The sequence below is a fragment of the Panthera uncia genome, chromosome D2 (assembly GCF_023721935.1).
Source record: "Panthera uncia isolate 11264 chromosome D2, Puncia_PCG_1.0, whole genome shotgun sequence".
Lineage (NCBI taxonomy): Eukaryota > Metazoa > Chordata > Mammalia > Carnivora > Felidae > Panthera > Panthera uncia.
In genome coordinates this window covers 49347856-49413957 of record NC_064818.1, presented here as the reverse complement: position 1 = coordinate 49413957, position 66102 = coordinate 49347856, and the positions used below count along the sequence as shown (strand labels likewise).

The window sequence follows — 66102 nt, the reverse complement described above, 5'->3', positions numbered from 1 at the left end:
ATAAATATATATATAAAATCTAATTGGATTTTTACAAGAGTGGAGTATTCCCAAAGCACAAACAATTCGTGTGCATATGCTTTCTTTGACTATGTCACCATGGACTCTAATGAGATCAAGCTTATTTGCCCTTCAAACTACAAGCACTAGAATTTCATCAGATGGCTTTTAAGTAAGCAAATTCATATCCTTAAAATATGGAGATGTAACGATGAATAGCACTGAACAGTTCTGTTCAAATTTATGTATAAATTTTGCTATGCTTTCCTCTTGCCAGTGTAGAAATCTATAGAGGTATTAAAATGCAATTTACATTATGCTTAAAGAAAGTGACTTTGCCTAATACAATACAAAGCCATTGAATGCTAACCCCATGACATGTACGCCTCCTTGAACCACCAAATACCATTGAGAGGAGCGAGTGAATTATCGTAGGTGATTTTAATTTAGATTACTAAAACATTTCCATAGACATAGAAGTCTGGGTTGATTAAACTTTAAACTTATCTGATTATAGCACTTATTATATTATGGTTGAAGTTACAGGAAAGTACTTCAATTGATTGGATAATTATGAATAAATAGGGAAGGATATGACTTTTAAAATTTGTTTCAATTATTTAAGTGATTGCTATACGAAGGAAATTAAGAAACTGAAATGGTCTTGACACTGTATCAAATTGCCAGACAGAAACTCTGAAGATGAATAACTTCATGGTGTCTATAGTACCATCAATTTAGAAATAGTTACTTTAAGAGATAAAAAGATAAGGATAAAAACATGAAAATTCAACTAATTGAAGTATTTCACCAATTGAATGTTATTGGCCATCTGTCTCTAGCTCATTTCCTCAGTTGATTTCAGAGAAGTCTCCCTACGAAAGTGTCATTAGATGTGCTATACAGATCTCAGAAAAAGAACCGTGAACAACATTTTTATTGGTTCATTTGGTCTCAGATTTGTGATTCCCATTGACAGAGGGGATCTTGTGTTATAATTTAAATACTCATAAGATGTTATTCTAAGGAATCTTTTCTTTTGCTGAAGATGGTGGAGGCTGGGAGTAATTGCATAACTGCCCAAGGCCATGTACCTAGAAGTGGGCAGGAGCAAGTCAAAGGCTGATTCTTAGATAATAAAGCCCAAACTTCCTCTCAGCTCCCAGGATGCAGGCTGCCATGTCCCATTGCATCAGACCTTGACCAATTCAGAGGACTTTTTTCAGGTTCATCAGATCTTTCTTGTCACGTGACTATAGATGCCTACATCTCTCATTAGAGTGGTACATTTGTTACATCTGAACCGAAATTGATAAATTATTATTAACCCAAGTCCATAGTTTACATGAGAGTTCACTCTATGTGTTATACATTCTATGGGTTTGACAAATGTGTAATGACATGTATCCACCAATTCAGTGTCCTACAGAATAGTTTCGCTGCTCTAAAAATTCTCAGTGCTCCACCTGTTCACCCCTCCCTCCCCAGGCCCCGGGAAGCCACTGATCACTTTGCTGTCTCCATCGTTTTGCCTTCACCAGAATGTCATATAGCTGGAATCATGCAGTATGCAGCCTTTGAGACTGGCTTTTTTCACTTAACAACATGCATGTAAGGATCTTCCATGTCTTTACAGGGCTTGATAGCTCATTTATTTTTAGCACTGAATAATATTCCACTGTCTGGATGGACCACAGTTTATCCTTTCACCTATGGAAGGACATCTTGGTTGCTTCTAGGTTTGAGCAGTTATGAATAAAGCTGCTATAAACATCCATGTGCAAGTTTTTGTGTGAACAGAACCACACAAAAGTTTTCCATTCCTTTGGGTAAATACCAAAGTGTGCAATTGCTGAATCATTTATAGGGATGTTTTTAGTTTTGTAAGAAACAGCTAAATTGTCTTCCAAAGTGACTGCATCATTTTGCATTACCACTAGCAATGAATGAGAGTACCTGTTGCCCCACATCCTTGCCAGCATTTGGTGTTGTCAGTGTTCTGGATTTTGGCCACTCTGACAGGTGTGTAGTGATATCTCATTGTTGTTTTAATTTGTTTTTCCCTAATGACATATGATGTGGGGCATCATTTCATATGCTTGTTTGTCATTTGTATGTCTTCTTCGACAAGGTGTCTGTTAAGGTCTTTGGCCCATTTTTTAATTGTGTTGTTTGTTTTCTTATTGTGCGCAATCTAATGTAGTTTTTAACCTTTATTAATAAAATCTTTTCCCTTGTTTCTTTTGTAACTCCCACCCCCCCCGCCTTTTCAAATAAATTACTAGATTTGTTTCGCTAATACATTGTGTAAGGTTTCTTGCATTTATGTTCATGAGTGAGGTTCTTGTAACTTTCTTTTCTTGCAATGTTTTTATCAAGCTTTGATAACGAAGTTATTACGTTGGTAATATGGTCATAACATAACAACATGGTCATAAACCATGTTGGATAGTGTTCACTCTTAGTATATCCTTTGGTAATATTGTCCTGTAAAGTCAACTTTCTTGAGACTATGATTTTTTTTTGGTATAGGTTTTTAATTACAGACTCAGACTTTCAAATTGTTGTAGACTGTTCAGATTTATTATTTCTTCTGTATCAGTTTTTATAAGATTTATTTTTCTAGGAATTTATCTATTTCATCTCTTCTTTTTTCTTTGGCTAATATCTCTAGGAATTGATAAGTTTTATTAGCTTTTTCTCAGCACACAAGTTTTGGCTTAGTTAATATTTTCTACTGTAAGTATTATTTCTGGTATGTTAATTTCTTCTTTTCATTATCTTACATTTTCTGCTTTATTTTATTTATTTTTAAAGTTTGTTTTGAGAGGGAGAGAGAGCAAGTGTGAGCAGGGGTGGGGCAGAGAGAGAGAGAGAGAGAGAGAGAGAGAGAGAAGGAGAGAGAAAATCTCAAGCAGGCTCTACACTGTCAGCACAGAGCCTGATGGGGCAGGGCTTGAGCTCACAAACCATGAGATCATGACCTGAGCCAAAATCAAGAGTCAGATGCCTAACCGACTAAGCCACCCAGGTGCCCTTCTGCTTTATTTTTATTCGCTATGTTTTTATACTTTCTTGAGATGGATGTTTATCTCACTGATTTATAGTCTTCTTTTCTGATACTTACTCTAAAGTTACAAATCTGTCTCCAGTTGTATTCTGAGTTTTGACATGCCATTTTTTGTTAATTGAAGTATAGTTGACACATAATGATACATTAGTTTCAGGTGTACAACAAATGATTAGACAAGTTTATGCATGATGCTGTGTTCGGCACAAGTGTAGCTACAATGTGGCACCTTACAACACTATACCGTTGACTGTATTCCCTAGGCTGTATCTTTCATTCCATGACCAGAAGCCTTACCTCCCACTCCCCTTTGAACATTTTGTCCATCCTCTCACACCCCTGCCCTCTTGCAGCCATTAGTTTGTTCTCTTGTTCCACCCAGTTATGGGTCTGTTTCTGTTTTGTTTGTTTGTTTGTGTATTTATTTAAATTTATTTATTTATTTTGAGAGACCCAGAGACAGTGTGAGTGGGGAGGGGCAGAGAGAAAGGGAGACGGAGAATCCTAGCAGACTCTGTGCTGCCAGCTCAGAGCGCGATGTGGGGCCCAAACCCACGAAACCGTGAGATCATGACCTGAGCGGAAACCCAGAGTCAGGAGCTTAACTGACTGATCCACCCAGGTGGCCTGTCTAGTTTTTAGATTCCACATGTAAGTAAAATCATATGGTATTTGTCTTTCTCTGTCTGGCTTATTTCACTTAGTATAATACCCTCTAGGTTCATCCATGTCGTCATAAATGGCAAGATCTCATTCTTTCTTATGGCTGAATAATATTCCATTTTATATATATATATATATATATATATATATATATATATATATATATACCACATCTTTATCCATTCATCTATTGATGGACACTTTGATTGCTTCTATATCTTGGAATTCTAAGGGACCCTTTTTCCCAACATCTTCCACAGCCAAGGTCAAGAGAGTCATGTATTCCTATTTCCCAAGGGTGAAAATCCTTGGTAGGGGGAGGAGTTTCAGATTAAATTCGAGTCTCTTCCATCTTACCTTGTTTTCACAGATTTGTTTCCAGTCTTCCTTAGGCCTGTGAAATCCTAGGCTCTACACCTCCTGGAGTAATGGTAGGCTAATGTCTGCTTTTGGCTCTTACACAGTTCTTTCCCTACCAACTCAGCCGTGAATTAAAAAGAATTTAAAAAGATTTCATGCAGAATTTTAAGTTTTAGGGCTGTTACAGGAGCAGTTTCTATAAAAGTCTAGTCCGCCATGTTGCTGGCAGAAGTCTCCCCCTTGTCATTCTATAATTTGTGATTCTAAGATGACTTGATTAGTGACTATTATATTATGATTACATTTGTTACACACCAGCCGTTCCTTATCTGCGTGTACCTAGGTCTACACGAGTCCACTAGATTTTGAGTAAAAGAAGGGGAAATTCAGCCATTAATCTGGAATTTCAGTACATTATTAACATCAAACATTTAGATAATTATTAGATACGTCATCATTTAGATGTGCCATGTTGTTTAGACACAACGGTTTTTATGTCCTGACTTGCCACTTTTGTTTTAGATTTAAAAATAACTCATCCATTTTGGTTTTGGCTCATCTTGTCCTCTCACTGCTGCTCTATCTTTTGTTTAAAAATACCAACTGCATTTTAAAAATAGGAGGCATTATTTTAGAACTAGAGGTTAGTATAAGAGTACAGTTAAGCTGTGGTGGCATATAATTCTGATTATAATCAATTCCCTTCTTGGCATATTCTCTTGAGGATGGGATGACCTAGCAGAAGGCATTAGTACCACCAGTTACACTGATACACTACTGAAATGTTTATTTTGGAGCATTAGGAAAAAACTTGGAAACCAAAGAGTAATTTACAATTGTTAGGGAGTTCACTGAGCCATTTCGGTTATAATTTATTAATCCCATTTTACCCACAAGGAGTTTTAATCAGATGATTTACCAATGTATTGAGAAGTGCCACAAACTAGGAGAAAAATAGAAGCAAACATATTAGTTCTTATGAATAAACCAAGCTTCTTCCTCGAATTTTCTTCAGACAGTTTCTAAATAAAGAGATGTGCCAAGTTTACAGTAGAGGGGCCATTGCATTTATTGTTCCATTGTTCTACAAGTTGAAATCAAATTGAAACATGTTCCGTAATGTCTCTCTGAAGTCAACAAGGCACAATGAGCACTAGAAACAATTTGTTATTGTTCTAAGCTCTCGTTGGTGTCCACAAATAACCTTATGTGAAAATGACACACAACAATAATTCACCTGAAGAGGGTGGTTAGGGTTTGGGGATTGACTTCAGGAATAAAGATAGATTTGGTCCATACTACCTACACCCCACCAGTTGAGCTAGCCCAACACCTCATCTGATGACAATAATAAGAGGAATAATAATTCAACAAGCTGATGTTGCTGTAGTGTTTTATAATTTACAAAGAGGTTTTTATTTACCTTATTCAGATTCTCCCACGAGCCCCTTGAGGTTGACGAGGCCGTGATTATAAATTCCTCCTGTCACAAACAAGGAAACCAAGGCTTAGAGAGATTGCACGGCACAGCTGAGACTGAATTTCAAATGTCTTGATTCTCCGCAGAGTGACCTGTCCCCATTCCAATCTGGTCATTTGGCAGGACTCTTGTTGCTGCGGGAGAAGAGTCCAAACAAAACAGAGGATGGATCCTGTCCACATGCCCTTGACATGTTCTGGGACATGATTCCCTGACACTCTCATGTTATGAATTTCCTGAGGACTCTTCTGTGATGACCTCTGTGTGCTCAACCAATATCGTAAGCATCAATTATTTTGGAATAAAACAAAATAAAATCAACCACATAAAAAAACTTTTATCAGAAAGCATTTGGTGAGTACAATAAAGGGAGGGATTGGAAAAGTGAGAAGTGTGATGCTTTGAGAGTTTTATCTTTGTCTTTTCCTGTTATTAATCAAGTTGATCTTGTTTCCTTGCTTCTCAAGGTACAGAGTTTGCTGGAAAATTCCTCATGTTTCATGTCTCCTTTTTTTTATCCCATTTTTGATTGACAGTGGATGGAGGTGGTCAATATACCAGAGCGCCATGAAGTGACAAAGAGCATTTCCTGAAGAAACCTCAGCAGAGTGATGTGAGTGTTTGAGAGCTTTTCTTTCACTTGTATGAAGACTATAAGCTACTTTTCTAAGCACTCTCCCAGTTTTGACATGCAGACTCCTGTCCAAGTGTAGACCAGCTTCCTGAAATATTAACTTAGAAATTGTCCAGTAGAGAGATTCAGAATGGCAATAGAAGACAGCATTCTGAGATTCGTCAGACTGTTGATTTAGCGTGTTTGGACCTAAAGTTTCTAGTTTCACTGAATTTTATTGTTGTATTTGGGGGCTTTTCTTTTTTTTTTTTTTTTCAATATATGAAATTTATTGTCAAATTGGTTTCCATACAACACCCAATGCTCATCCCAAAAGGTGCCCTCCTCAATACCCATCACCCACCCTCCCCTCCCTCCCACCCCCCATCAACCCTCAGTTTGTTCTCAATTTTTAAGAGTCTCTTATGCTTTGGCTCTCTCCCACTCTAACCTCTTTTTTTTTTTTTTTTCCTTCCCCTCCTCCATGGGTTTCTGTTAAGTTTCTCAGAATCCACATAAGAGTGAAACCATATGGTATCTGTCTTTCTCTGTATGGCTTATTTCACTTAGCATCACACTCTCCAGTTCCATCCATGTTGCTACAAAGGGCCATATTTCGTTCTTTCTCATTGCCACGTAGTACTCCATTGTGTATATAAACCACAATTTCTTTATCCATTCGTCAGTTGATGGACATTTAGGCTCTTTCCATAATTTAGCTATTGTTGAGAGTGCTGCTATAAACATTGGGGTACAAGTGGGGCTTTTCTTTTTCAACTGCCATATCCAACCTGTCAGAAGCCCTGTATGGCCCACCATTTCATCACGTGTCTCCCTTTCTCTCTCTGTGATCCCACTATCGTTGCCTCGTCCAGGCTTGTGCACTTCTCAAATACATCAGTCCATCAACTTTCTTACTGGTCTCTCTGCCTCCATTTTGGTCCCCACCCACACTTACTCTTCATGGTGCTATCTGAGTGGGATTGTTATAAAAGACGATTCTAATCATGATGCTCCTTATTTTGACTCTTGCGCTGTTGTCTTATAATTTTAACTAGTTTAGCTCAGAACACTTTCTAGATGTTGACTCTTCCCTCCTCTATAGCCATGTTTTTCACTCAAGTACCCTTTGTGTAGCCAAACGAAACCACATGCCATTGTCTGAAGGTACCATGGTATCCCAGAGAAGTTACTTTAATCCTCTGTCAGGGATAACCCTACTGCACACCCAGGTGCTGCACTGATTCCAGAAGGTTTGGGCAGTCAAGGATGATGCGGCAGTGCCGGCCTGGCAGCTGGCTCAGCTCCTGCCTGCTTGTGCAGAGCGGCTGCCCATGTGATAGGATTCAGGGACAAGCAGCTTCCCTCTCCTCCTCCTTCTCTACATGCCTGCAACTGTGCTGCAAATACAATATTTCCTGGTGATAGTCCTTGTCCCATTAAGATTTTGGCTTCCAATGTCAAATACAACGAAAGTGTAAGTGGTCATAACGATGTTTAAATCCATTCTTTCGAAAACTGAACCAGGGGCGCCTGGGTGGCTCAGTTGGTTGAGCGTCCGACTGTGGCTCAGGTCATGAACTCACAGCTTGTGAGTTCAAGCCCCACATCGGGCTTCATGTGGACAGCTCAGAGCCTGGAGCCTGCTTTGGATTCTGTGTCTCCCTCTCTCTGCCCCTCCCCCACTTGTGCTCTGTCTGTCTCTCTCTCAAAAATAAATAAACATTAAAAAAAAATTAAAAACAAAAAAGAAAAGAAAACTGATGCAGAGCCTCCTTTGAAAAAGTTATTTCCCTAGGGGCACCTGGGTGGCTCAGTCAGGTAAGCGTTCGACTCTTGATTTCAGCTCAGGTAATGATCTCACAGTTCCGTGGGTTTGAGTCCCACACTGGGCTCTGCGCTGATGGCATGGAGCCTGCTTGGGATTCTCTCCCTCTCTCTCTGCCCCTTCCCTGCTCGCTCTCTCTCTTTCTTTCAAAAGAAAAAAAAGAAAAAGAAAAAAAAAAGTTGTTTCCCTAAGACCACACAGTGGGCTGGAACCCGGGGGTCTTGGCCTTCAGTTCTGATGCTTCCTATGCCGTGATTCTGCTGCCGGTTAAAGAGGTCATTCTCAGTTCTACGTGTGTAGGATGGCCTGGCATAATGGCTGTGGTGTAGATTCCTGGGCCCTGCCTTCTAGAGCCCTAGAGTTACTAGGTCTCTGTGGACTTGGGAGTCTGCATCTTATGCCATCCCCTGGGGCATTCAGATGCAGGACAGAGATGAAAGGCTAAGCTCATTAGAGTGAAGATAGTTCCTTTCTCAGGGGATTTGTGTCTGTTGGGTAACCTAGGTCTGCCAGTTAGGCTTGTATGAAAGCTAAATATTTGAGAGGGGCAGGGATGTAATCTACTGCCTTATATATGCTTCTTATATAAAATGTTACTTATTTCTGGGGCCCCTGGGTGGCTCAGTTAGTTAAGCGTCCAACTCTTGTTTTCGGCTTAGTTGATGATCTCACGGTCTCGTGAGTTCAAGCCCTGTGTTGGGCTTTGTGCTGACAGTGTGGAGCCTACTTGGGATTCTCGGTTTCACTGTCTCTGTCTTTCTCAAGATGCATAAATAAATAAAAACTTCTTTAAAAATGTTATTTATTTTTAAAAAGAACAGAATTAGGCTCTTGAAATCTACCCTCTACTTAGAAACAGTAACTGCCATCAGTGGATATAAGAGGAATAACAGACAAATGTGTGGGGGCGATGTGCACTCAGGGTTCATCAATTCTCCGTCTACCACAGGGCCCCGCTGTCATGCATGGCTCTTGGACTTTCACTCAGAGCCAGTCCCAGTTAGTCACAGTATGGGGAACAGTTGTTGGCCACTTTCCAAGCCTCTGTGGTTTGGGCTATTTGTAGCTTGTCCCTCGATTTCCTGGCATTTTGTCCACAAAGTGCGTAACAGAAGGGAGTGGCATCTTAATCCTTGGCACAGGTTTTATAACCTTCTACAGAATTTCCCAACACTGTGAAAAAAATGGTTCCACGGTTCCTCTTTCTTCTAACTAAAGGTTTTGTTTTGTTTTAAGGAGACTGGACTGTTTTCTTCTAACTATATAAAACTTTCAAATTAAGTAGAAAACGTTCTTGAAAGCACTATTTATAGACTAGAGGGAGCCCCTTAGGGGCAGGATTTGATACTACTCATCTTGTCCCCTTGGGATCAACACTGAGCACGTGTCTTAGTGAGTCTTAGTGGTGTGGTTTTTCCTTGCAGGGGTGATCATTTGGTTCGATAACACCAAAGGCTGGATGAATTTACCCGGAGAGGACCGTAATGAAAATCTGAAATAACCTTTATAATTTTCAAGTGAGGAAATGAAGGCCAAACATGAGAGGCTACAATAAGAGTATACTGGGTACGTATGAATCCAGGGGGCTCTGGATAGGAAGAAAGGAAATGGGTTACATTTCAAGGCATTTATGATTCTCTGATTAACCAGCCTCCCAGGCTTGCCTCCATGGGGTCCATAGGCCCCTAAGATACTGACACATCACCGGACAGGCTGATTGTAAGATTCTCTGGGGTTTTAAATCCAGGTGATCTCCTAACAGCTTTCTGAGCACTTTCATTTGATCTCCTGTTTGTTTCACAACAGGAGATGTAGAGATATCTATGAGAAGGGGAGGGCCTTTGATTTTGAAGGGCAGCATTCCTGGCCACAGTCATGGCTTACTTCTTTTGAAGAGAGGAGGTTAGGGTTTTAGTAATAGTGGAATCATTTCTCCTTGGCAGAGAAGGAGCTTCATTTCAGTTTAGCCTGCGTCTTAGTGATAATGAGTGTGTGTGTGTGTGTGTGTGTGTGTGTGTGTGTGTGTATGTGTGTAGTATATGTATGTATATATATGTATACTAGGTGTATGTTATATGTATATTATATGTATATGTGTATGTGTATGTATATGTATATGTATATGTATATGTATATGTATATGTATATATATGCTAACAGTGTCTATCTGTCCCTGAAGTTGTGGATGTTTCCTGATTTTATGGCATTAGTGTCTCCTGGCATCTCAGTGGAGGACACCTCACTTTAGATTTCAATCCAATGGAATCTGGACTCTCTCTGATCCCTCAGTGACTCGTCAGGTAAGGACACTGGTGGGGAAGGTGGATTGGAAACCAATGGAGACTTAGATGGGAATCCCTTATTAAGTATGCTAAAAAGATAATTTTTGACGTTCCACTCTTATAACATTTTATCTCTGTATTAAAAGAACAGGGTAAACTAAGTCTGTGATAACCTTTAACACCTTTTTCCTTTTCCCTCACTTTCCTTCTTATTTAAAATTAAATCTTTCCAGGGATTGGACACTAAGAGCTGACTTACCTGTGCAGTGTCACAGTGTTCCTGGACTGTTCCCCTCTATTTCCTAATCACAGTCCCTCAACTTTCCCAAGGTTTATTCCCACTTCAGCTTCAGTCTCTGCTTAACCCTCTACTCCTTAAAAATAAGGCCTTCCCAGGCTCTTCTTCATAACCTAACAATCCCTTATCTCCCCTTTCTCAACATCCTAGTCTCATTTCCTGCTTGTTTTTTTGTATCACCACTCTGTTAGTTCGATTTGTTTAGCTAGAAATTGAGCTCTCTAAGGATAGGGATTTTTATGTGTTTTGTTTATGTGCTGTGTCCTTAGCACCTTGAAGACTATCTGATGCACAGCAATTGCTGAATAAATGTTTGTTGGATGAATCAAATGTGTGGGGAGGTAAAATACTGAAGTAAAGTACTGCCAGAGCAAAGAAAGAAGAAAAATGTAAACATAAGCTTAGCATCTCCTCTCCTGCTGCCGGCTTCTTAGCACTCCCAGATCCCACGTTCTGAGATGTGTGACCAGAGTCTGTGTTAGATAAATAGGTTAAGGACAAAAAGGCAGGGGGCACCAAACTGTGTCTTGTAACTGAGAAACACAGGCTTGGGTCTGGGGATGCAAAACAGCTCAAGGACCCTGGCTCTCCAGCAGTTTGTTCTCTGCTTCTACGGTACTTCTTGGCTTCATTCTTCTGGTGCCCTCACATGGCAGAGAGGACATAGCTGCTGCGAGCTCTAAAATAGTATCTTTAGGGGTACCTGGCTGGCTCAGTCAGTCAAACATGTGACTCTTGATCCTGGGGTTGTGAGTTCAAGCCCCATGTTGGGTGTAGAGCTTAAAATAAGTGAGTAAGTCAGTAAGTAAATAGTACCTTTATAGCTCTCAGTTGGAAAGAACATTTTTCTCACTGTCTGCATATAAAATGCTGGAAAGTAACTCCATTTGGTCTAACTTGGCCAACTCTTCCAACTACGGTCTCTAACCAGTCCAAGCTCCTCTGCTCGCCATATGACAGACCAGTAAGTCAAGAGGCAAGATGTTGGGGCAAGGAAAGCAACTTTATGTGGAAAGCCAGCATACCAAGGAAATGGCAGACTACTGTCCCAAACAACCATGTCCTCTAACAATGAAATTTAACCTTCTTTTATGTCACCAAAAGGGGGAAGCGGGAGAGGGTTGAGTCAATGGGTGATTAATATCTGTAGACATCTGAGGAAAGTCACGTAACTTCTTTGTCCTTGGTCAATTGATCTTTGTGTACAGACATCTGGTCATGTTGTTCCTGTAAATCGTAGACATAGCATAGTCATTTCTGCATGTACTTCCTTATTTCCCCAAGAGAGGTAGGTTTCGGGGTGTGGGGGGAGGGAAGCAGTTTTCACAAATCTTAGCTGTAAGCAAAATTCCTTCAGTGATTAACATGCCTATGTGGAGGGCCCATCAGAAGTTTCTAAGCTGTAGGTCACAGCACCCAGGGAGATAGAAACAATATGGAGTCAGACATGCTAAGCTTCTCCCTGGAACAGATCTAAGCTCTAAGAAAGCAGGAACATTTTTACTTTTGCTCACTGCTGAATTTTAAGAGCCTAGAATAGTACATGGCACAAAGTAGGTGCTTAATAATTGCTGAAGGGACAAATGAATCACTGTGACAGGAACAGGATGCTGACTGGCAGCTGCACTATCATCAGATGAAATGAGGGAGGTGTTGTTAGCCCTGCCCCCCACCAAAAATATTAAATAGACCAAGAGAGGACGGGATGCTGGGCAGCTAAACTATTAGGTGACCACCATAGAGTCTAAAAGTCTTTATGATTATTTTTTTCAATCAGAAGTAGTAATTTTCCATTGTAATCTAAGAGTGCCTTTCTGGGAGAGCTTTGAGTGAAGGGGTTAAGGATTAAGATTGACATGAACTGTGGCCATCTTCCACGTGTTAGCATGTTGGGACGAAATGCCATCTTTCTAGTAAAAACTTTTACAGAAATAAGAAGATTAAATGTGTAAAGGGACTGACGGATGGATACATAGGCACACTTAGATCATTTTAGAAATTGGTAAACAATATCACACTTGAATTTTAAAAAATTTAAATGTAGGAAGGAATATATGTAGTGCATTTTCACAGATTAAAAGAAGGAAAAGTCCGGGGCGCCTGGGTGGCTCAGTCAGTTAAGTGTCCGACTTCGGCTCAGGTCATGATCTGGTGGTTCACGAGTTCAAGCCCTACATCGGGCTCTGTGCTGACAGCTCAGAGCCTGGAGCCTGCTTCCGATTCTGTGTCTCCCTCTCTCTCTGACTCTCCCCCCGTTCGTGCTCTGTCTCTCTCTGTCTCAAAAATAAATAAATGTTAAAAAAAAAATTTTTTTTTAATAAAAGAAGGAAAAGTCCTCTATGGGCAACTCAGCAATATTTCCTAACATTTACATTAGAGATTTAAAAATCTCTAAAATTATTTAAAAACATTTTTTAATGTTTTATTTAATTTTGAGACAGAGTATGAGCAGGAGCAGGGCAGAGAGAGAGGGAGACACAGAATCCAAAGCAGTCTCCAGGCTCCGAACTGTCAGCACAGAGCCGAACGCAGGGCTTGAACTCATGAACCGGGAGATCGTGACCTGAGCCGAAGTTGGACGCCCAACCAACTGAGCCACCTGGGTGGCCCTAAAATTATTTTTATATTCTGGTTAGTCAAAATAGGAGTTTTTCCAAAAATGTCTCCTGAGGAAATAATAACAAATGTGCAAAAAATTATGTAAAGTCACAATTAATTACAGTTACTTATAATAGAAAAAAAACCCCACAACTGCTAAAAAACAGGAATTAGCTAACCTGTGGTATATTCATATATAGAATAAGACCAAAGTCATGTTTTAGAACACAATAACACAGAAAATTATTCCCAGGATACTGTTAATTGAAAAAAGCATGATTGGAGATCATGATGTGGAGCATGATTCCAGTTTTATTTAAATACCTATCATTTGAACAGTGTGGTTCTCTTGACAAAAAGGATTAAATTATTACTGGTGGATTTTATTTTTTTTCTTTGTGCTTTTCTGTGAATTTTGAATTTTTTGTGTGTGAACATGTATTTCTTTTGTAACAACATCGAACACAAAAGACCTTAACATATTTGTTTGTAATTTTTCCAACATTCTTTGTATATAGAGCTTAAATAGCTAACCAGTCTTATGAAGTACTCCTGGTTATATTTGACATGCTGAAATTTATACTGAGGCATTTTTTTATTAATTTTTTTCAAAATATAATTTATTGTCAAGTTGGCTAACATACAGCGTGTCGAGTGTGCTCTTGGTTTGGGGGTAGATTCCCGTGGTTCATCGCTTACATACAACATGCAGTGCTCATCCCAACAAGTGCCCTCCTCAATGTATACTGAGGCATTTTAAAATGTATACATCCTGTGGACCTTTTCTTCTTTTTGGCTAGAGGGATTTGGTCCTGCAGCTTTTGTTTCTGCCATAATTGCACATGCTACCACTTTTCAAATGATCTGCACCAAAATTCCCTGCAAGAAGAAAGCATCTAGGAGTTACTGCAGAGAACCCACAGGAAGCATAAAATGAAACTTTACCTGTAACGGAAGTAGGTAGGAGTGCCTGGTTGGCTCTGTCCATGGAGCATTGGACTCTTGGTCTTGGGGCTGTGAGTTCAAGCCACATGCTGGGTGAAGAGATTACATAAATGTGACAGAAGCCTCGATTTGCTTTCTCTTGTAAAATCTACCACCAATGGGATGCTAGCAAGCACTGTGAAGAGCTCAACTACGGGATCTGTGGATAGAATTAGAACAATGTGGGAGGAATGGACAAGGTAACTTCAAGAGGACTGATTAATTAAAAGAATAGCAGAATGGTGTAAGGCACATGGGAAATCAGAAACATTTCTTGTTTTCATGCAAACAGGCTTGAGGCTGGGAGGTGGGGGCAGACGAAACAAATAGAAGCTGAAGCAAATCCACTTTATTACTTAAGAAAATGTGTTCCTAAATCTGTCTTCACAGGGCTGAAGTGATTCCACAGGTCCAATATGTTTTGCTCTTTCATTCAAGCCCAGAGAAAACACTGGTATCACCACTGATCCATTTTTTTAATGTTTAATTCTTAAAGAAAGTACAACTTTTATTTTCGAGTGTCTCAGTGATGTTCATGGTTCCGCATTTGTATAACAAAAATTGACAGAAAAATATGTTGTTTACCTTGAGAGGAACAAAGCAGTCAGAAAAAAATGTAGAGAAGTGTCAGTCACTCAAGAAAGAATGTAGATTTAAGTAATAGTTGCAACAAAAGTCTTTAAGATTTTAATCATCTTAATTGGCAAGAATATACTATAGTTTCAGCAAGAAAGCCCAAACTTAAGAGAAGATAGATTATTTAAAATAAGTTTCCTACACCCAAAAAACAAATAATCCAGTGAAGAAATGGGCAGAAGACATGAATAGACACGTCTCTAAAGAAGACATCCAGATGGCCAACAGGCACATGTAAAGATGCTCAACGTCGCTCCTCATCAGGGAAATACAAATCAAAACCACACTCAGATACCACCTCATGCCAGTCAGGGTGGCTAAAACGAACAAATCAGGAGACTATAGATGCTGGCGAGGATGTGGAGAAACGGGAACCCTCTTGCACTGCTGGTGGGAATACAAACTGGTGCAGCTGCTCTGGAAAACAGTGTGGAGGTTCCTCAAAAAATTAAAAATAGATCTACCCTATGACCCAGCAATAGCACTGCTAGGAATTTGCCCAAGGGATACAGGAGTGCTGATGCATAGGGGCACTTGTACCCCAATGTTTATAGCAGCACTCTCAACAATAGAGAGGGTGATGAGCCAAACCATAAGAGACTCTTAAGAACTAAGAATAAACTGAGGGTTGATGGGGGGTAGAAGGGAGGGGAAAGTGGGTGATGGACACTGAGGAGGGCACCTGTTGGGATGAGCACTGGGTGTTGTATGGAAACCAATTTGACAATAAATTTCATATTAAAAAAATTAAATAAGTTTCCTATAGAGAACTACCTTAAAGAAACAATAATATGGGAAGACTACTTTGCTCAGAATAGTTGAAAAGTTAGAAAACTTTGTATGTCTAGTAACAGAGCAGTGGTTATATGATACATTGTCATATATCCACCCACTGTAACAGGATAAAAATATTAAAATGATGGTTATAAACACTCTGTAGCAGCATATAAATATTTATGCCCTAACGTTAGTTAAAACTATAAAGGTGCCTGGGTGACTCAGTTGGTTAAGCATCTAACTTCGGCTCAGGTCATGATCTCCCAATTTGTGAGTTCGAGCCCTGTGTCAGGCTCTGTGCTGACAGCTGACAGCTCAGAGCCTGGAACCGGCTTCTCTCTGTGTCTCCCTCTCTCTCTGCTCCTCCCCTGCTGTCACTCTTTCTCTCTCTCAAAAATAAATAAACAGGGGCACCTGGGTGGCTCAGTCGGTTGAGTGTCTGACTTCAGCTCAGATCATGATGTCATGGTTTGTGGGTTCGAGCCCCACGTCGGGCTCTGTGCTGACAGCTCAGAGCCTGCAGCCTGCTTCAGATTCTGTCTTCAGCTCTCTCTGCCCCTCCCCCACTTGTGCTCTGTCTCTCTGTCTCTAAAATAAATAAACACTAAAAAATTAAATAAACATTAAAAATATTTAAAAAAACTATAGATATAGCTTTGTATGGTTATATATATATATAGTTAAAACTATATGTATTGTTTTATATATATATATGGCATATCTTAAAAAATTAATGGAAGGAAACACTCCAGTATATATTCCATTTCATTATTTTTTTTTCTTATGTGTGCTAATAATATCAGTTAGAACAGGGGTGTTTTATTTTTCATCTTCCAAAATTTCCATACTGTGATTCTATGAAAAAAAAAAACTTTTAAAAAATTCAGTCAGGTTTATCCCAAGATTAAAAAAAAAAAAAAAAACAAAAGAACTACTCTGAGTTAGGCCCCTCTAAGAATCTGAGGTTAAGCTGACCTCATGTTGATTTTCTTATTTTATAAAACATAACGGAAATTATAAAATTTACTGTATTTTTACATTGACATGGAATATATAGTTTCCCCAGGTGTCCACATTTCTTTTAAGGCACAGGCATTTCTTCTACTTAGGATTAGATGAGTAATGCATTTGGAAATTATTTAAAAAATAAAAATTTTATTAAAACGAGAGCTAATAGTATCATTATCTCTATTAGCTGTGGTATAGAGTTGTGAATACACTAGACACATGCTCACTAAATGTGTATTAAATGGATCAGTGAACTCATGGGACTAGAGACACCTGAGTCAAAAGATGGTTTTTCACGGGATACCTGGGTAACTCAGTTGGTTGAGCGCCTGACTTTGGCTCAGGTCATAATCTCATGGTTCTTGAGTTCAAGCCTTGTGTCGGGCTTTGTGCTGACAGCTTGGAGCCTGGAGCCAACTTTGGATTCTGTGTGTGTGTGTCTCTCTCTCTGTCCCTCCCCCCCCCCCATCTCAAATAAATAAACATTTAAAAAAATCCAAATTTATATCCGGTTTAAATTGATTTCGAAGGACTATCAAAGGAAGCTTGTATTAAAACAAGGACTCAAGAACCGGTCTAAGGGCAGCATGGATGGCTCGGAGGTTAGACCTACTGAACTAGGTTGTGGGAATTAGAGGGAGAGGATAATGTGAGCTCATAGGAACCTCAATTCTGTGATTATTTTTACTTAGCAACATCTGGAAGAGCCAAGTCCTTCTCCACAGGCCATATGTATCCACGAGGAAATGCCAGAGCTGTCCATTACTGGGGCCTCTCCCTGCTCACCAGCCAAGGTTGCTACCAAGAGTCCTCAATCTGCTAAGAGTAGGATTGGGGTAACTACCTTGATAAGCTGGATTTCAATTTTTGTTTGTTTAGGATAAAGAATCTTCCTGCCTTGATAGGATGTACTGGACTATTTGAAAACTGTGTCAGTTGGGTGAGGCCTAGACACAAGCTGGCCTATGTGAAAAATTTAGTTTAATGGGTAAAAGGATGCCTCCACCTTAAGCATGAAAACCAGAGTTTACAAAAAGTTAAACATTCATTGTAGAAATGGCCCTTCTTTAATAGATGTGAGGTGATAGGTCTCCCTTAGTAACCAAATTTGTCTGTAGAAATTCCAGTGTATTCCACAGTTCCCTATGTAGGTATTTCTGGGATTCCCTGCAAGATGCTTATAGGGCAGAAACTGGACACAGTTTTTGCCACTTCAACCATCTAGTTGCTGCTCTCTGTCCTCTGTCAGTGTATTTTCTGCCAACTCATCTGAACCCACTGCTTCCATAGATCTCATCCCCTCTAGCTGGATGCCTCTTGACTATTTTCCCCCAGGTGGGCACAGTCAGGTCCCTTAATCCCCCATAATCGCCTTTTAGATGGTCCAAAGCTTTATGAAGGCTTGTAAGGCTTTAAGGCTTGAAGGTTTTATGAAGGTTTCAGAAGAAAATAACAGCAAAGAGGATACAAAAAGAATGTTAGTTATGGCGGCCTTCAAAGCCCCTTCATGAGGTCAACTACAAGGTGTACCTCTTTCCCCAACTCCCCCTCCAGTGTAGCCCCCAGCCTGCTGCTTAGCCACCCCCAGGGCAGTGCCCTCTAGCACATCTCTCTTAACTGGAGTCTAGGCCCCCAAACACTAAAGGTCCCCAAGCATCCATGTTTCCCCACGCCTTTCAAGGATGACTGGCAATATTCGTTCATTGAAGGGAAGAGGCCACAGGAATAAGGTTTTTGTGCCATCTTTCCTAATCAGATGGGGCCCCCAAAGGTGGGGTGACCCGATTGGGTGGAAGCTGGAGGTACTGGCAGTGAAAGAATTCACCCAAGGCAGAACAAAAGAGACAGAAGTTGACTGAATGAGTACACCACCAGGGAGCCACAGGCAGGACAGCAAAGGAGAGACTGTCTGCCATGAGGGAGTGGTGAGGGGCCACAGTTATAGGATGGAGGGAGGGAGGACGGGGATAGAATTTTCCCTTTTTGGTAATCTTAGGAACTGTGCCTGGTTGTAACTGGTCTCTTAGGGCCTATGGTTGTTTCCAGGTGGCCACTTAACGAGACCGTTTGCGTTCAGTTCAGTGGTCGGTGGTCGCCATGGGCCTTTTTGCATTGCTCAAGTTTCCGTTGCTCAAGCGTGTTGCCTAAAAGCAGCCTCTACAGTTTTCTCAGAAAGCTCTGGAATGAATCAGAACTCTGAAGCTTAACAATGATACATTTTCCTAATTCAGGGTGTTTCATTGTCCATGACGCCAATTATGAGATAAAGAGCCGAGGCCTGGGATGGGCTGCACCAGTCCCAGCCTGTTCTTTTTTTGACATTCTTGGTGGCGCTGTAGGGTGAGGAGAGCATCAGGACTCCAGACAGACCTCTCTTGGATGCTGGCTCTTCCATCCCATCTCTGCAGCCGAGAGAGACACATTACTTGGCCACATGCATTCATGTACCACATGCACTCGTGTGTACGAATAGGACATTAAAATTCCACACTCAGAGAAGAAACATTTCTCTGTTGGCTATATAAACTGTAGAAAGCTACATCTGTTTTTTAAAAATCTGCCCACTTGACATTTCTAAACAGAGCCTTTGGCTTGCGATGGAACAGAGTACATCTGCATTTGCATTTTAGGTGTTTAGGTGCATGTTTAGGGCTATGGGTGGGTACTGCATAACCTTAGGACCTACTCAGGTGGCTTTTCATGGAAGAGAAGAGCGCTCACCCCGCAAAGCAAACCCAACCCACCACCCTTGAAGAGCCAGTCTGCTTGCAACTTTTCCAGCTGGAAAATAAAACCTACGAAAGAAGAGTTATGAAGAAAGACTAGCCCTACCAGATATTGAAAGGCACAATAAAGTTGGAGTAATTAAATCAGCTTATAATCAAGGTACAAGTAGCAAATCAATGAAACAGATTACTGAGTCTAGAAATAACCTGCATATGTTTTGAATTTGACATGTAGGATAGTATTTGGAATTAATAAGCCAAAATTAGATTTTATAATAAATTACATTTGAACAACTGCAAATTTAAGAACAGTATAGCAGTTGGTTCCTTACTTTATGTCCTACACCAGTGTAAATTGCAAATGATTAAAACACACTTAAAGAATTGAGTAATGGGGCGCCTGGATGGCATCCAACTTTAGCTCAGGTCATAATCTCACGGTCCATGGGTTTGAGCCCTGCATCGGGCTCTGTGCTGACAGCTCAGAGCCTGGAGCCTGCTTCAGATTCTGTGTCTTCCTCTCTCTCTGCTCCTTCGTGCTTTCACTCTCTCTCTCTCACTCTTGCTCTCTCTCTCTCAAAAATAAATAAACATTAAAAAAAATTTTTTTTAAAGAATTGAGTAATAATAGTGCTGGAAGAAAATACCCATAATTTAAAAAATAATTTGGAGTGGGGAACCTCTTGGGGTCTGATATGAAACCCAGAAGTTATAAAGCACAAGGTTAATAAATTGGGTTATGTTTTTAAGGATGTGAAAACTTCAGTGTTGTAACAATACTGCAAAAAAGTACAAACAGTTCAAAGGCTGAAGTAGGAAAAATTGTGAATGTATATGATAAAGATAGAGTAATTTCATAAATACATGTGTATATTCTTACAAGAAGAGTAATGAGCAATCCAAGAGAAAATGAGGAAAAGATACAAATAGGTAGTTCACGAAGGAAACGTGTTTCTGGGTATGTATTTGTGTGCGTACAACCAGGGCGTTATAAATGCACACTTAGGATTTGTGAGTGGGGGTGTTCTTAATTTCATTCATAATTAAAGAAATGAAAAGTAAAAAAATACAATTTTCACCTACTGGCAAATACTGCATGCTGGCAAGGACGTGGAAAAGCCAACATTTTGCTTTCAATTATTATTGTTGAGAGCAATATGACTTCATCTATCTAAATTTGCAATGTGCATCCTTTTTAAGCCAAAGATTCCACTTCTAAAGATATGCTGCCACAGGTACACAAAGATATAGGTACAAATAATTTAACCTCAACATGGCTTGTAATAAAAAACGACTGGAAGTTACCTAATGGCAACGAACGAGAGGCTCATTAAATTATAGTCTGCTCAAACAATATTCAGTTCTTAAGAAGAATGAATTAGATCCGAGTATACTGACATGGAAAAATGTCCACGTATATTGAGTTTAAAAAGCAAGCGATGGAACAGTATGCTTTGTGTGATTCCCATTTGAATATTTAAAAAAGTATTATATACAATTCAATTACATGGATATAAATCATTTCTTTTTTTAATGTTTATTTATTTTTGAGAGAGAGAGAAAGAGAGAGAGAGAGAGAGAGAGAGACAGAGTGCGGGTGGAGGAGGGGCAGAGAAGGAGGGAGACACAGAATCTGAAGCAGGCTCCAGGCTCTGAGCTGTCAGCACAGAGCCAGGTGCGGGCCCGAACTCACTAACTATGAGATCATGACCTGACCTGAAGTCAGACTTAACCAACTGGACTGAGCCACCTAGGCACCCCATTCATTTCTTTTCTTTTTCTCTTTCTTTCTTTTTCTTTCTTTCTTTCTTTCTTTCTTTCTCTCTCTCTTTCTCTTTCTTTCTTTCTATTTTTATTTATTTATTTATTTATTGACAGAGAGAGTGTGTGCAAGCAGGGGAGGGGCAGAGAGAGAGGGAGAGAGAGAATCCCAAGCTGCACTGTCAGTGCAGAGCCCGACATGGGGCTCAAATTCACCAACTGTGAGCCAAAATCAAGACTCAGTCTTGACCCCATTTGGCGTAACAGACTGAGCCACCCGGGTGCCCCACATGTATGTGCAGAAATTATTTCTTGAAGGATATAAAGTAAACCATGGAGTGTGGTTGCCTGTGGCCACGTTAACTGAGGAATAGGGAGAGGGATTTTACTTTTCACCGTGTACCATTCTGCATAATTGAAGATTTTACTCTGAATATGTACTATTTTTATGATATATGTCAAATTTAATCTTTGGGAATAGTCTTGGCTAGGACAGCAAATTATATATAGGAGGTGTAGGTATCTGTGTTTGCCTCAAGGTTGAGGAAGCCACATGGGGTTAGGAGCACATGTGATCACTTCACAAACGGCTCCTCTACCTCTTGCCTTGCTAAGAAATCCGGTGTGGCAGATCACCTTTGGGCAATCCTGAGGTGAAACAGGAAAGTCTCCAAGGAACCTTCTGTCCATCTTTCCTCTTCTCTTTCCCTTTCCCTTTCTGCAGCTCTGCCCTGCTGTGGTGCTGAGCAGAGGGTGGTCCCTGGCACCGCTCTCCCTCTCTGGGCTTCAGAGGGCCCCCACCCTGGGTTTGGTACTAGCCTGTCACTGTACCCCCATCTTACCTCCCTCTTGAAAAAAGAGATGGCACAAGAGAGTAGCCATTGTAACTGAGAAGACTCTGCCAGACTTCGTCTACTAGGCTCCAGCATGAAGGTTCTGGAATGGAAAGAACTACCCCACGTCTAATTACTATAAATGTGCTTGTGCATTAGAAAACATTTGAGTCGCTCAATGGCAACAGCTTGAGAACTGCTCAGGGCATATTAGGAAAAATGAAAAGTCTTTGATGTAGCCTGCATTTGTTGTCACTGTGGAAAGAAAGTTCTTACTGAAGGAACTCTGGAGTTTGACAAGTCTTGAATGTTTTTGTCTTTCCTCTTTCCCCTTTCTTCTCTGGGAAGCCAGACAGCATCCTTATAGCTGAGTGTTCATAACTGCCTGAGGAGATGGCTGCTGAATATTCTTCCAGCTTTACTTCCTTTTCTTCTATACCCAAAGCAGCATTTAAGCTCCAGTCAATTGTGTGGAAATGAAAGGATTCTCATGACAGGATGGGAGGCTAAGGACCTGGAAAGTTTCATTATGGATAAGTCAGTGCCCTCCAGGAAAAGCTGGTTGGCAGTTGTTTGACTTTGCTGGTGAGGGGGGCGCTCTGAGCTCCCTGGGCAGAGAGGGTAGCTGCCTCTGGCCTACACATTTTTTTCAGTCTGGAATATATGCCTGAGAAGTCACTCTCCATAGTTACAGTGACTTATTTGAGGTTCGGAGCTCCCAGTGGGTAGGGAGATGTCAGGTGTGTAAGCCAGAGGCTGTGTGTTGCAGTGTGGGCATGTATGTGGGCTTCAGACAGGAAAAACTGAGACCAATTATATCATTTCTTCTTCGGGCTCTGGTTCTGGAGGCTTCCTGCTTCAGATGGCTTGTTCAGGAGGAGTAGACTCTCAGTCCCTCTCAGTGTGATGCTGTGATGTACCTGCATGGTCACGTGGTAGAGTATATATGTGTGCGCGTTCACATGCGTGTGTGTGTGTGTGTGCGTGTGTGTGTGTGTGGGGGTGAGAGACAGAGAGAGAGAGACAGAGAGAGAGACAGATGGGGAGAGAAAGTGATAGAGCTAGAGATACTTTGAGAAAGAGAGAGGTTTAGGCTATACGTGAACTAATTCACACAAATGAATTGTTGCCATATATTTGTCACGTAAGAGCTTATAGGGACACCTGGGTGGCTCAGTCGGTTAGGCCTCCGACTTCAGCTCAGGTCATGATCTCATGGTTCGTGAGTTTGAGTCCCATGTTGGGCTCTGTGCTGACAGCTCAGAGCCTGAAGCCTGCTTCAGATTCTGTGTCTCCCTCTCTCCCTACCCTTCCCCCACTCATTCTCTCTCTCTCTCAAAAAATAAACATGAAAAACATAAAAATAAAAAGAGCTTACATTTTATGCAAACTCTGTTAATTAGGGTGTAGGCTAACTTTTGATAAAATTGCTTATATCTGCTTCTCAAATTAGAGTCTTCTCCAAATCATCTTATTGGTAATTGCACCATTCTTGGTGACAGTAGTGTTAGAGCCAAGGAATTCAGAACATCTGGCTCCCACCTATCCAGCCCATGTCGTGTCCCCCCTAGAACATTCTCTGGGAAGGCACACCCAAATGGAACACATGGAAAGTAAATGGCCAAAACCACATGTTTGGCAGTTGGTTTTGAGCTTGAGGTCTCAGTCCACGGAACTCTAGTAAAGCCAACTGGACCGTATGAGCGTAATGTTTCATTTTCCCCGAGCTAGTTACCCAATCCTTCACCTGCCAGCTGCAGGGGAATCGAACACAGTGGAGAGAGAGAAGAGAGAGAGACTACGGGAAAAAATGTGATTGTTTCCAACCCAGTGCCTGAGATGGCCTAAGCTTCATCTGGAGGCGTGGGTTCCGGCTTGGCTGTTGACAGAGAAGAGGGGGCGGAGCAGTGCAGAGAGCAAGCCCTGGGTCCTCTTCCCCCTCCAGCTGCAAGCCTGAGAGCAGGAAGGAAAGCCACTTCCAAGTGCATTCCGCTCCTGAGTGTGCATTCCCCTGCATGATGATCCTGCCCTGTGGTGTAAGTGGCCCCATCAGCATCCTGGAGTCAGACGACCAGACCAGTTCACACAATCACTGCTGCTTCCGGTGGTGTTTGCAGTGGGAAGGGGAAGAGGTGAAGAAGCCTGGGTGTGAACGGGGTAGAGGGATTAGAAGGAGCCTCTGGAGTTTGAGGCTCCTGGAGAACCTTACAAACCACTTGGTCTCATCCACACAGTTTGGAGATGACATTTATGTAAACAAAGTGAATTCTACCAGCAGGAGCAGGATTAGACAGAAGATCTCAATGGGGAAACCATGTACCGCACAAGTCCACCCCCAACCCCCCCGCAGCCCCCACTCCCCGTGCTCTGGGACCCATCATATAAACAAATATCCCGCAGAGCCTGAGTGGCTCAGTCGGTTAAGCGTCTGACTCTTGATCTCGGCTCAGGTCATGATCTCACAGTTTGTGAGTCTGAGCCCCGTGTCAGGCTCTGCGCTGACAGCGTGGAACCTGCTGAGGATTCTGTCTCTCTCTCTCTCTCTCTCTCTCTCTCTCCCTCTCCCTTTCCCTCTTCCTCCCTCTCTCTCTACCTTCTCCACCCCCCTCTCAAAATAAATAAATAAACTTTAAAAAATTCCAGCAACTGGCAGACTATCCCATCTTTAATAATCATGACATTTGCTTTTGTGATGCAAATTTATGTTTATAAGAATTTTTTTTTTTCCCTTAGCACGTCACATAGTCCCGGAAATTATAGAGAAGAATTGTTATTAAATTAGAGCTAACAATGGATATTTTTCTTTTTAGTTTGGGCTTCCAGGCCATGCCCGCTGAAACATGTTAAGAAACCAACTACTGTATGCGATGCGGTGGTTCTAAAGGCTTTCGACTGCTTTTTCACAAACCGCTGTCCTCATTTAGCCACAGTCCATGGAGATGGAGAAGGTAGAATCTTCCCAACATAATGACTGTTCTTCAGAATAATTTCATAAAAATAGACCTAGCACAGCCCAGTTATTTCTACTCTTGTGAAAAACAAGTGAAGGGTCTAAAGCATGCCTTCAGGAACCAGTCCTGGGGGTGGAATTGGCATTGCTGTGATTCTCCTTATATTTCTGATTATGAAACCTATTTATGAAAATACCCAGAGAAGGTTTTGGAGGAAAAGCCATGAGCTAGGAGAAGATGGTGAGTGAGTGAGGAAAACTTGCTTTATGTGACCCGTTGAGCTGAAATTGGATCATGATACAAACACAACAAAATCATTGTCAGCGGGGACTCTGGGATTTCAGAGTTCTGTTAGACCCTGTTGATCTCTGGTTCAAGCAAGGTCAAGATCTAGCTTATTTCTCATTTGACAGAGAATTGGGGCTGCGTCTTCCATCTCAGGGGTAGAGAGAGGCCATGCGGTTGTCCTCCTATGTGATAATATCTGTTGTTGTAAAACTTGTATCCTCTACCCCTACTCTTTCCAATTATAAGGGTCAAGATTTTACCATCTTCTTAAGTCAATAGTAGGGCACGTGAAATTGTAGCATGGGAAATCTTAGATTTCGGACCCAGATTTTAGGGTTTAAGTTCTGAATTCACCACTTCTTAGATAAGGAACCTTGGGCAAGTTATCCCTTTCCTACTGTGGTTTCCCCACTTGGAAAAGAGGGATCTATTTAACCAACATCAAAGAATAGGTGTGATGATTATATGAGAGAGCATGGGCATAAAGGTGTAGCATAGAGCTTGGCACCTGTTAAGCTCAGTAAAAGCCAGTAGTGAAGTGCACCTAGCTTCTGGTACATTGTATTAATTTAAAAATATTTGCCTCATTTCCCTTCCTTTACTCCTGAAATCCAACAGTCTACCTCCTAGGATCACATTGCTAGTGTGCGCAATAATCGTTTTAAGCTAATTAAATGTTTTTATCTGTAACACATGTCTTTTATATTTTATGACTCAAATCACCAAATAAGCACAGATATTTTCTGTGACTAAGTCAGATTCTCTCAGTACAGGAAACAAAATTCCTGAGTGGGATGGAGAGACCAAGAGGCTCCTGAATGTGTTGATATTAGAGTAACACGTTAGATCAGAATCCTCATGGTATGGAAAAGTCAAGAGCTCTTTTCATTAGAGTTGTTTGGAAAGGCAGCCTGAGAATAACAGAAATGAGGACCCCTGGCTTAGAAACAAGCTAAGTATTTCTGGAAACCACATACATTCTTTCATTTAGTGAAACATATTCTCCTTATGAGCATAACACAACCGACCTCCCAGTGCTGTGGTGATGTGTCCTAGTCTTGCCAGGGCTCTCTTGGCACATTGCTAGAAGATATCAGAATTCTTTTCTGAGAGTTTCAATGACCTGCAGGGGACACAAACAGACTGTTTAAGAGAAAAATTGGTAATCAACTAGTCCATGTGCTTTTAATGGTAGAAATATTACATGAGAATGAACCTCAGAATGAAGGAGTATTCAGCATGTTTCCACTGGACCCTTTCTAACCATTTATTAGGCACTTCCTTATAGTCAGGCACTCTGCTAACCTCTCCCATATGTTTTCTCATATAAGATGGGTGGATGTCTTTACTTTCAACCAGTGATCAAATGTCAGTATTATACTCTACAATCCTGGGACTGCTGAAATAGTCTTAGGGGTATATACATTTGAGCAAAGACTTCCCTTCTCTGTCATGTTTTCAAGTTGCAAATCCTACAGAAGGAATTCTAGAATAAACTTGTGTAAGGGTGCTACCCATTTCCCTTAAACCAGGAATGGAACCAGACTCAGAGAAGTCTGTTGTCCCAACTCATTCACTGACCAACTTTCACTCAGTGCATTCAGTGCCGGCTATCTGCTGGGCGTGCTTCTAGGCACCTGTGACACGTAAGTGAGCAAGATAAATAAGGCTCGGTCTCTCCTTATATTCTGGTTTATATTCTAGGCTCTAAAAGTTCCAGAATCATCCTAGCTCTCCAAAGAAAAATGGCATGTGCTAGTTTGAAACTCTGCAATGGAGATGGTCCAATGACTTGATTGCCTTTGTAGACTACAGTGAAATTTCCTCTTTGCCTCTTGGGTCTAAGTAAATGTCAGGAATACTGAAAGGTTGGAACTGAATGGTTCTATCAACAAATCCATACCGATTGGATGTAGTGGCATAAAATGGACTCAGAAACCCATCACCCTCCAGGTATGCTGCTCTGCTTCTATCATTTGTGACCTATGTTGGTGCTTTTGGAGTTCACTGGCTTCTTCAACTGTCATAGCTATAAGTACAAATGGGGCCTTAACCGTTGTTTACTCCTGCCCTGGAAGGTCACATATATGTGTCTACAGGTTCTCTGCTAGGCAAACATTATGATAATTATGATAAGGAGTCTTTTTTTCCAGTATCAAAAAATGATGTCTCCCTTCAAAAACAAATGAAAACTCAAACACAGGGTTTTCTGAAATTCACCCTCTCGATGAACCCTCAGGTGATTTGACCGTTCCTTTCTTTACATCTCTGAGGTCACAAAGAAGAGGACAGTCAACGTTAAACTTCTATTCTGACAAGAAGTTGAAATATAGTGGCTAAGTTCAAGGATCCTGAGGCTGGAATGCTTGGATCCAAATGTTTGACTCTGCCTCCAACTAGCTGTGTGACCTTGGAAAGTTACTTAACTTTTCTGTCCGTCAGTGTTCTCATATGTAAAATGTGGATGATAAGAATAGTACCAATTCCATCATTTGCCTATGAAGACTAAATGAACAAAAACATACACAGCATTTAGAAAGGAGCCTGGCACAAGATGAGTATTCAAAGTTAGCTGTCATTGATTATAGGTTTTATTGCATTGTGAAGCCTCTAATCATCCTGACTTTTCTCTGTAATGTGTCCGCTCAGACTTATACCTGTGGGTCCCTATAATAAACCATGTACTTAAGATTAGTCTGAGAATTCTCTGACCTGTTCTATTTCTTAAGCCCACAGGGCATTGTCTATGAGATGGTCATATCCCCTAGGTTCAAGGGCAGATAGGGATGGGGGGAGGGGGAGAAATGATGTGTGTTGTTTCCCATTTCCAGCACTAAATGGGTCGTTACTTTAACAGATCCTTAATTAAATTAGCTTCATCATTTGGGGAGCAACATCAGGAACTAAAACACAAGCTAAGGAGCTATAAAATTTCCTTGTTGTACCTAGTGGAACCTGAGGCCATTTGTTACCTTGAATTTGCCTAGTATTTAAAATATGGCAAATATTTTGAATTTAAAATTTTTTTATGTTTATTTCATTTTTGAGAGAAAGAGAGAGAGAGAGAGCGTGAGTAGGGGAGGGCCAGAAAGAGAGGGAGACACAGGATCCAAAGCAGGCTCCAGGCTCTGGGCTGTCAGCACAGAGCTGGATGCAGGGCTCAAACTCTCGACAGCGAGTTGCTTAACCAATTGAGCCATCTAGGCGTCCCAAATGTGGCAAATATTATTTTGGAGACCATGGTCTGTATAATTGGTTTAGGTTAAAAAAGGCTCACTTAAAATGTACAAGACAGTTGCACAAGTACTAGTGAGGGCAGCAGTAACTATATTTTAAAACTGCTTTTGGGGCGCCTGGGTGGCTCAGTCGGTTAGGTGGCCGACTTCGGCTCAGGTCATGATCTCGCGGTCCGTGAGTTTGAGCCCCGCGTCGGGAGCCCTGCGTCGGGCTCTGTGCTGACAGCTCAGAGCCTGGAGCCTGTTTCAGATTCTGTGTCTCCCTCTCTCTCTGACCCTCCCCCGTTCATGCTCTCTCTCTGTCTCAAAAATAAATAAACGTTAAAAAAATAAAAAAAAAAATAAAATAAAATAAAACTACTGCTTTTTCTAGGGGCGCCTGGGTGGCTCAGTCAGTTGAGCATTCAACTGCAGCTCAGGTCATGATCTCAAGGTTCGTGAGTTTGAGCCCCACATTAGGCTCTGTGCTGATGGCTCAGAGCCTGGAGCCTGCTTCTGATTCTGTGTCTCCCTCTCTCTCTGTCCCTATCCCTCACGCTCTGTCTCTTTCTCTCAAAAAGAACATTAAAAAAATTTTTTTAAATAAAAATAAAACTACTGCTCTTTCTAAATTGCTCTTCTTGGGGCGCCTGGGTGGCTCAGTTGGTTGAGCGTCCGACTTCGACTCAGGTCATGATCTTACGGTCCGTGAGTTCGAGCCCTGCGTCAGGCTCTGTGCTGACAGCTCAGTGCCCGGAGCCTGTTTCAGATTCTGTGTCTCCCTCTCTCTCTGCCCCTCCCCTGTTCATGCTCTGTCTCTCTCTGTCTCAAAAATAAATAAATGTTAAAAAAAAGAACTATTTAAAAAATAAAAAATAAATTGCCCTTCTTAGGGGCGCCTGGGTTGCTCAGTCAGTTAAGCGACCGACTTTGACTCAGGTCATGATCTCAGGGTTCACGAGTTTGAACCCTGCATCAGGTTCTCTGCAGTCAGCGCAGAGCCTGCTTCGGATCCTCTGTCTCCCTCTCTCTTTGCCCCTCCGCTGCTTGTTCTCTCTCTCTGTCTCTGAAAAATAAAATAAACATTAAAAAAGTAATAATAAGTTGTCCTTTTTAAATGTATAGGGACGAGGTCCCAGTAAGGAAGCATCCTTTCTAAGCACAGGGTAGCCAGAGCATGAAGCGCTATACCAAGGAACTCTCTGGTTGTTTGAATAAACCAGAGACCTGGTCTCTTACTAAGTTTTTGGGCAGGGAGATGATAATGGCTAGAATGACCATTCTGGGGACTTGGGGATTTTAGAAGTCTCCATTATTCTGCTTCTGATGCAGAAAGAGAAAGAATATGAAATCGCCCCTGATAACACAGTCCACATACACAGAGAGCAGTTCTCTTTACCCACAGCATGAATATTTAGTGAGAACGAACCTCAGTTTAACTTTGTCAGCAGGAGGATGCATGTCTATTGTAACATGCAAGCTGCTAATAGCTAGGAGGGCAGGCCTGGCCTAAGGCAAGGAGGTTTTTGGTTTTCTTCTTTTGTTGAGAATATGAACACTTTCCTGAGCCAAATTTTAATTAAGTGGTGATGGAAACAAAATTTGGTGACCAGAGGTAGTATTCTCTCCCAACTCTTTTTATTCCAATATCTTTCCAACGTACTTATTGTGTGACTGAAGCTTACTTATCTCTCAGTGCCTTAGTTTCCTAATATGTGAAATGAGATGAATAGGGGCATCCCTTCCATGGGGTTTTTATCAGAACTCCATGATATGATATATGTAAAAGGTTTATGGTACCTGCTTGCTCACAGTAAGTGGTCTGGTAGACTGACCCTTGAACAACATGAGCGTTTGGAGCCCCATGCAGCCAGAAATTCATGTATAACCTTAACTCCCCCAAAACGTAACTACTAATAGCCTACTGTGACAGGAAGCCTTACCGATAATATCAACAGTCAACGAACACATATTTTGTAGGTTGAAGGTATTCTATACTATATTATTACAATAAAGTAATCTAGAGAAAAGAAATCGTTATTAAGGAAACCATTTGGAAGAGAAATTCATTTTTAGTCAAAGAATCCACACTTAAGTGGGTCTGTGCAGTTCAAACCCATGCTGTTCAAAGATCAACTGTATTTGCTTTTATTGCTGTTATATATTCATGTTTCATAAGTACAGTGTTTGGATGACCACATAGACTATTATTCCAACAGTTTCTCTGAAGAGAAAAAACCATCAAGAAGCATGGAAGTATGCTTCATCTCATTTTCCTCAGTGACTTACCCCAAATGGGGACCTTCTTGGTCTGGTCAACACATCCACAGCTGACTTAGATCTTTGAGGAGGGGAGCAGTCTGTGTAGGGCTGATCTTTTATTTCTAAACCTATTAAATGATAGCAAACATCTTTCAGACACAAAGAAAAACCTAATTGAATGACTTATTTTATTTACCAGTATCACTTAGCCCCCAAGTGGTATTAGAGAACAATTTTGCTTTATTTTATTTTTAAATGTTTATTTCTTTATTTTGAGAGAGAGAAAGAGAGCGCGCACATGAGTCAGGGAGGGGCAGAGAGAGAGAACCCCAAACAGGTTTTGTGTATGGGGCCCCCTGGTGGGCTCGATCTCATGACCATGAGATCGATAGTGACCTGAGCTGAAATCAAGAGGCAGACGCTTAACCAACAGAGCGACCCAGGTGCCCCTAGGCTGTTATATATACTACTGGAAATTTTAGATAAGGATCTGAACTTTAGAAATTCAGCAGTAGGGGCGCCTGGGTGGCGCAGTCGGTTAAGCGTCCGGCTTCAGCCAGGTCACGATCTCGCGGTCCGTGAGTTCGAGCCCCGCGTCAGGCTCTGGGCTGATGGCTCGGAGCCTGGAGCCTGTTTCCGATTCTGTGTCTCCCTCTCTCTCTGCCCCTCCCCCGTTCATGCTCTGTCTCTCTCTGTCCCAAAAATAAATAAAAAAACGTTGAAAAAAAAAATTAAAAAAAAAAAAAAAAGAAATTCAGCAGCAAAACAAGGATATATGAAAGGCGTGCATCTCCTGTATCTATAATAATTCTGTACTTATTGTTCCTGAAGAGACATACAGGTTGTACTGTTCCTGTCACATCTGTCTTAAAAGAGTGGTTGGCGGACTTAAAGTGGTAAAATAGCCGAGAAAATAGCCAGGATGTATTCTGATTAAGCAAACTGCTGAGCCATATTTTGTTTGAGGGAAATAGAAAGAAATAGGCTCTCGTCTCCTTATATCAAGGCTTCATATAAAGTGATCAAAAAGCCTTGTTTTCACCTTCTTGTCCCAGCTGCCTTGGGGTTTGGGCTCCTCCCAAGAGCAGCAAAGCAGAGGGAGAGGGAGTCCTGTTTTTCTCAGGAGAATGATGGTGAGTCAGCCGGCCAGCAGGCCTCCACTGCACGGGAACGCTCAGTCCTGCTCGCTCCCTCCTCCACCTGGTGTTCTGGCTGTCCCTGGATTAGCTCCTAGTGCTGTATGCTCTGCAACAGACTTCACCGTGGGGTTCTAGGCTCCCCGCCCCAATCTCCTGAAATTCTTGGCACTGACTGTGTTCTGTGGCCTACCGAGAAATATCAGAAACTGCATGATGACCCGGACCAGCAGCATGGAACCCCCCATGCCTAGCTCCCCATAGTATGCAGTACTGAAATGGACAAAGAGGACTTGAGAAAGGAAGTGTTCCCTAATAGTGAGGAGTTAAAACGGCAGGCTTAAAGTGTAGGTTCCTGCCACCAATATAGAATTAAGCTGGGCAGGGTTAAACAGAATACCAGGAAATAGAAGAAATTAGCCAATAATGAAGAGTAATTATCTATAGTGACTCAGCATAATTGCAATTACACAGCATAGAAGGCTTGCCGCTCAGGCATGGGGATACCTCCACTCAGCCTTTCCCAACTGACCACAGAAAATGATTTGGGTGACTATTTTCACAGTTTTCCTAAAGATGACATAGAACATTCTAGATGCATAAGAGAGAAGTTAATTTCTGACATAGTAGATGCTTCAGGCCATTAGAGCTTAATTCTCTCAGGTGAAGAGAGGGTCCCCATTGTTCTTGTACTTCATGGATGTCTCTTTTTTTTCTTTTTTTTAGTATTTCAAGTTTTTATTTGAATTCTAGTTAGTTGACATATAGTGTAATATTAGTTTCGGGAGTCGGATTTAGTGATTCATAGCACCCAGTGCACATCACAACAAATGCCTTCCTTAATACATATCACCCATTTAGCCCATCACCCCCCCCCCGTTCCCCCCCCCCCCCCCCAGCAAACCTCCATTTGTTCTCTATAGTTAAGAGTCTCTCTTATGGTTTGCCTCTCTCTCTCTCTCTCTTTTTCTTTCCCCTATGTTCAACTGTTTTGTTTATTAAATTCCACATATGAGTGAAATCATATGGTATTTGTCTTTCTCTGACCTACTTCACTTAGTCTTGCTCCATCCACATCATTGCAAATGGCAAGATTTCATTCTTTTTTATGGCTGAGTAACACATCTTTATCCATTCAGCAGTCAATGGACATTTGGGCTCTTAACATAATTTTCCATTGTTGATAGTGCTGCTATAAACCTTGGGGTGCATGTGCCCCTTTGATACAGTATTTTTGTATCCTTTGGGAAAATACCTAGTAGTGCAATTGCTGGATTAGAGGGTAGTTCTATTTTTAACTTTTTGAGAAAACTTCATATTGTTTTCCAGAGTGGCTGCACCAGTTTGCATTCCCACCAGTAGTGTAAGAGGGTTCCCCTTTCTCTTCATCCTTGCCAAAATCTATTGTTTCCTGGGTTGGTAATTTTAGCTATTCTGACTGGTGTGAGGTGGTATCTCTTTGTGGTTTTGATTTGTATTTCCCTGATAATGAATGATGTTGAGCATCTTTTCATATGTCTGTTGGCCATCTGGATGTCTTCTTTGGAAAAGTGTCTATTCATGTCTTTTGCCCATTTTTTAACTGGATTATTTATTTCTTGGGTGTCAAGTTTGATAAGGTCTTTATAGATTTTGGATACTAACCCTTTATCAGATATATCATTTGCAAATATCTTCTGTCATTCCTAAGGCTTCCTTTTAGTTGTTTCCTTCACTGTGCAGAAGCTTTTTATCTTGATGAAGTTCCAATAGTTTATTTTTGCTTTTGTTTCCCTTGCCTCCAGAGACATGTCTAGTAAGAAGTTGCTATGGCTGGTGTCAAAGAGGTTGCTGCCTGTGTTCTCCTCTAGGATTTTGATGGTTTCCTGTCTCACATGTAGGTCTTTAATCCATTCTGAATTTGTTTTTGTGTATGGTGTAAGAAAGTGGTCCAGTTTCATTCTTTTGCATGTTGTTGTCCAGTTTTCCCAGCACCATTTGTTGAAGAGACTTTTTTTTCCATTGGATATGCTTTCCTGCTTTGTCAAAAATTAGTTGACTATATAGTTTTGGGTCCATTAATGGGTTTTCTACTCTCAAAGATGTATCTTTTTCAAAGATAGTAATGTAGATAGCCTATGGTTGGGGATGACTGTTTGGTCAGGGAGTAAGGTATATTTTCCTCATCCCCTGACTCAGGGCAGGTTTTGGATTTCATACAACTGTGAATTACCATTCGTTCATTCACTCAACAAATAACTATTCATCTCCTTTCCTTTTCTAGGCATTGTGCCAAGAACAGGGGATATAATGATGAACAAGAAACAGATACAAACAAATAAGGGATGATCTGTGCTACTTTGAGGAAAAACTCAAAGCGACCAGAAAAGAAAGAAAAATGATGGATCCAGGAGCATGGTGGGTGTGTTGGGAGGTAGACATACTTCAAAGAGGGACGTTACTAAGCATACACAAATGTTGTTGACCCAGCTTGGCCAACGCACCTATCTGGAAGGTGATGGTATAGCCATTCAGGCAATGTTTATGTATTTATGCACAAAAAAAAAATGTTATCTCTCTGCCTCACATGTATTTTATAAACACAAGCAATTCCTTCTGTGTATCACTGCCATGATGCTGGAAACACTGCATCGCCAGTAACCAGCAGAGAACCTGGGACATAGCAGGCATGTGATCATGTTGAATAACAACACTCACGAACAAATGAAAGGCACTTTTAGAACAATAGGATGTTGAATTTATGGTGTCATAAAATAAATCAGTTCCACATTTTGTCTATTGTTGAATTTTTGGTGACTATGAAACACCTTCATTTTCTTCTCGATCTTATTTACTGAAGCCAAAGCAATCACAGAGAATGTAAACTTCTTTATAAGGTTGTACTTCTCTTTCCTGTAAAAGGGAAAAACCTGCTGGTATAGCATGTCTTGTGTGTGTGTTGGCTTTAACTGTGTTGCTTCAGTTCCAGAAGTCGTATACTTCTGCAGTGATAACAGTATCAGACATCTACCTTAGAATGTTTTCAAATTCCAATTTATTTCTACATTTAGTCCTATAATTTATTCCTATATTTAAGGACCTTGCAATGCTTTAGAGATTTTCTTTTATCTTTAAACAACTCTAAAGCTTGCAACACAATTTTCTCCTCTAAAGGGTCTGTGTTATTTATGAAGCAATCATTTTGACGTTTCTTGAATTTATTTTAGAACAAGAAAAATCACATATTTATTAACCTGGTAGAATGATATGTAAAGAATTAATTTCTGGAAGATCAACAATTTGACACACCAGTAGGACTGATGCATGATGCTTAATTTCAATTGTCAACGTGGCTAGGCTATTGTGCCTAGTTGTTGGATCAAACACTAGTCTAGATATTGTCAGGAAGGTATTTTGTAGATGTTATTAACATTTACAATTACAGTTGACTTGAGATGAAAGCGATAGCCCTTGATAATGTGAGTGGTACTCACATAATCAGTTGAAGATCTTAAGTATAGAAACTAAGGTTTGGGGGAGAAGAAAGAATTTTGCCTTGAGACTGTAACATAAAAATCCTGCCTGTGCTTTCCAGCCTGCTAGTCTTCCCTATAGATTTTGGACTCAAGACTGCAACTCTTGCCTGAATTTCTAGCATACTGGCCTGCCTTAGGAGTTTTGGGCTTACCAGCTCCCACAATTGCATGAGCCAATTTCTTGAAACAAATGTCTTTATTTATAAAATATATATATGGAAATATATTTAAAAATATATAATATTTAAATATATAATATTTAAATACATATTATATTTTACAAAAATAAAATATACCCTATTGTCTCTCTCTTATCTCTTATCTGTATATATATCCCTACATATATGTGATTCTTCTTCTCTGGGGAATTCTGACTGATGTAGGCTGTTTGATTCTTCTCTCCTGAAACTGTGTCTCCAGTCAGATCAGGGGAAAATTCGTAACAGTTTCTAGACTTCTACTGCTTTGAAGGGAGACCAGAGGGTTGAAAGCAGGCTGAGAGAGTGCTCTACATTTCAAGCCGCCCCCTCCCAAAAGGAGAGGAGCTTGGAGCTGGGGAGAGGAACATGAGCACACCCATTCATGTGATTCATCAGTTCTCTATTTAGCAAACCAGAAAAATATGGGGAAGATTTTGAACCTTCATAAGCTCCTCTGGTTTCCTTCTAATAACAGCGTGTTTTATTTCATGTCAAGGAACATCCCCCTCTTCATAAAAATCATATTACGCTTTTAGCATTAGCTAGGGTCCTGCATGAGAGGAGTCAGGGTGGATCTCAGGGCAGGTGGTTTTTGTTGTTGTTTGTTTGTTTGTTTTTGTTTTTGTTATTTAACTAGGACTTTACATAATATTAAAGTAGCTGGAAGCTGGATTATTATTTCCACAGGGATAGGAGAGACAGTGTATCTCAATTGAATTCCAACAAATGACATTTATTTGAGACCAAGTTCACATGTTTAATTCCCAGTTTTGCAAAAAAAAAAAAAAAAAAAAAAAAAAATACAAGACTGGGACCTCAAATTATACTACCTAACAGGTATACTTGTAATGGGGTCCAGGTGAGTGGTGTGGACAGACTTATTCCCATTGCTGTGGAAAGTACTCACATGATGCCTTCTATAGATACTGGGTTGGGAAGACCATCCCCCTGTACAAGAAAAACAATGCCTTACTTTAGTATTACAGCTCTTAGAACAGCTTTGATCATGGATTTGGGGGGGGGGATTGAATAAAAGAAAGATGTACATAGAAGTTAGTTTCTGCTACCCAAATATTCTATTGTATAAAGATCATTTTTTTAAAGAGCATGTAATCATTTTAAACATGTTAACTTGGTAACATTTTGCCTGATGAAAAATATTAACCTATTAACCAAAGGTACATTCTTGCCACTTCCACATGGAAAATGGTGGCAATGTGTGATTATTTCTTGAGTTTGGGCTCTGAAGATTATCGACCCGGATAATTACCCAATCCCTCCTCCAGTTTACTTCATAATCAGGACATATCCCTCTTCCATAGCTTCAATTATAAAAACATGCTGTACCATTAAATGACTCAGATGGACTATAGCACAAAATACCCAGATGCCAAGTTCCACAGACACCACACTTTTTGAGGTAAAATATGGTGGGTTCTGACTAGATGACTGTGGCCATACCTTCTTTCACAGTCTGGGACTTCCATTCTGCAGGAGCATTAATACCTTTCTTGTCTCACGTTTTGTCAACCTGAATGGGCAGGGTTAGTTCCATATTCTCTCCCTCTCTTCCTGAGATCTCCTTTCTATTCCTTTTCACCCAAGACCAACTTTACTCCACATTTCCAATAACATCCATCTTACAGACTTCTCATGTACTTACTTTTTCTTGATTTATAGATCTATAGAGACCACTGCAATCTTGACCACTAAAAGGCCAGTTGGGGAATGATAGTGTAATTCAATCATGGAGTTTGATTTCAACTTTACAGAGGATACATGGGGGTGTCTTTCCCTAGGACACACAACTACTACAACTTAAACTTACACCTAGTTGCTACTCTCTTACTTGATTGTTGACAAACAGAATGGCAAATGTTGAAATTTTACTGTTCTAGAGTATGAAAGATTGCTTGTGTTGTCTCTCCTAAATTTGAGGGGTAAAATGATTTGTAGGTGAGAATGAATAATAGAACTGAAATGGATGTCAGGGTATCTAATTGCCCTAACTGCTTTCAGGTAGTTTCTAGACCAGTGACGGCAGAACAAGCTTTTTCTCACATAAATCGTCTAATTAATTGCGGGTGACTGCCTGGAAGCCCATGTTGATATGAACTCTGTGTTCAAATCTAGGCTCTGGGTTTGCCGTAATCAATTATTGATGTCTGCCATGGGTGAGGGATAGGACAGTGTGGACGTTAATGACACCTCGTTTCCTTTTTTTCGGATAGAACCAACAAAGATGGAGAATTACTTTTTTAGTTTAAAATGATTTCAAACACTGAGAACACATTCCAGGTGAGAAAGACAGGGGAGGGGGAAATTCAACTTGATACAGAGAAAAGAGGAAACTGACAAATAGCCATGTTTTTTGAATCTGATAACTTCTCTGCAAAGTGCTAAAATAGTACTCTAGGGATGATTATGTGGACACTAATAGAGACTTTAGAGGCTAACAGAGTGTCATCGTTTGCTTTTCTAGCTCAGAAGAGCAAAATGGTGAGTGAAAGTGTAAAGTAGAAGAAAATTGGCCTTCTTCACAACTGAGTGAAGATGCTCTTTCTGTGTTCAGAAAACATTCTTGAAATGGACTTTCAGTGATCTAAATTTAAACATGTAAACTTAAAAAAAAAACACTATTTTGCTGAACTCTATGAAATAGCCATTTAATGGAATTTGGCATTTCATAGAAAATCCATTTCCTCATGAAACTATAACTTGCTGTTCTTGGTGCAAATATCTTCAGAAAGACTTTTTTGTTGTTGCTTTGTTTTAAAATGTCAATACCCTATACTTAGCTTAGAAATAAAACAGAAGCCACAGTAAATTTCTTTCAGAGATGTTAGCCTGGAAATATGATTATATTGTAGCTAAGCCCCAACAAAATGTCTGAAGGACTAATGAAGTCTTCGTAAATGCAAGCAAATGGACTTACAACTCCATCTATAAAATATGAATAGTGACAGCAATCATAATCATGACCACTTATTGAACAATAAACTATCATTTATTATTATATGCCTGCTTGCTTCCTGACTTCCTTCTTTCCTTCCTTCCCCTTCCCATTCTCCCTCTTCTTGTTCCCACAAATGCTGACTTCCTACCATGTTCCAGGAACAATACAAAGCTCAAGAAACAATGACATTGGTGATCCTACAAGGATTCTGACTTCATAGAGTTTATACTCTAGCGGGGGAAAGCCGGGTATTCATCAAATATTAACAATAATGTGTTGTGTCAGGATGGACTGAGATGTCTGTTTCCCCTTTGGGGGATAAAGAGGAAATTTGAGGACTAGAAAGAGTGATTTCAGTGTGCAACTAGATGGTTGTTAATATGAGGAAGGACAAATGTATCTTTATTGTGAAACAACTTGGATATTATTTTGCAAGGAATTGGGCCAGATTCAGATTAATAGGAGAAATTAAACTTAAAAAGTAAGTATACAGCTATGTTTGTCTCTAGAAAGACATTTTGCCTGCCAGTGGTAAGTTTTATTTTGCTGTAATGTGCTAACTACCAACAAATGGTTCCAGATCTACTCAGTTTCTCAGTAATCTACATATAGGCCTCTCTTGATTCCAGGAGGCTGCTTAAGGGTGACAGATGTTATTGTGCTATGGAATGTTAATTGTTAATTAAATATTTTTACTAAACAAATTAGTCTGTCATCAATCCAGTATAGCTTAAAGAGTTTTAATCAAAAGGGCATAATTTTGTGGTTTTCAAAGTTATGTATTAATTTTAAAAAGACAAAGAACTATTGCAAACTTGGAGATGAACAATTGAAGCCCTTAGTTTCTCTAAAAAGAAGATTGTTCATAATGAAACAATTAATACTTTTCAATTAGTCCAACTTAGGAATATCCAAATATCTCAAGACATAAAATGGATGTGCTTCTATCTTTTGTTGCCATGGACTTGTGTGAACAGGGATTTTTAAATAATGCCACGGTGAAAACAAATGTAGCAATAATCTTGGTACTGCAGTGGAATCCAAAATATACCTAATATCAGAGGATAGGTAATAAAGACTACAAAATTCACTTCTTGTATGAACATATTTTATATCAAAAGTTTGTAAGAAAAATGTAAGATTAAATATGTTATTTTGATCTTAATGAATTAAGTTGATTTAAGTTCTCTCATATTTTTGTTACTTTATAAGGTAAAATATACTGAGCCTTTCTAGCATTGCTGAATACATTTGAACCATTCATTCAAGTATGGAGTACACATCATGGGTACCCATCTGAATGTTTGTTGAGCTACCCTTTTCAGAAAGCCGGGGTCAAATGAATGGGATGGAAGGTTGCTGCTTTAGAATGAAGGCTCTTCAAGATGGTCTCACCTACTCCTGGTTTTATAAGTGTGAAACAGAGGGATTAGAAGCTTCGGGAAAAGAGACAATTAGAAATTTTAACCATGCAGTTATTTGACTGAACAGGAACATAAAGCAGTGGAACCAACCCTCTAACGGGGCCCATTGGTGGAGAAACTGTATCCAGCACACTTGTGGTTAGCTAATTTTCTCTTGTGACTAATAAATCACCAGGCAGTGGGAGGGCATTCCCTATGGAAAGTTGGAAAGATGGTGCCTCAAAGCAGGTGTGTGTGTGTTGGGGGGGAGGGGTGGGTGCTAGGGCCCTAGAAGGAGATGGTGTTGGAGTTCACGCTCTGTGCTCTCAATCTGCCTCTCACCCCCTTGAGTTGCAGTTGGGAAGCATAACCTCTGAATTATTTCATTCTGTACCTTCCTTGGAAGCAGCACAATTGCTTAAAACTAAAAAAGTGAGTCGTTTAAAAACTATTCTGCTAATAAAATTGAAAGTTTAATTTCTTTATGTATGTTTTATATATGCATGTATATATAATTTTGCAGACATTCATATACACACATAATTTTGCATAAGTGTGTATATGTGTATACATATGAAATTTTTTTTGCATTTGAATGTTACCTGGCTTTTCCTTCCTGCTCTTCTTCCTTGACTCAGTTCTTTGATACATGATAATCCAAAATAATATTCTATATATCTTTCCATGTTTAACTATCTCTCTCCCTTTTGAATATTTTTTTTTGCTTTTGTTTTAGAAAATGAGATATTATTCCCACGTTAGTACATTTTGATTTTTTCACTCAGTGATGCCTATGGAAATTTCTCTACGATCATTAGGTTTTCTAGGTATAGGTGCATGCATCAACAGTAATATATTATTCTGTTTTTCTTTTTCAATACTTATTTTACTTTTTTTACTTGCTGAATTGTCTAGAGCTTTCATGATAATAATTAAGAATCTTGGTATTATATATCATTTCTTCTGTAATGTCTGATTTTAATTAAAATGCTTTATGACATTAGGGTATCAAATGTCTTTTCAGCATCTGTTAGTATGCTATAAATATTTTGATTTGTTGTCAGATTCTGTTTGCTAACACTTGTTTTTAGTTTGGGCATCTTTATCTGTGAGGAAAACTGGTCTGTTATTCATTCAAAAGGTGTTTAGTGAACACCTGCTTTATGTCATGCGTTAGTCTGGGTGCTGAGGTTACAGTATTTAAGTGTAAACATCTCTGTCCTTATGGAGCTAACGTCTAGAAAAAAGTTTTCTTTCTATTCCTCTCTTCTTTTTTTAAAATTTTAGTTATCAGGTTTGGTATTAGAATAATTTTATCTTCCAAAAGTTAACTGGAGACATTTTCATGTTCTTCCCAGGAATGGAATATATTAAATAAATATGTATCTGTTCTTTAAAAGGTGGCTAAAACATAGTTATAAACCCAGATGGTCTTGTACTTTTTTAAATGGTGGAATTTTCATCTCTTTTCCAATTTTAGGGTGATTGGAATATTCGAATTTTCCTTTTCTTCTTAGATGTTTAAAGAATTAGTGTTTTACAAGAAAAGCATTTTCAAATGTGTTTCCTTAGTTTCATTGTCTTATAGATTATCTTAATTTCTCCCACATCTGTGGCTATATTTCTTTTCTTAATTCTAATATTGTTCTATTTTTGCTGTCTTGTTTTTTTAAATTCAAGATCCTGATGAAAACCTTATTTTTTCCCTTCAAAGAGTCCATTTGTAGTTTTTTTTAAAATCTTTTATGTTCTATGTTTTCTATTTTATTAGTTTCATTTTTATTAGTTATTATTTATTAGTTATTATTTATTAGTTATTATTTATTTATTAGTTATTTATTAGTTATTTATTTAACATATTTATTAGTTATTATTATTAGTTCTCTTTTCATTGCTATTTGGTTCATTTTGTGATTCCTTCTAATTTCTTAAGGTGAGTTCTTCTGCTCTTCGTGCAACTCTTTCTTACTCTTTCTTTAATAATCAATGCATTTAAGGCTATAAAATTTCTTTGGAGTAGAGCTTTGTCCCATAGACTCTGAATGAATGGTTCTCCCTTTCCTTGCTTTCTAGATGATTCTGAGTCCTTTCATTGTGCTTTTTGATCTAATACTTATTAGAAACGTGTTTCTAAATTTTCAGTAGTAATTCACGGCGCTTTTTTATTACTTATTTCAACTTTCATTGGCATATGTGATCAAAAAAAAATATAGTTTGTAAAAACCTCCAGTTTTAGAATCTGTTAAAGTTTTGGATCAAGTGCATGATTAATTTTTCAAAATGCTCCCTGTATATATGAGAAAAACTGTATTCTCTATTTAAGTGTAAATTTTCATGTGCAGACCCAGTGGTGTGCTGGTAACAGCAAACTCTCTGGATATGATGATTTGTAGCATCTGTGGCATTTGCCATTTCCATGGTGTATATATGACCACCACGGCCTGTTTCTAGCTACCAACACGACATCACTCAATATGGAAATGGGTAGAGATACTCACAATTGACTCTCCAAAGCTGGTACAAACCAACTTCTGTGCCCCACTACATATACTATTAAATCAAGTTTATTGACGGTATTATTAAATTCTTCTATTCTTACTCACCTTTTTTTTTTAAGTTTATTTATTTATTTCGAGAGAGAGAGAGAGAGAGAGAGACAGAGAGTGCATGTGTGTGCACGCACGGGGGAGCGGGAGGGGCAGAAGGAGAGGGAGACAGAAAGAATCCCAAGCAGACTCCACGGTGTCAGCATGGAGACCTACATGAGGCTGTCAGTGCAAAGCCCTACCGGGTGCTCTATCTCACAAACCTGAGCCCAAATCAAGAGTCAGTTGCCTAACTGAGCCACTTAGGCGCCCCTATCATTATTTACCTTTGAGGAATAGGTTCTGAGACAACTGGATTGAAGGCTCCTAATACGATCTCATTTTCTTCAAGTTTTCCTTGTATAGATAGTAGTTTTTGTTCCATATATTTAGCTCCCGTGTTTTTTTTTTTTTTTTAGTATATATAGTTTATAATGATTTAGCTAAATTCCTAAACTGTGCTTTTTATGAGTACATAATGATTCTTTCAATCCTATATACCATTTTAACTTTAAATTTCACCTTATCTGGTATTAATATTGTCGCATCTGTTTTCTTTTTGTTTGCATTTGTCTGGTATCTCCTTGCTTATCTTTTCATTTTCCATCATTCTTTATTACTGAAATGTGTTTTCTGCAAACAGATATATATATGTATATCTATATCTATATATCTATATCTATATATATAAAATCTAGTCTGACAGTCTTTGTATTTTAATAGGATACCTCAGCATATTCAAATTTGATATAATGACTGTATTTCTTCAGTCTCTGCATTTCATTACTTGCTTTGTTTCCCTTTTCTTAACCTAGCTGGTTTAAGTTGATGTTCATTCTATGTCTGTCCCCTTGTTAATTTGGAAGTGGTAGTGCATTTTTCCCTTTTCTTAATGACTGTCTTCCAGAAGATGACTAAACTGACTATTTCCCTCATTTGGGGTGCTTTCAACGTTTGGTGTTCTACTTCTCGAGTTCCCCCTGCCCTAGAGGGTGAAATTATTAAAATACTTGGGGCACCTGGGTGACTCAGTTGCTTAAGCATCTGACTTCTGCTCAGGTCATGATCTCATGGTTTGTAAGCTCAAACCCCACCTAGGGCTCTGTGCTGACAGCGTGGAGCCTGCTTGGGATTCTCTCTCTCTCCCTCTCTCTCTGCCCCTCCCTGCTCTCCCTCTCTCAAAATAAATAAATAAATAAATAAATAAACTTTAAAATACTTTTCCTTTCTTTCTCCTCTTTGTACCATTAAACTTTTGGAATGCTTTCATTCTTCCTCACTCTCAATTCCTAGATTTTGCTGGGAGTCAGTCTCTATTAGTGTTTTCCTCCTCTGCTATTTCAAGCGTCCTTCTTTAACCCTCTGTTTGAGCAAAATCAGATAGTTTATCATCATTTTCATATCTTCAGCTTTATGTGTGTCTGCACCCATATTTATATACAAATCAATCAGATTTATTTTTCACTGATTTTTAATTTTTCTTTTTTCATCTTGTGATTTCTTTTTGGTTTCACTTATTATTTAATTCATATTGCTGAGTACTGTCCTAAGACAGACTATATGCATAATTCACTCTCTGAAGTCTTGGACATCCTCCATGGAAGGGTGATCATATCTTCACAGGGTACAGAATTCAGCTTCAGCCTTTGCTCATAGCTGTGGATTTAACCTTACTGCTTAACTTCGAAGGTTGTAGGTGCCAGTCTGATTTTTTTTTTCTTCCTGTGTAGGCAGCTTTTTTTTTTCTCTTGGTGGTGTGTCAGATTTTTCTCTTTATCCTTAAGAGATCAGAAATTTTATTAAGGCATGCCTAAGAATCTTCCAGGCTTGAAATCAGAGAGCCCTTTCAATCGTGCAGATTTAAGTTTTTTGTTATTATCTCAGGAACATTTTCTCTGTTTATTTGTCTAACTACTACCTCCTATTATCTGTCACCCTTTAAACTTCTAAAATATTTGTTATTAATTTGTTAGGTCTTCTGGAAATACAGGCTTTAAATCTCTAAGCTTTTCCTTCATGATTTCTATATATTCTTTTTTCTCAGGTCTTTGATCTATTTCTTGCTGGCCATTTTCTAGACTACTAATTTGGGGTTTACAATAATGACCTTCCCTGTCCCCCCCCCCCCCCCGAAGAGAAGTAACATTGTACTTTTGTTTGATAAAATTTGTCCTTTAAATTAACACAAATTTCAAGAAGGCTGGATAGGTTTTGAAGTCACAGAGACCAGGTGTTGGAATCCTCACTCACCCCTTACCAGCTCATGACCTCGGACAAGGCAGTTACTTGCTTAAAACTTAGTTTCCTTATCTGTGGTAAAGAACCTGCTACCCCCCACTTAACTGAACTATACTAATAATTACATGATAGGAAATAAATAGATATTTTTTGCAAGGTACTAGGAACCTAAAGAATATTCCATAAATATTTGACTAAATATCCATATTAAATAATATAAAGTTAAAGTCTGTGTGGGGGGGAATTTAAGGCTTTTTTTCAACATTACTTATATGTTCTTATGCTTTTTTGTAGCTTTTGCATAGAAAACTTTTAAAACTTTGCTAATAAAATCATAATGCCTTCTATCTGTATAATACTTGACAGTTTATCTGTAGCTCTGTGATTGAAAGCAGGTATTATTATTTTAACTGCTGCTGAGTTAAATGATTTTGCAAACTTTACAGAACTAATAGGTAGCATAGGCTGCTGTCAAAATCTCCGAGCTAAAAACTTTTCTCCTGTTGACCGTCAATACCGCAAATATCAAGAACTATATTTTTAAAAAATGTAATCAAACAGTTTCTGGATGGATTTTATTCAGTTAGTTATGTATTCAATGAGTAGAAATAAAAAAAAAATACATACACGCACCTTACTATGTGCCATGCATGCTTCTGAGTGCCGAGGATAAAATGGTGAGCAAAAGCAGATATATTTCCTGCTCTCAGGAAGCTTTCAATCTAGTGAGAGAGATGTCCATTAATCAAAGAATCATATACATATGTGTAAACTGAGAGCTGAGAAAAAGTACAATTGACAAGGGGATTTTATGTTGTTAGGAAGGTTAGAAAGGCTTCCTGGGGAAACAATGATAAGGTGAGGTCAGAAGGAAGAGTTTCTGTTAGTCAGGCAAAGAAGGGCTAAGTGGGGAGAGGAGACTTTGAGACAGAGGGAAAAGCAGAGACAAAGGCCCTGTGTCAGGAAGAAGCCTTTCAGAGTGAAAGACTGAAATCAGACCAGTGTCATTGGAACTCAGAGACTGAAGGAAAATGTGTGAGGGGAGCTGCAGAGAAAAGTGGGGACCAAACGATGCAGGATTCTGAGAGACATGTTAAATATTTTGGTCTTGGGGCGCCTGGGTGGCTCAGCCGGTTAAGCGTCCGACGTTGGCTCAGGTCATGATCTTGCACTTTGTGAGTTCGAGCCCCACGTGGGGCTCTGTGCTGACAGCTGGGAGCCTGCAGCCTGCTTCGAATTATGTGTCTCCTTCTCTCTCTGCTCCTCCCCTGCTCATACTCTGTCTCTCTCTGTCTCTCAAAAATAAATAAATGTTAAAAAAAATTAAAAAATATATTTTGGTCTTTCTCTTAGAATAGAATGCCAGCTAGAGTTTTAAGAAGTGTGTGTGTGTGTGTGTGTGTGTGTGTGTATGCATGTGCTGACGGCACTGTGTTTACTTAGCAAACATTACTCCACTTGAGGCGGAAAGTAGATTAGAAGGCCAGAGTGGATACAGGTAAAGAAGTCGGAGGCCCTTGAAAAAGTCCCGTTGAAAGAAAATGGTGGCTTTGAGTAGCAGGTGGCAGTGAAGACAGAGAGAAGGGGAAAGATCTGTGAGGTAATCAGAACGCAAAGCAACAGGACCTGATAATGGGTTATATATAGAGGCTGAGGTAGAGGCTTTGAAGAATGAACTCTAAACTTCTAGCTTGAATAGCTCCTAGATGGTAGATGTACTTTCTGTTTTAAGGAAAACTGAAATAAGGCCAGATGTGGGGGATTACAGATGATGAATTTGGTCGAAGATTTTCAAGTTAAGGTGTCTTTCAGACACCAGATGGAGATAGGAAGTAGTAGTTGGCTACATATGTCAGCTGCTCAAGGAATAGGACTGGAGATAAAACGTGTTGAGTCATCTACTGTGGATGATTATTGATGTCGTGGGTGTAGTTGGAATAAAGTCGTCTCTCCCATACTTTCTCAGACATTTACTTCTTGATTTGTTTTGACCACTAGAATCAGTAGGTTAAGGAGCAGGGGCCAGCACGATCCCCTAAATTAACCAGGCTTAGCTGTATCTCCACAGACACTGGTAGAAAGTGCCTAGGAGCCTTTCTGCACCAATGACATGGACGCTGTAGAGCAGTGAGGGAAGGAAAGCAGGTAGACCAGATGGCTCACCCTGCCAAGCAGCAGATACGTAATAGACGTCTCCTCTACTCAGATACTATACTGTGAAGAGGGAAGAAAAAGGAGAATGTTGACACTGAAGAGAAAGGGAGTTTGAATTAACTATTTGTTCAAATGAAATTATTGCACTGAAGGAGACTTTTTCACAAAACTCGAGACTAAATCCCTTTGACTTGTGGAATTTAAGTATTTCATTTTCCCCTAAGGTATTTCCGCCATGGAAATGAGAGCCTCACGACGATGTGTGTAGGTGAGGGACAAACAGGACTTTTGTTTGTTTTGTCATTATTCCACATCTGAATTGTATTGTTGTACTGTGCAAATCAATGCCCTGCCACACCATAAGTTAAATTGTCTGACCCGCATGCTGTTATAGACCTCACTGTGTCTTACAGAGTTCACAGAGCTAGCTAGCAGCAGAGATGGAGAAGGACCTAGTTCTTGTTACCGTATCTCCTCTCAAGAACTGTGATTAGATAAAATCTATATTCCTTTTAAATTTATGCTTTGGAGAGTTTTATAACCATTTTATGGATTAATTCAGTCATGGTACGGCATATTTGATTTGATATATAAATAGTTTTAACTTTTGTGTACATGCAGCTGGTAATTGGGCTCTGATATATATATACACACATATAATATCAGATATATATTATTTATTATTAGTTATATAATACATATGTTGTATAATATGTAAGACTATATTATAGAACATAATATATCATATAACTATATTTTTTTTTCTTTAGATTTGGTTCTCAGCAGTTTCTAACACCCAATAGCAGCAAAATCCAGAAGGGTGAGGAAATCTCAGCTGTATTCAGATAGCAATGATTGAAAACACTCAAGACAGCAGAAAACTGAGGACAGCTGTCTCCACAAATCACCTTGCACAAAGGGACCGGCCAGCAAATGAACAGCTTCAAGAGCGCTGGCCTTACAAATGTAAATCTATAAATCAGTTGCAACCATTCTGCTTCAAATGTGCATCTCATGCTCTTGCAGTCAGTGTGCACCTGGGAGCACCCTCTGCATGACCTTTCAGCTGTCTCCTGAGGCCAATTCAGAGAATAAACAAGCCAGCCCAACCTCAGGCAACTGTCTGCACCCATCTATGGTGTCTCCTCTGACCGATCAGCTTATACAGCCTGTGGAATTTTGGAGAAACGGAAGCCCAGTGTTGAGATTTTTATTCCAGGTCCCACAGCCAGTGAGCAGGAACATGTTTTACGCTGGGGTTCATACTCTGTCCATGGTCCATGCTACCTCTCATGGGGCAGTGGTGAAAACAAGGGCATTGGATTCAGTCCTGGACTCAAATCTACTTCCAAGCTGCTTGGAAAAGCTAATTAGCATACACAGACTTCAGTTTGCTGGTCTAGAAATTGGAGATGATAATACTTCTATCATGGAGTAGTTGTGAGGAATGAAATGGTGGAGGCCACCTGCCATTGGCATGACGCCTGAAGTGTGGTTAGGGCCCAATAAATACCATTCTATTGGTGTTGGTGTTTTTGTTATTTTTGCTATTACTTGTAATGCCTTCAGAGGAAAATTCCTCCAAAACTGCCACAAAAGTTCCAAATTCTTAAAGGGATCAACACCTGACCTACAGCTTTCTGTAAATGACTTTTGGTGCTGATAGTATGAGCCATATGGGTTCGGTAGAAGCACTTCAATTAAAAGTTCTCCCTCAGATTGGCTTTAGTATGCTACTCTTTGGGTACAACACGATTTTCCTCAGCTAGTTCAAGCACTGACCTTTTGATATTTTCACCAAGGGAAGTGGAGACAACAGGATTTGAGTCAGATAAACCCCTGGGAGATGAGAAAGGATACTATTGTTGCTGGCAACTTAGTAACATCATGAGTACCCTGAGAAGTGCTATTTAGGGCTCCAATTCCCATCCAGTTAATGTCTAGAACCTTCCAAAATAGGCACTGCACACTGAGGAAGCTTGTTCATGCGTCTCTGGTGGGGCACTGTGGTAGACACCGTTGATGTGAATGTCTGTTCAGAACAGAGACCCCAGTAAGGGGTGGGATCAAGAATAATATGGGATGTGCAAAGGAGCATGGCTGGGTCAGAACAAGTGCCCTGGCTACGCAGATTAAAGGCTGTCTCTGTGTTGCCTGGTGATGGGGAACTGGAGACTGACATCAGAACCCAAAGGGTCTTTCTTTCCACTGTATGCCAGCTTACCTCATAGCAAGCACATTTGTCTTTACCATCATCATCATCTTCACCAAATCCTCCCACAGGTGAAAACAAAACAATACAAAACCTTGTTGGACTGAAGGAAATCAAGTTAATGATTTCAGCTAATGCTGGTGCCCAATGGAAGAGAAGCTGGTAAGTGGTCACCCTGCCCTCTCATAGAAAACAGTTTAACGGGGCTTCCTTCTGTCTCTGTGTGTGAGATATTATTCTTTTAAAAAGCAGAACCCAGGGGCACCTGGGTGGCTCAGTTGGTTAAGCCACCGACATTAGCTCAGGTCATGATCTGATGGTTCATGGGTTTGAGCCCTGCAATGGGCCCTGTGCTGACAGTCTGGAGCCTGCATTGGATTTTGTGTCTTCCTCTCTCTCTGTTCCTCCCCCGCTTGCACTCTGTCTCTCTCTCTCAAAAGTAAATGAAGATTAAAAAAATTTTTTTTAAATCAGAACCCATTCATGGCTTGATCTCAGAATGTAAGAAGACTCGACTTCCCCTGACATTTCTGCAGCATTTTCAGAGTGTAATTTAATTGCATTTAATTGGGTCTCAGAGTAGCTCCAAACTTCCGAGCCACTCCTGGAACTCACTTTTGCTTCTGCCCCCAGGAGTTTCCGTAACAAAGTCCCTTGTAGTTTCAGTCCAGGAGCTCCCTGAGAGCCCACCAGAGCCATTTAACTTCCTCCTGTTAGAGATAATGAAGGGGCAACTGCTGGGAACTTTCTCCCTGTTTCTTAGCCCCCTTGTATCTAATACTGTGAATCTTAACTCTATCAGATCCGACACCTAATTATAGCAAATATTTTGTAATCTCTTTACTATCCTAAAATGAAATACCTATTCACACAATTAAAACGTTAATAGAGGGGCATCTGGGTGGCTCAGTTGGTTAAGCATCTGACTTCCACCTCGGGGCATGATCTCGCAGGTCGTGAGTTCGAGCCCCAAGTCGGGCTCTGTGCTGACAGCTTGGAGCCTGGAGCCTGCTTCAGATTCTTGTGTGTCCCTCTCTCTCTGCCCTTCCCTCGCTCATGTTCTGTCCCTCTCTCTCAAAAAATAAATAAACATTAAAACTTTTTAAAACATTAATATCTTAGCAATAATATAAAGGAAAAATAAAAACAAAGAAATTTCTAAAATGAGGTGTGTTTCAATGTGAAAATTTTCAACCATGGCCACAGTAGAAGACCTACTTGCATTTGTATTTGGAACCGCTGTGAATGCTGAGACTGTGAAAAACAGGCACACAGAGTCTAGTACTACCATTTGTGCTGCTGTAAGTCATGGTACTGTCCAAAATGATGAACAACTCTTGAAAGTTTCAAACAATGGAAACCCTTTCTTTGATTTACATGGTGGTTGGGTTTCTGCAAACTTAGTACCTTGCAAAAGATACTTTGTGTTTATATGTATCGCACGGTTATGTTCTTGGCTCTGATAATTATACATAGGTTTTGTTCCTCATGGCTCTCTGGAGTGACATGTGTAAAGCACGTGGAATGGAGGACAGTTGTTTGTCCCAAATGTTGTGAGACAGCTAGAATTTCTGTGGCTTCCCATCATCAGCACAACCAAAACTGCTGAGTGGATGAATTCTGCTCTTTGTGGATTTCATCAGTTAGAAATTTAATCTGCACCCTTGAACCCATAACCCACAATGCTGTTCTTAATAACGTGGCAGTATGCTTGTACTTCTGCAAAAAGTGATGGAGAACTGTATTCTTATTTTAACAGCCTTTCTAGGCTGCTGGTCTGTGTTCAGGTTGGAGTCTAATCCTTAGGGGATTTCCTTCAATTTACAAGGGCATTTCCACTCTCACCCCGACCTCCACTCCCAGCCCAGTGTCTGCCACCTTCCTGCCCACACTGCCTTGGTGCTCGTTCACATGGACCACTACACAGGCTGGAGACAGCCAAACTTGTCATCCAGGCCAAGCTTTATTGGCTATTTATTCTGTCCATTCCAGGAGAAGTCTTCTGACTCATAACGGTAAGTTCTTTCTCTCAAGTCATGAATCTTTTTCTAGAAAGAGCCTTTTAGCCATCAATAAATTGAACCCAATGACAAATGGAATTAACATAGATCAGGTCCAGTATTTTGCAGCTGTGATTTCTGGCAGTGGAGGGATGATAGCCATTTTAATTTAAAGAGATTGTATTCACACTGCCTCTCAGCAGTGTTTCCTGCTGCTTTTCTTTTTCGACCATCCACTTTTGGAATGGTTTTGTTGGGCTGGTCCCCCTTTGGCCAGTGAGGTCCAGTCCTTAGTCTAACTGCCAGGTTATTTCTGATTTGCCTCTTTCCTTGTGGCTTTCCCGTTTTGTGACTCCTCGCTTTCACTCATGATGCCTTGACGACACCAAGAGCCTCAATAGTTTCCAAGTCTTTACTCAGGCATTCCCTCTGCTTAGGAAGCCTGCCCTGCTGACCTTCTGATTCATTCCTGAAAACTGCAGCTCAGACAATGCCTCCCTCCTAACACCTTGCTTAACCACCCTCAACATTGGAGTTGATTTCTCTGTGCTATGTGCAGCACATTTTATATGCTTCCATTGTCACATGTACCACACTGCCTTATAATTTATGATTTAATCACATGTCTCCCTTTACTCTGGGACTTCCTTATGAACCAAACCCATATGGTTTTTTTTAAATTTAATTTAATTTTTTATTTTTTTAGTGTTTTTTATTTATTTTTGAGAGAGAGAGAGAGACAGAGTGTGAGCAGGAGAGGGGCAGAGGAGAGGGGAGAGGGGGAGACACAGAATCTGAAGCAGGCTCCAGGCTGTCAGCACAGAGCCTGATGCGGGGCTCGAACCCATGAACTGTGAGATCATGACCTGAGCTGAAGTTGGAAGCTTAACGGATTGAGACGCCCAGATGCCTTTATCTTTTTTATTTTAAATAAACTTTAATTTTTACAACAGTTTTGGATTTACAGAAAAATTGCAAAGACAGTACAGAGACTTCCCATATATCCCCAGCAGCTGTTTTCTCCTTTTGCTAACATCTTACATTAGGTAAAGTACACTCATTATAATGGTTGAACCACCATGATACACTCTTAACTAGATCCATATATTAAGATTTCTTTGGTTTTTACCTAATGTCCTTTTGTTTGCTCTAGGACCAACCACATTACTCGTTGTCTCCTTAGGCTCCTCTTGGCTGTGACGGTTTCTCAGACGTCCCTTGTTTCTGATGACCTGGGCAGTTTTGAGGAGTACTCGTCAGGTATTTTGTTGAACGTCCCTCAGTTGTGATTTGTCTCAGGTTTTTCTCATGAGTTGACTGGTGTCAGGGTGCATATAATCAACACGATTTATCACTGTTACGGAGAGCTTGATTATTTGGTGGAGTTAGTGTTTGTCAGGTTTCTTCACTGTAAAGTTGCCAGCCTTCCAGCCCTTTCCATACTACGCTCTTCGGGAAGAGTTGCCGTGTGCAACCCACACTCGAGGAGGAGGTTCTGCTGAGGATCTATTTGGAACGCTTCTGCACGGCAGATTTGTCTCTTCTCCCCCATTTGCCCAACTGTTCTTATATCATGAATGCTGAGTGCTCAGCTCAGGACTGAGTAAAAATGGTAGTTGCTTAATACATTTTATTGGTTCTGATTTTCTAAGCAACCACGGTAAATCTCTCTCAGTATGAGCGTAACAATGCTAATAACTTCAACAATAAGAACGCTGAAATAGGCAATGTGGTCTTAGAAGCACTGTTCAATGTGTTTTAGCTCAAGTCGTCATCACACGATCCTGTCAGGATGACACTATTATCACCAAAGAGAATTTGTTTAGCTCATCTAGGGTCACACTGCTAATACGTGGTGGAGACCAGATTCAGATCCATGGTGTTTGATTCCAGAATGCACACTCTTAAGGCAATAAGAGGCTGGAGTGCCTCTTTGGTTTCTGTTCCAGTTACCTTGGCCTTGCTGTGTTGAACTGATCCCCTAGGACTACAGGGTTCAATATGCAAATAGTCCCCAGCTGGCAATTCTCCAGCAGCATCTCCTTGTTTATACCAAATTTTCCTTTAAATCTGTGAGGTCTGCACAGAAATTCTTAAGAAATCGTTAAGAGGCCTCTCTTTTGAAGCTTTCTTGGGAGCACTGATCAAGTTCCCCAAGTTATGGAGTCCAGACCCCAACACCATACCTTGGAAATGGGCAGAGGGTACTCAGCTGTTATGAATAGGAAGAACTGCCTGGGCTCATGGTCCTTAAAATAGGACACATGGCTCCTCAGGGTCATAGAGGAGATGTAATAAGAAAGTTCCTAGATATTGGAATTTTGGGATAATTTTATAATTTCTGCTAAGAATAGGCCAGAGTATTTAACACTGGAACTGTGATAGGAAATCAGGATCTATGGCCAACATTCTAGTTAGGTATGAGTTGAGGACATATGGATGAGCCTCAAGCATCTCTATTTTCTATGATGCATAAAATCTGAGAGTAATTCCTTTGGGTCTGGAATATCCTGCTTCAAGGCTGAATAAAATGGATGGATTAATGCTTTTGTAGTCTGTCCCTTGTCTGTATTTCAGAGTGAAATTAGCCATTAAAAATGAGGAAAGGAGAAAGTAAAGATAGGAAGCTGAATTTTTTTTTTAGCAACCAGCTGTTATTCTTTGGTAGCAAGGAATTACGGTAGTTTGTACAATTTATCTTTGTAGAGTTTGTTTATATACTGAGTAATAATACCTCAGAATAGAATCTACTCTGAGCCCAGAGTTTAAGAGAGATATTAACAGTTTATTTTTAACTCCATTTAAAAACACAATAAACAGCATCTCCCAAAGCATGATCTTGTACTTTGATTTATAGCCATAAGAAATCTAAGAATATTCTAAGTCACAGAATTCCTTTAGACCAAGAATTACAAAGATTTCAAACCATGCAATGAGCCTTTCAGATATCCTTATGGAACAGGCCAATCTGTTTGTCATCAAATTAATGTGCTAAGCTCCCACATGTGCAGGCAGCCAGAATTGGCTCAGATGAAAATTACTTGTTTTACTCATCCTGTAGAGATGATTGATTGGGGAGGCGATATTCTGTAGGCTATGGTATGGGGCCCCATAACCAGTAGCTCTGTCACACCACTCTTGGTAGCTAACATTGCTAAATAATGACCAGAAAGGTATTTTCTCTGTCTTCCTCACCGTTTCACCTGGATGTTCATGATCATTTTCTTATCTGCCTGCTTGCAGGATGGTTTTAGGCCATCAGGAAGGGGGCTTCACTTCACTTTTCTTTTTAGCTTAATGTCAGGCACTACTCTGAACACTTCAGGTGTATTAACTCTTTTCATCCTCATAACATCCCTGTGATACTATTATTTCCCCCTTTTTATAGATGAAGAAACTGAGGCACAGACAGGTTAAGCAATGTGCCTGAGGCTGCACAGCTAATAAATGATAGAGCTGGAATTTGAAGCCAGGCAATCAAACTTCAGAGCCCATGCTCTTAACCAAGATACTAGGCTGCCTTAGCACATTTATTGGCGTAAAATCATAAACTTTGAGGGTTTCCTTAAATCATCTTCCATAAAGACCTCCTCCACTCTATTTTGTGTGCTGGCAAAACAAATTTGGTGAAAACTGCAGCTGCTCTAGTTATTCAAGTTCTTCTAGAAGTCTGTGAAGTCTATCCTGTCGGGAAAAAGGAGTGGGGCTGCACATGAACATCTAAACATTTCAGAGGACTACTGTATCCTAAAAATAGTCAGAAACATGGAATAAGATTAAAGTATAAGGATGTTTTTCAGACAGTTAATTTATGAGGGTAAAAAAAGAGGAACAATTAAATGTTGGGAAATCAATTTAATTTTTTTATTTAATTGGAAAATAGGTGTATCACATTTACCATTCATCATAGTTGTAAAAAATATTAGCTTGTTTAAACCTCAACAAAATCCTGTAAAATGGATATTATTATCACCAGTTTACAGATTTTGTGCCTGAGGCATGGGTGGTTTAGGAAATTCATCCCACAGGATGGAGCCAGGATTTTAGCCCCCCAGGCCGGCTTGGGACCAGCTTTCACTGCTTTGCACCTGAATGCTTGGAGGCCCCTATAATTGTGTTTTTGAAGAATTTTGTATTCTGTTTTTGTTTTTGTTTTTTTTTCATTTTTCTGTCTTTTTTTTCTTGCCTTCTTGTGAATTACTTAAATTCAATTTTGATTCATAGATAGTGTTTTTGAGTGCTTCCTTTCGTACAGTTTTTATAGTGATCGCTCTAGCTATTGTCCAAGCTATCCAACATTCAGGGAACTTAGTATAAAAGACACCACAGTCTGTTGGTGTCAACATTCACCAGTTTGACTGAAGTGTAGAAGCCTTACCTCCCTTTACTCTCTCCCACTACACTTGTCTTAAATTCCTTTATATACATTGAGAACCATAGCACACTTAAATTCCTTTATATACATTGAGAACCATAGCACACATTGTAATAATTTTTGCTTCAACCCTCAAACATAATCTAGAAAACTTAAGAAGGAAATATTACTGTATTTGCCCATATTTTTTATTTTCCTGCATTCTTTCCTTCATCCGGATTTTCAAAGATTCCTTCCCTTATTTTCTTTCTGGTTAGAGAGTCTCCTTTAGTCATTTTTATATAGTTGCTCTGCTGGAAACACAGATAGTTGCTCTACCTCTGAGAATATCTTCATTTCTCCTTCATGAATGAAGGTTGTTTTTGCTAATGACAAATTTCTGGATTGACTCTTATAGTCATTCAGCATTTGAAAAATGTGGTGCCGCTTCCTTCTGGCCTTCATGGATTCTGATGAGAAGTCTGACTCCTTTGAATTGTTTTTTTCCCTACAAGCAAAAACAGGCTACTTTCAAGACTGTTTTCTTTGTCTTTGGATTTCAGAAGTGTAACCGTGGTATGCCTTCACATAGATTTCTTTGGGTTCATACTGTTTGGGTTTCTCTCAGCTTCTTGTATCTGTAGGCTTATGTCTTGCCAAATTTGGGAAATGTTCAGCCATGATTTCTTGAAGTACTTTTTCAGCCTGCTCTCTTCCTCCTCTTTTTCTAGACTTCAGAGACATGAATGTTAATCTTTTGTTACAGTCTTTCATGTCACAGAGGCTCTAATCATTTTTTTTTTTTCTATTTTCTCTGTCACTTCAGATTGGGTAATTTCTATTGTTTCATTTTCAACTTTCCCGATTCTTCCTCTGTCCTCTCCATTCTGCTATTAAGCCCATCTGCTGAGTTTTTTATCTTATTTAGGGTGTGTTTGAGTTCTAAAATTTTCATTTGGTTCTTCTTTATACCTTCTGTTTCTTTTCTGTTACTTCCTATATTTTCATTTGCTTCAAGCATGTTCCTAGGCTCATTGAAGCACTTTTATGATGGGTGCTTTAAAGTCCTTGGCAGATAATTCCAACATTTGTGTCATTTTGGCATTGGAACGTGTTGTTTTTCTTTTCTTGTTTGATTTGAGATCTTCTCTGTTCAACAGACTGATTTTCCGTTGAAATTTGGATTTGTGTAGTGTTATAAGACTGGATATTTACTTGCTTATTTATTTACTTATTTATGCATATATGTATGTATGTATTTATGTGCACAAACAGAGGAGGGACAGAGGGAGAGGAAGAGGGAGAGCATCTTAAGTAGGTTCCACCTCCAGCATGGAGCCTGAGAAGAGCTCGATCTCATGACCCTGAGATCATGATCTGAGCCAAAATTAAGAGATGGATGCTTAACTGACTGAGCCACCCAGGCACCCCTGGATCTTATTTAAATAGTTCGTTTTTAGAAGGTTTTTTTTTGTTTTGTTTTGTTTTTGTTTTGTTTTTTTAATATGGAGCCTCAGGGCTCCAAGCAGGGAAAAACAAAAGCTGTAAGTCCTCTTAAAGCCTAACACCATTAGGGGCACTTGGGTGGCTCAGTCAGTTGAGTGTCCAACTTTTGTTTTCGGCTCAGGTCATGATCTCACAGTTTGTGAGTTCAAGCCCACATTGGGCTCTGTGTTGACAGCGTGGAGCCTGCTTGCGATTCTCTGTTTCCCTCTCTCTCTCACTCGCTCTTTCAAAAATAAATAAACATTAAAAAAAAGCCTAGCATCATTATTTGTACTGTGTCACTCTGCAACATTCTATTGGGAAAACCACCTGCAGTGTCTGCCTTAACTCAGTGGAAGGCAAAATCAAACTCCACTTCTAGATGAAGGGAGTGGCAAAGTCAATTGCAAAAGGGCATGCACAAAGGGAGGGAGGGCTATGTCCATCTTTGAAAACAATCTCACGTTAACAGCTATTTTGCCTTATGGAATTACGGATTACTCTTACTTCATCAATTATTTTTTTCTATGGTTTCCTAGTTTTCTATATAGGACAGTGCTTCCTTTAGTAGCAGAAAAATGTGTCATAAATAGCCAAAAAAAGTCATGTACTTGTCAAATTATACTGTGTCAGGTGATCTACAAATGGAATTCAACAACTGTGATCTTTGCTCTTTGAAATTGTAAAATGTTGAAAGGTTGTGTCTGGGATGATTTCCAACCCCTGAAAGTGATGATCTGCAACATGTGTCTTTTAGTCCTGATCCTCCTGCTTCAAGCCTGAGATAGGGGCCACTCTGTACCTATCACCCTTGCCTTTACATAGCCTCAGGCAAAGGATAACCCTCACAGCCTTTGCACCTGCTGGGCTGTAGGCCCTTGGAAGATGCCTGATTTCTCCAAGCATTGCCCCCTCCCCATTCCTCCATACATCTTATTGGCACAGGTAGGAAACACACCTCTGTCACCATGTAACTACCATGTCCATGCACATAGCAGCGACTCTCTTTTCCTGGATATGCTCTGAGGGAGGACAAAGACATAGGAGGGATTCTCCAGCCTCTCCTTAGGGGTACATTAGGGCTCTCCATGGGGATCAGGAACTCCTTGAGGGCAGAAGTTGATTACACACAACCGTGGGTGTTAGAACATGTATGTTGAATTGGATTTTAAATGCTAGGATGAAAATCCACTACTTTAAGTAGATTCCTTCTTTTTGAAGGAAAGAATTGGGAGACCTTATTTTCCTCATCTTGAATTATTATGGCAGCTTGTGCTAATGTAGCACCATACAGTTTTCACCTCGCTTTTCCTCCTCACATAACTTTCAGTGTCTTGCATAAAATGGGATTAATGATACCTACGTTGGAATGTTGGGAGTTAGATAACAACTACTGGTTTAGGTACATACTAAGGATTTTTGTTTTTTAGAATTAAAGGTGATGATAAATGTGAAAGGAGTATTTTAAATTTTGTAATATTCAGGGCGCTCAGCTCAGGTCATGATCTCATGGATGGTGAGATGGGGCCCTGTTTCAGGCTCTGCGCTGACAACATGGAGCCTGCTTGGGATCGCTCTCTCTCCCTCTCTCTGCCCCTCCCCTGTTCACTTGCTCTCAAAATAAATAAATACACATTAAAAAATTATTAAAACATTTTTATAAGATTCAAATATTAACTGTTAGTATTCTTATTCCTTTGAGGCACAGTGAATACCATTTCCTTTTCTTTCTTTTTTTCATTCTAAAATGAAGGAACTTAGATTTGCAGAAGCTAAACAATTTGCCAGTTTGTTAAATGGTGGACTTTGGCTTTGACCTACATCTTGTGGCTCCTATTTCAGTGATCTTCCAAAGGCTGTCATTTCAATCTGGGGTCAGCCAACTGCAGCCCATGGGTTAAGTCCCCACTGCCTGTTTTGTAATGGAACACAATCTGCTCCTGTGTTTTGGGATTATCTGTGTCTGCTTTCACACTACAATGGTGGAGTTGAGTGGTTGCAACAGAGCCTAGGCTGGTCTAAAATATTTATTATCTGACATTTTACAGAAAATGTTTGCTGCCTCCAACTTTTATTGTCGTCCCAAATATTATAGAACCAGTGACCACAAAGAATGATATTCTGGAGTTCTTGAATAACGTCAGCTGGTGCCCTTTTCAGCTCTTCACTCCCAGCTAAGTCAAGGTGAGCAAGTGGGGCTCTTAATTTTCCTCCCTAGGAGAAGTTTGGAAGCACTTATTCTTAGGAATCCCTCTGACCCTAGCTTCACTAAACATCAACACAGGAAGGAAGGCAACTTAGAAACAAGTTGCTCAGTATCCTCACATGAAGGAGGAGAAAACCAAGACCCACCAAAGGGAAGCAATTCCCCTTAAGTTAGGAAGTGGTTGGAAGTTCGATAAGAGCCCAAGTATCCTGACTTCTAGTGATTCTACCACACTGAAAACTAAATTAGACTGAATTATAGTTCCCCACCTATGGATTGCAGGTGTGAATTTCCATCCAGGTATTTTGAGCTCTTTTTGAAAAGGCCGCAGACAGATTAAATGAATCACAAGACACTAGCCAGAAAGTTCACATTAGGATCTGGAGCTCTTGAGCCTAAATATATAGACCAAGCATCTCCTTGTTTTGCTAAGAAAAATTACAAAGAACAGCTTGCAGTATTCATTGGTCTGTTTTTGACCTTGATTTCCCTCATCTCCTAATTTCCTCATGGATAAACATAGTGTAGATGTTACTGTCTGACCCAAAGTCATGGAGGGCTCAGGAGATCAGACCAAGCCTATGACAGCTGTTGAAATAGCATGAGTGAGTTCACAGAGGGAGGAGTTCTTTCATGAAGGATACACTAAGTTCCTACTCTGGTTGCCGAGTTTCTTTGTGTTGTCTCTGGGTGAAGATCAAAGATTTTAAATTTACTGATTCATCAATTATGTGGAGTTTGTACAGTTTTATAAGTGAAAAAAAATGTCTTGTGTTAGGGGGAACCTAGGCCTGCTCATTGTATTGATGCTGTTTTAGGCCTAGTTCAACAGCATAAAGAGCTTTGTCCCTTAAGGTAATTAAACTCAGCAAGGCTCTCAACTGGAAACTGTCTGGAACCCAGAAGGGCCAATAGGAAGGGAGGTAAGGTAGCCGGAAAGGTCATGGCAAGGACATAGCTAGGGGATAATATCATTGGATAGGCCATTTAAAAACAACAAAAACAGGGGCACCTGAGGGACTCAGTTGATTAAGCGTCCAACTCTTGATCTCAGCTGAGGTCATGATCTCACAGTTTGTGAGTTCAAGCCCCACTGGGCTCGCTGCTGTCAACACAGAGCCTGCTTTGGATCCTCTGTCTTCCTCTCTCTCTGCCCCTCCCTGGCTCATGCACTTGCACTCTTTCTCTCACACGAAATAAATAAATAAACTTTAAAGAGATTTGAAACAATGACAACAACAACAATGACTTTGGGATCTAAACTTTGTGTGACAAAGTCCTGATAACTCTCAGGACTGGGCGTGGAGCTTATTTTCTCTCTGCCTACCATCCCTTCCGTTGTTCTAGAAGTAGTGTTTCCTTCCTTTAGGGAGCTCACCCTTCTCACTTCATGTGGCCCGAATGGGGTTTTCCACCACAGGGCTCTTTGCCTTTGATCAGATGTAGTCAGATGATCTAAATGAGGCCAATTGGGTTATCTCTCCCAGCAATTTACATCCAGAACACAGAGACCCAGGTAAGAATGCTCACTCTACTGTGGAAGTACCCAAATCTGCCCTGGGCCAAGGCTTTGGTTTTGGTTTTGTCCCTTTAGTTTTTTGAGCTCACTCAGTATCATTCCAATGTATTATTTTTTTTATTTTTTATTTTTTGCTTAGGTTAGTTTTCTGTTTTTATTGCTTATGGGATATTTAAATGATACCAAGGAACACAAAATAAATGGGCCTAATATACATTATCTTATATATTTAACAAAACACTATCTATTATTATATATGTAGGTTAGGTTACATTATTCTGTTGCATGTATAAAGAAATTAAAATTAGAACTTAGGTACACCGTCAAGGTTTATGCTGGTAATAAGGGAAAGAGCTAAGGTTGGGGCTCAGGATTGTCAGATCCTGAATCCGTGACATTGTAGGGTCCATGAGTGCAGGGTGCAGCCCACGGAAGGCACTGGAAGCTGGGTCTCCAGAAGCATCCAGGAGAGTTGCAGGGAAGCCAGCTGCTCTGCAAGGAACAGCTTAACATCAATCCTGCCCCTCCCCCACCCTCTTTGATTTCCTGGAAGCAGTCAAATTTTACCTGAAAGGGTTCAGCCTTGTTTTACAGAAACATCGTTAAAAATTTCAGGAAAAAAAAAAAAAAAAAAAGTACAGGCAAGGAAACAGAGCTTCAGGGATGTCAAATGAATGTTGACACTTACGAGGTCACAGAGCAAGTTAGTGCCAGATCAGGGATCAAGCCCAGGGCTTCCTGACTCTTGGAGTAGCACCCTTTCCAGTTCTCCACATAGCTCTTACCTACTTGATTACTCTGGAACTGATGCCATGTTATCCTTTCCCAAAACAGTGGAGTGGAGTTGCACCAGATACGCATTTAACTTTTGTGAATTTAAGTGTTTGAACACTTGGCAAAGAGAGGAGACAGGAATAGAGAAAGAGCAAATTTCAATATCTCAAGTGGTTCCATCTGTCAGTCTGGATTATGGGCCAAATGAGAAATGAGATGGGTGAGTATGATGATCATTCAGTAGGTTTCATGTCCCATGCATCTCCCATAGTGTGAGCATCTAACCATGTATAAAATACATGGCCATGTATGTATGTCTTTTTTTATTCAACATGGACTCTGAAACACAGTCCACCTATTTAGACTGACTTCTCTCCCTCCCTAACTGTAGCTGTCTGTACAATATTGGTGGATAAAACTGACTCTGGTGGACTTCCTGACAGCTGGTGTTACAATTTATAGACAAAGACATTTTCAAGAATAATTTGGACTGTAGCTATTATTTGCTTAATGTACTGACTTAAGAATTTCAGCCCCATGTAAGGTGCAGTTCCACGCCTTACCACAGTGGAGGCAGTTGAATATGAAAAGCTTAAGGACATGGGCTCTGGTGTCAAAAAGATTTACATTCATATACTAGGATTCTGAGCAATCCTTTATGTCCTCAGATTATAGGGAAAAAATTGACGTAAAATGTTTAGCATACTTCTGTCTACATCAAGTGCCTAAGTGCTCTCTATTAATATGGTTATTATAATGAAGCTGTTCAAAGAAATTTTGTAATATTAGCTAAATATAGTAAAGAAGAGGGCTGGTACTTCTGACCCTTAGTTCATGTCCTTTATGTTTACCTTTACATATATTCATAAAGTGAGAAAATTAGACCAAAGATTCTCCTCAAAGATCTACATCTCTAATCATGGCAATATAGATAGCCTCAAATTTCTGTTTCAGTTTGTTGTTGCCTTAATATTTGGATAGCAAACCATCCCAAATCTTAGTGGCTTAAAAATACAAATAGATCTAGTTTGCGAGTCTGCGGGTCAGCAAGGCAGGTCTGGACTCCTATGGGCTCATTTCGTGTGTATGATGAGCTGTGGGATGGACAAGCATCTCTGCTGATCTTGAACAGGCTTTTAACACGTGTGTGGATCTGCTGGTTGTAGGCATGTCTAGGACAGTCTTGGCTAGTACAACTGAACTCTCCTTAGCTACGGTTCGTTAATCTGGTGGTGGCAGGGTTCCAGGAAAGAGAGGGGAAGGCACACATACCTCTTGAGACTCAGTCTCAGGACTAGCACAACGTCACTTTCTCCATATTCTATTAGCCCAAGCAAGTCACGGGACTGGCCCAGATTCAAGGGGGTGAAAAAAGAGGTTCATCATTTTGATAGGATGAGCTTCAAAGTTGCATTTTCAAAAAGCATGGGTACAATAAGGAATATAATTGGGACTATTTTTTAAATCAACTTTTCATAACTTCAGATGTCTTAGTATCTGTCAGCGGGCTCTGATGTGTCCTACAGACAATATTTTTGTCTTCCCTGGGAGAGAATTCAGGGTTTCCAGCAGTATGATGGTGACTGACACATGTAGGCCACCAGGTTTCCCTCAGTCAATTTTCCCCCCAAGCAGAATTCCTGGGGTTGAGACAAAGTTTCTATCAGAGAGTCCTGTCAGAACTTGACCTGGAGAGGCAAATATTTGTTTCAGATTTGGAATAAAAGTCCTCCTGTTTATTCATAGAATCATGACCATCTGCACATGGCCTAAATTTGCAAATGCATTTGTCAGTTACGATTGTATAAAAAGGCAATTATTGCCCAAAATAATGACAGACTGATCATTATTCTCCCTCATGATCTTCAGAAGAGGGGAACATAGGCAAACATATGGTATAGAATACTACTTTCAATACTACGATATAATTTTTGTCCTTTGTTTAGCCATGGTAGAGGTGGTGGTGGTGGTATGTGTGAAAAATATATTTAGAATGTCCTGAAAATGTTCTCTAACCAGAACAGTGGCTTCTTCTCATCAGATGTCAGCCAAGAGGTCTGTGATGTTCATGTGGCTACCATTGCCGATAGTACAGGTTCTGGTGTTAGTCAATGATGATGATGAGGGGGCTACTAGCTTTCGAGTTCAAGAATAGAGTGTGACCCCCTGATGCCATGTGACAGATTGCAGAGGGCATGACAAATACAAATATGAATAGTTCCATTAATTGCTCAAAGAAGTAGAAAATGCAGAGTCTGTAATCGTGTTCTTTTAATTACAGTACATACACAGAATGTGCATAGATCATTAATATTCAGTTTGATAAAGTTTCTTTGCATGAACACAATTACACAATTAGTACTTACATCAAGAAATGAAAAGTATTACAAGGACCACTGAAGCCTCTCTCATCCCCTCCTAGGCACTACCGCTCCTCAAAAGTACCACCATATTGTTTTCTAACAGCACAATTGGTTTTGTCAGTTTTTCTGTTTTAAATGATGGAATAATACAGATTTTTATCACCTAGTTCCTTTTCTTCAACATAATGATTCTGAGGTTCATCCAAATTGTTGCATCTATCAGTAATTCTTTCCTTTTAATATTCCATTGTATATGAATCATCATGATTTGTTTTCCCATTCATTTGTTGACAAACTTTTGGGTTGTTTCCAGGTTGTGGCTATTATAATTAAGCTATGATGAATATGTTCTGTGCAAGCCTATATAGGAACATACATACATATGCTTTTCTTGGATCAATTCCTGGAAGTGGAATGGTTGGATATTATGGTAGGTATACATGTAACATTTTAACAAATGGCAAATTTAGGTAATAACCTTCTTTTTGTTCCCACTATGGGTGATTTCTGTTCTCTGTTTTTTTTTTTTAAGTTTATTTATTTATTTATTTTGAGAGAGAGAGATGGCAAGCTCAAGAGGAAGAGGAATAGAGAGAGAGAGAGAGAGAGGGAGAGAGAGAGAGAGATTGAAAGGGAGAGGGAGAGAGAATCCTAAGCAGGCTCCATGTCATCAGTGCAGAGCCAGACCTGGGGCTCGAACCCACTATCCTTGAGATCATGACCTGAGCTGAAATCAAGAGTTGGACACTTAAATGACTGAGCTATCCAGGTGCCCCTCTGTTCTCTATTTCTTGATCAGTCTAGTTAGGGGTTTCTCCATATTACTGATAATTTTCAAAAAGGCAACCTTTGACTTATAAATGTTTTCTGTTAGCTATCCATTTTTTTTTTTTTCATTAAATTCTGCTTGATTTTCTCCTTTCTTCTACTTACTTTGGGATTACTTTGCTCTTTTTCTAGCTTATTTTTAAGGTAGAACATTATGTCATGGTATTTAGATATTTTGTCTTTTCAAATTCAGGCGCTTAGAGCTATAAATTGCCCTGTAAGCACCACTCTAACTTCATCTTTCACATTTTGATGTATTGTATGTGATGGCTAATTTTACATATCAGCTTGGCTTGACTTCAGAGTACAGTTGTTTGGTCAAATGCTAGACTAGTTGTTACTGTGAAGGTATTTGTAGATGGATATAGTTAACATTTGTAATCAGCAGACTTAAGGAAAGCAAATTACCTTTTGAGTGGGTTTCACCCAGTTAGTGGAAAGCCTTCACAGCAAAAGCCGAGGTTTCTCAAAGAAGGAATTCTTCCTGAAGACTACCCTGACTGAATTTCTAGCTGGCTGCCCTGCTTGCAGATTTCAGACTCAAAAGACTGCAACGTCAACTCTTACCTCGAATCTCTAACCTGTTGGCCTGCCCTACAACATACTTTAAAATTTCCCTGTGATTTCGTCTTTCACTCACAAATTACTTAGAAATATATTGGCCCCAGGGGAAAAAAAAAAGAAATATATTGGTTAAACTCTATGTAGAGTTTTCCTAGATATATTATTTTATTGATTTTTAAATCAAATTCTATTGTGATCAGAGGATACCCTTTGTATGATTTCAGTACTATAAAATGATTGTGACTTGCTTGATGACTCAGTGTGTGGTCTCTCTTGGTGAAAGTACCATGTGAACTTGAAAAAATATATATTCCACACTTGTTGGGTGTCATGTTCTATGAATGTCAATTAAACTGAAGTGTTTAAAGGTATTGTTCAGGTCTCTATGCCCCTGCTAACATTTTAAGGCTAGCTGGTCTAGCAGTTATTGAAAAATGGATGTTAAAATCTTCTACTCTAATCATACAGAGGTCTCTCTCTTCCTTTAATTCTTCAACTTTTGATTCTTATAGTTTGAGGTGCCATCATTAGGTGAATATACATTTTATTTTATTATTTTATTTTATTTCTAAATGTTTATTTATTTTTGAGAGAGAGAGAGAGAAAGAGAGAGAGAGAGAGCAGTGGGGGGGGGGGGCAGAGAGAGAGGGAGACAGAGGATCCAAAGCAGGCTCGGTGTTGAGAGTGCAGAGCCTAATGTGGGGCTTGCACTCAGGAGCCCTGAGATCATGGCCTGAGCTGAAGTCAGATGCTTAATCTACTGAGCCACCCAGGTGGCCCAGGTAAATATACATTTTAAGTTATTATGTCTTCTTGATGAAATGATCTCTTTCATCATTATGATTGTCCATCTCACTGTTCATCATTACAAAATGTCCTTTTCGTCTTAAAGTTCATTAATTTTTATAATCGAAACCTTTTCTTCTGATATAAAAATATTAAATGATAGTCATTCCAGTGCTTCTGGAATTCATTCT

The 66102-nt window shown here is 39.9% G+C and overlaps 1 long non-coding RNA gene across 2 annotated transcripts; it reads left to right on the top strand.

Annotated features, from left to right (window-relative positions):
- The first annotated feature begins 6012 nt into the window (after window positions 1–6012).
- Window positions 6013–34541, top strand: LOC125932806 (uncharacterized). Of its 2 annotated transcripts, XR_007460757.1 has the most exons (6): window positions 6013–6186; window positions 9439–9580; window positions 10194–10314; window positions 24728–24865; window positions 33554–33645; window positions 34033–34541. It is a non-coding gene; the product is annotated as an uncharacterized LOC125932806 (long non-coding RNA). The 2 variants fall into 2 exon arrangements; XR_007460756.1 differs by lacking the exon at window positions 24728–24865.
- The last annotated feature ends 31561 nt before the right edge of the window (window positions 34542–66102 follow it).